This window comes from Mytilus trossulus, chromosome 12 (assembly GCF_036588685.1).
Source record: "Mytilus trossulus isolate FHL-02 chromosome 12, PNRI_Mtr1.1.1.hap1, whole genome shotgun sequence".
In the NCBI taxonomy this organism is placed as follows: domain Eukaryota; kingdom Metazoa; phylum Mollusca; class Bivalvia; order Mytilida; family Mytilidae; genus Mytilus; species Mytilus trossulus.
Genome location: NC_086384.1, coordinates 22,766,298 through 22,838,386, shown reverse-complemented (window position 1 = coordinate 22,838,386; position 72,089 = coordinate 22,766,298). Strand labels below are relative to the sequence as shown.

At 31.4% G+C, this 72,089-nt stretch overlaps 1 protein-coding gene across 4 annotated transcripts; it reads right to left on the bottom strand.

Annotated features, from left to right (window-relative positions):
* Positions 1-30,909: 30,909 nt before the first annotated feature.
* Positions 30,910-67,913, bottom strand: LOC134693343 (phosphatidylinositol 4,5-bisphosphate 3-kinase catalytic subunit alpha isoform-like). Of its 4 annotated transcripts, none has more exons than XM_063554098.1 (20): positions 67,779-67,913; positions 54,041-54,422; positions 53,372-53,584; positions 52,008-52,258; positions 50,736-50,853; positions 49,981-50,099; positions 48,965-49,144; positions 48,301-48,436; positions 47,357-47,496; positions 46,678-46,787; positions 46,007-46,253; positions 44,554-44,657; positions 43,608-43,767; positions 43,028-43,143; positions 41,828-41,949; positions 39,562-39,640; positions 38,686-38,853; positions 37,378-37,495; positions 36,750-36,901; positions 30,910-34,802 (listed from the first exon to the last, which is right to left on the bottom strand). In XM_063554098.1, exons 2-20 carry the CDS (start codon positions 54,384-54,386, stop codon positions 34,538-34,540), a joined length of 3,144 nt encoding a protein of 1,047 aa, XP_063410168.1. In that variant the 5' UTR covers positions 54,387-54,422; positions 67,779-67,913; the 3' UTR covers positions 30,910-34,537. The 4 variants fall into 4 exon arrangements, with proteins under 4 accessions (XP_063410168.1, XP_063410169.1, XP_063410172.1 ...); XM_063554099.1 differs by lacking the exon at positions 67,779-67,913 and adding an exon at positions 62,011-62,164; XM_063554102.1 differs by lacking the exon at positions 67,779-67,913 and adding an exon at positions 55,233-55,488.
* Positions 67,914-72,089: the final 4,176 nt, after the last annotated feature.

The following is a 72,089-nucleotide window of genomic DNA, read 5'->3' as shown; positions in this document are numbered from 1 at the left end:
TTAAAAAAAACCAACACTAAATCAGATTTTTCTCACTATGTAATCTTGTAAGCATAATTTTGTCCTATATTTTGTTCGACTCGCTTCTTTCGGCAGTATTTATTACTACGACTCCATTCATGGACCCTTTCTATCCACCTGCTGTGTAATCGTTTATTCTTTCTATGTTTTGGAGATAGCTGTTTCAATGTTCCATATTGATTTCTTTCTCTGAATTTAAAATAACGATAACATGGTAAAATTCCACGTTTTCATCTGTTTGTATTATAAAAATCAAAAACCTTTTTTATTTGTGATTTATTGATGATCATAGGCAACACACCTTCACTAATTCAATCGAAATGGGAATTTTTATTTAAGTTGAGATGTTATGGACCATCGTAGGAAAAAAAACATTTCTTGAATTTTGTTGTATTTTTATTGGTTTCGGTATTTAAGTGATACACATCTGACATGTGCTATATTTCTGTCACGTAGGGTTTTTTCTTCATTTTAGCGATATTTTTTGTTCACAATGCGGGAAGTCTGGCTAGCCACAAAACCAGGTTCAGCCCACCATTTATTTTCCTAAAATGTCCTTTTTAAAGTCAGGAAGATGGCAATTGTTATCTTATAGTTATAGTCTATGTTAGAATATGTACAGTTACGTTTGTTTTTGTTGCGCATTAGTGTTTCTGTTGTTCTGTTGTTTTCCTCTTAAAGTTGTGTTTCCCTCGGTTTTAACCTAGATATGTTTCCCAAATTAGCTTTGTGATTTTCGAACAGCGGTATACTACTGTTGCCTTTATATATCCTTTTTTTATATTTCATTTAAATTTGATATCATTTGAATTCCACAAACGTCTTTATGTTCAAGTTTGTTTGTATTTGCAGGGATGTCATGTTCATCAAAATTTATTTATAATGATTGCTTAACAGGTGCAATGTAGAAATCCTCAACAGAATTGATGAAAAATCAACCTTGTGCTTTTAATGATAGAAATATGTGAATAATTAAAATATAGAAAATATACCCTTTTCAGCGGGAACAACCAGACATGTGCATGTTGCTGGCAATACATTCACCAAGCTCTCGAAATTTAAAATAAGCAAAAATACGCCTGATATTGTGAGATCCCAATCCTCTCATTTTTTTATATTTATCATTTGAGTAAGTAATTATGAATGTCGTCAATCACACAGTTTTCCAAATGACATACAAAGGTCAACATTCAGTTTTTACAATAGACATGCAAGTACCAATACACATTATTAGGCTCGACATCTCCTATATATCCATTTGAACCGCCTCATGTATTGTCCTCGTTATCTGTTGATGTGATAATATACCGTATATTGATGAAATATGTTTTCTGAAATCAGTTGATATTTTTAAAATAGACACAACCAATATTCTTTCGATATAGGAAAAAAATAAGACTATAATTCATTTTTTAAGTATCAACATTAACCTCTGTTCGTTAAAATATTCATAAAACATTTGTCATTAAGATATGCTAATAATAAAAAGAGTAAATTAAAGTTCCAACATATGTTTCAAATTGCAACTGTACCTTTTATAATTGATATATGTTCTTTTAAATGATTGATCATTGTCGTATTTTCCCGTTTCGGACATCTTATCGTATGTTAGAATATCCGCCTAATTACATAATCAGACTTACTAGACAAGAAGCAGAAACTCGATAGCCAGGCCTACATTTTAGTGCATAACAAATGTCTATGGGAATGAAATTTATGCTCGTAAGTTACATCGTTGCACGTAAATATGACTTTTTATTAGTTACTGTTACCCACCCTTGTGATACTTTTGGAGATAATTATCCGAGTGGAATTACACTAAACTATCTTAAAATGTTAAAATGTATATCAAAGAAAGAAAAAAAGTAGTGCGTGCATTATATTTTTTATGTGTTAAATATAAGGGCGAAAAGTTAAATTTTCTATGTACGAAAGCTTTAAGTTTCATAAATATCAAGCCTCAATGAATTTTCAATGAAAATGAAGTATGCTTTTGGTTAACATTTTCCTTTTTTAGCTTTCTTGTCTTTATAGATAAACGTAGCAAGTAACATTGCATTTTGTTGTCCAGTATTGTAATGAACGTTATTGTCAGTAAATTTTGTTAATTGTCAAACTTTATATTTTGTATTTTTATAGAATTATTTTAAGACTTGACCTAACATGGTTACTGAAGCTTGAACACTGGAAAAAAAAGGGTGAAAATTGGATTGGTTAATTTCTAGTTGGTTGGTTGTTATCTTATATGCAATGAAATGTTATTATGTGAAATGTTTTGTAGTTCTGGACAGGATAAAACTTTACTCATATTTTATTATTTGAAACTAAGATATAATCTGATATAAAAGAGGGACGAAATATACCAAACGGACAGTCAAACTCATAAATCTAAAACAAACTGACAACGCCATGGCTAAAAATGAACAAGACAAACAGAAAAACAATAGTACACATGACACAACATAGAAAACTAAAGAATAAACAACACGAACCCCACCAAAAATTAGGGGTGATCTATAATCTGCAAGTTTCTGAAGAGTTAAAATTTTACAAAGACCAAATCAAGTTGACTATCACATTAATATATGTTCAAATTGAATATTGGTACACGAATATAAGATTTGTTTTCCTTTTGCTGTTCTGAAATTTAAGATATGATTTGGTTGAAATGCAGTAGAAATTAACAATTTAGTGAATTAACTCTGTACTTTGTTATCATTTCAACCAAAAGTTATCTAGAGATTTCTCGAACTACCAGAAATGCAGAAATATTTCTACATAGTTCGAATGGCATTCAACTTTGATTATAACGTCCACCGCTTAGGGTTGAAAAGGCTTTCAAACTTGTTTCATTGTTTTTTCATAATTAGTAACACCCAAGTCTAGTGATAAGACCCATCAAGATCCACAAAAAGCTTCCACGGTGTCATCAATCCTCAGGATTGGATACGCATCTTTTATGGTATTATCGTTTAGTGTCCAGTAATCAACACATATCCGCTTTAAAGAATCATTTTTGTACTAAGACAATGGGAGCGGACCACGCATGGACTATATGATTTGTATCCGACACATTTATAGTTCTAATTTTATATTTATTTCATTTTCCTAAATTTGCCTTTGAAGTAATGGTACTGTTTTTGAAAGTTCTTTGATTAGTGTTCAATCATGAAATGTTATTAAAAACAGCCGCACAATTTTCCATTAGAATTTGCAAATTTACCTTGGTGTTGCATTTCACCTTCCAAAATGGATTGGTATCCTTTCGTATGAATAACTTCCTTCCATGAAGAAACATCTTGACCAACTATTGAGGTATCTATGCATCAGTCTTGTATTTTTCTTGTCAATGTGACAAACGTGAATATTATCACCCAAAACGTTAAACATGCCAACGATATTCATAACTGGAACATAAAAAGCCATATGCGTCCCCTTACAGTATGATGCCTGTATTTGTGGGTATCACTTGCCCAATAGTCATCATTTCTTTTGTCAGTCTTTGATAAAAATCAGGCAATTTAGATAAAAACCAAAACGGGCCGAAAAAAACACCGATCTAACCATCCTATTTAAATGTTACATTCAATCTGAGTTCGAAATGGTAGGTATTTTGTTTTAGGTGTCTGGTAATTCGAGAAATCTCTAGACAACATTTGGTTAGAATAATCACAAAAACTAGCGACCCTTTATTGTTAATTTCGACTGCATTTCAATCACATAACATTTTGAAATTACCAGAACAAAAAAGGAAACGAATGATATATTCGTGCACCAATATTCAATTTGAACATAAATTAATGTCAACTTCAAGTTCAGTTTTTGTGACATATGTGTTCACCACTGCCTAAATCTTAGATTGACACTGAATATGAATTAACATAGATATTGTCATATATATAAAAGAGGGACGAAAGATACCAGAGGAAGAGCCAAAAATTTTACAAATAATAAGGATTTTCTGTCCAAGGAAAATATTCCTTTAGCTGTATTCGGCTAAACCTTTCTGAATTTTGGGGTCTGAATGCTCCTCTATTTCGTTATGAAAATATTTTTGCCTTTTTATTTTTTTTGGATTCGAGCGTGACTAATGAATCTTTTGTAGACAAATCGCGCGTATGGCGAATCAAACTTTTAATCCTGGCATCTATGATGAGTTTATTTACAACCACTGGTCGATACCAAAGCTTGAGGAGATTTCCTTGCCGAAGGAACCAACAGCACAGAAGTATTCACTTGCACTATCAGTGATATGGTTATAATTATAAATTATTCGTTATCAAAAGTTTAAATTTTTCGAAAACCTAAGGATTGTTTACTCTAGAAATATGTCTCCTTTTTTATTTGACACAATCCTTTGGAAAGTTGAGTCCTCAACCTTCTCAACTTTGAAATTTATATTGGCCTTTTTTTACTTTTTTTATTGGAGCTTTACTAATGAATTATTTGCGGACGGAACATGAGTCTAGTGGACGTACACAGTTTAAATCCTCGTATCTATGATAAGTTTATTAGAAGCATTACAAACAATTCCCTAAGATGCATTGACAAGAAATTTTACTACACTGATCAGATATTTTTCATAGACCTTTTCTCAGGAGACAGAAAACCATAAATATTAAATGAATTATTTCCTACCTTTCTTGTCAGTCCAGATTTGTACAACTGCTTCATGTTAATTAGATAGGTATCAATATTGTCGTAAAATCAATTATTCTACTTGATCGAGGATCTATACCATTGTCATAAAAGCGGGAGGTTTGACATGCCACAAAACCAGGTTTCACTCACCATTTTTTTCTTTAAAATGTCCTGTACCAAGTCAGGAAAATGGCCATTGTTATATTATATTTCGTTTCTGTGTGTGTTACATTTTAATGCTGTGTTTCTGTTGTGTCGTAGTTCTTGTCTTATATTTGATGTGTTTCCCTCAGTTTTAGTTTGTAACCCGGATTTGTATTTTGCTCAATTGATTTATGAATTTCGAACAGCGGTATACTACTTTTATTAATCTTTATTAATCTTGAATAATATATTCTTGCCGTTTTTGTAAAAAGTATTCCAATCAAAGTGACATCGAAAGCTCTTTATAAAATTTTCTAACAGATTTGATCTAACCCCTCCAACAGTTAAAGGAAAAATCAACACAATAATCATAACAGCATGTAATTTCTCAAAATAGTAAAGTACTTCCATTTGCGGTTTATATTTATTGCATTATGGCGTCGCAAATGTGTACTTTTGGGCAGAATTGTGCTGTAGCTTACTTTATCGAAAGATACCAGAGGGACATTTAAACTCATAAGTCAAAATAACACGACAACGTCTAGTCTAAAAAGGAAAAGACCAACAGACAATAATAAAAAAAAACTCAACATAGAAAAACTTAACACTGAGCAACACATATCCCACCCAATTCATTTAATTACTACAATGTTTTCAAAATAACGCAGAAATAATCATAAAATTTTAGGCAACATAACATTCAGTACTTTCCTATTATCACTAAATTCGTATATGACAGTAAACCCTACAGATGTAAAACTGGAATAGCCGAACGACAAGGCTGCAATAAGAATACACTGCTACCGTAATTTAGTACTATAAAAGAGAAATACGATCTCAAACATTGAAAAAGGGTTCTTTTAAATTCGCTTTATCCAATACCCATAAACTTACTAAAAAATATTTCGTGTGATTTGTTTTTCGGAAAGGTATAGAAAAATAAAATTTTGCGTTCGACATGAACAATGTATATTTCAAACTGAAATACCTCAAAAAGTAAGTGAAAAAAAGAGAAAAAAGAATAATTATCTTTACGTATTTCCAAACTGCATATCAAAATTGACTTTGTTTTGAGAGATTTTTTCTGTATCGTATGCCCTTAATTTTGGAAATTCAACTTTTTCTGCGGGGTCTCTTCATTTCACAAATCATTAAATCGACCATGTTTTGGGTATGTAATGGATGTAAAATGCTAATGCTCATACGTTTATGAAAATGCTTTAATGGACATAACTGTTCATACGTTCGAATGTTTGGTAAAATGGGCAATTGTTTACATTTTATGGGGGAGGACGCTGTTGTATTCCAGTTGTTCCTACCGCTGTAAACGCGTTATAGGTTATGGATCTGTAAATGGAACTCATTAAACATAATGATAAAACCAGACCAAATATTCATTCCTTCGCTTAATAACATTATCAATTGAGCTGCGGATATTATTTGAATAGGATCGAATAAAATCTGTCATTGAGCATGATAATCAAATTTTAGCACGTGTCCATATAATTCAATAGGAAGTGTTTTATGGGTACTGTCACGTGATTTAAGATTTCCGCTTTGTTCCGGAACATATAAAAATGCCCCAAGGAAACCATCTCAAGACCGAATCTTCATATTGATTAAAGAATCAATTTGTAACATTGTGAAAGAGACAATATCGCTATCTAACAGATAGCATTAATGTGTTAATTAACACGATTTCTTTTTTTTAATTTCCACCCAAAAGTTCCTAATTAATCTTAATTCTGTCGCTAAAGGTCCCAAATAATAATTGCATTGACAAACTCCCCACCTGATGTTGTATGGCCACCAAGTCTGAACTTACAGTATGCTAACTTACTTACTTACTGCCCGGTATGCCATCGGCATGTAGGGCAGCAACAAAGTATGCTAAGTTGTATATCAATACTGCACTACTGAGATACATGTATGTCTTTTAAAGTAAATGAGTTTAACTTGTGACACTTTATTACAGAATATATAGAATATGTATATACGATTGCCAGTCATCACCAACAAAACTACCACACTTCTTTCTAATTGAGAGAGTAAACATCACAAAACTACCATCATAGAAAAGATCTGAATATTTATACTTTTGTTATTTTTCAAACGATTGTAGTGGGCCTTTTTCATACTCTTTCTTTTAGAACAAAATAAACTACAAAAATACCAAACTTCAATAAATTTCACTACTATTGATCTCAGAGTGTCCGCCTCGGGTATGCAAAGAACCGAGCAAGACTAGTCGTCTCAGTGTCAGTATAAGAGTCTAACTGGGAATTTTTTTTATAATTTTAACCAAATGTTTACTATCAGAAAAAAACAAATTTAAAGTTGCAATCATCAAGTGTTGTCGAAACAGTGAAACAACGGGGAAGACATTTTAAATCATTCCACGAAGGCTTCAAATTCTGTAAATTTGGAAACAAAGGGTTCCAAAGCCCGTGAAACAGATTCCAGGCACCTAAAATGATGTATATAAATAATGATGTATAACTTTTTCTTTCTCCGCTTTTACACTGCTGTGTAATTACAACCAGGAAATACCGCGGAATTTTCTTTTGATATATGGTTGGTTGAGAAAATGAAGATTTGTAGTGATATGTCTTCATAGCTACCACAAAGCAGAATTAGTCATATCTCATTATACATGTCATCGTCATGCATATGCAGTTTGGTCGTTGGGTGTTTAACAGCCGTCAATCAATCAATCAACCATGTTCAGTTACTTTTCTCCAAGTTGGGTTTATGTTCTTTACCTTTTATATGTATATTTCTGTACTATAAACGCATTGACCATTGGATTAACTGATCTGAATGAACTGATTGCAAGCATGGTAACAGCTGATAAAATCGTAAACATATTTTGTAATATAAACACGATGTTATGTTTATAATTTCATATTAAAGGTGTTCCCAAGAATAAAAATAGCACAGACATTAATCATTGTGTGCATTTGATATTGTTATAAGCGTATATATTTGTAACTAAAAGATCAAAGAAAAGGAGGATCTGTTTTTTTCTGCCTATTGAACTTTTTTCCAATGCGATGAGATGATTCTGATTGTAAATTTTCTGAATCAGAATGATAAATTAATATTAGTCAGTTCTTAAAATTTGCAAAAAATATCAATTAATACATGTAAAGTGAAAAGAAGTCTAAAATTCTGCGAGTCCCTTCCCTTTGTTTCAGTGGATCAATGCAGTTGGCGAATAGTTCACAATTACAGAATGTTGCCAACATTAACATACTGAAAAGAGAGTTAGAACTTTGAAAATTATTTTGCAAACTAAATTTTTCAACTATAAGTACCTAAAATTGGAAAAAAGCTACACACAAGTTACCTATGATATAAGAATAACGATACGTGGTGATTTTCAATGAGACCAGTATCAAACTGAGTCCGAATAACGTTTATATGAATGTAAGCAACTAAAGTCACCTTATATCTTCATCAATTAATAATAACCCAACTGAAATAATAAATAGTTTGATATTAGAAGGCCCTGAAATGACAACAAATAACAAATCGAATTTTCTAAAAAAAAAAAAAGTACACATTCAATAAAGTAATATTCGAAGATTGCTTCGAATATTCGTTATAATGTACACGCGAGGTCATATGAAAGTTTATTCCATGAATTCTGTTTAGATACAACATGGACTTTTGTGTTTGTTTGGTCTTTTTATAGCTGTTTGAGGATGAAGAAGTCAAAGGTTGTTCATAATGAAACTGAAAATATATAGTGTATAGTTATAAGACAATAAGATTGCTAAAATCAGAGATGAGCCTTTGTTTTAAATGAGAGTAATTGTTAGGCAATATCTCTATAAATTCAGCCAATTGCAAATACAAATGTATAAATGACACAAATGTAAATCATGTAAATAGTTTTCTGTTTAAATTAATCCACATCATGTATGTTTAATTCCAATGGTAATTTTGTCATTCTAGCAATGAAGCAGTATTTTACAGTTACAGCCTCCACTGTGTATAACTATAAAAGCTAGGGGCTCGTCGTCTCAACTTCAAAGAACAGATTAAAACATCAACTTGTCATTCATTTCGTTAACAATCTGCAGTTTATTTGAATTTCTTTATTTAAACAGTAGATTTAAAGTTTATTTTCATAGATATTTGTCATATCATTTTACAGGTAAAGGGACGCAACTTCTACTAAACCAAAAATCATTTTACCAACAAATAGTTATCAAAGGTGTAACCAGGATTATAATTTAGTCTCATATCGAAATAGTTATAAACAAATAAATACAAAGTTGAAGAGCATTGAGGATCTAAAATTCCAAAAAGTTGTGCCAAATACGGCTAAGGTAATCTATGCCTGTGGAAATGACACTTTATACCTTTGCTGCTTGCGACTCGCCTTTCTTGATTAACCTACATGAGGATTGTCAAAATCTCGGTCAAAATATTTGAATCTTAAGACAGTAAGCCTTAAGAACCTAAACTTTTGAAGAGCTAAGCGATTTTGTGCAAATAATAATATAGTCAAAAGCCAAAAGGAAACCTATCCATTGGGAATTTATATGATTACATTTGAATTAAAATGATCAAATTACAAGAAATCCAATGCACGTGCAGACGCGTTCCACCTAAACCGTAATCATGTGATAACGACAATTTTGTCATGAAAATCTGTTTTCTAATACGAAAATGCTAGGAGGTGTTTTACACCAGTTATAAAAGAGAAATAGGAAAATTAATCAGTCTGAATTTCAATATGTCAAAGGGGCTGTAGATGATAATTATGGGGGAACTATTCCGACTTCAAGAACGTCGAAGATATGCACCAACGTCCTTTGAAATGTAAAAGCCATGTGAATAATATTGAAACCATAATTTTAAAAGTGACAGTATTACAAAATTAAAATAACTGTTAAAAACAAATAATAAATAATACTAAAACACTGTTTACCAAAAAACAACATACAAGTACAAGAAGACAAATTGCGATAATTATATTTTGTCATTGAACAATATTATGCTTTTCAAAGAAGACATTATTGTTTAATAAGCGCAATGTGACTTCTTCCCTGTGTAATACTGTGGATTCATTTATTTTCGTGGGTACCCATTTTCGTTGATTAAGAAAAACTTGCATATTCGTGAATATTTAATTTCGTGGTTTTGATGAAGTCTGCATAAAAACCTATAGAAAAATTTTCATTCGTTGAATATTTAATTTCGTGGTTTCACTGTGCCCACGAAATCCACGAAAATTGGTATCAAACGAATAATAATGAATCCACAGTACTGGTTATTTCAAGCATTTCTGTAATTTTTTTTCAAAATCAGTTCAATAGTTGAGAAAAATCTAGTAAAATGAAAGACGACATCTACAGCGATTCGAGCAAAATTTCTTCGACAAATCGAAACCAAGCCGCACCAAAATAGAATATAGTGTAGACCAATAAATGATCAAATATTTATCTCATCTGCCTACCAACAGTTGAATATGATACACATGATGATTAAGGAAGATAAATATCCCTAATAGACCTCTTTGTCTTCTTTATATAATCTCTTTTGGTCAATTTATACCTCTCATTTCAGGCCAACAAATAACAATATAAGGTAACTTTTCACTCATATATGAGGGAAATGTTAGAAAAACTGAGTAATTGAAGTATTCAAACAGAATGAACAATCCATATAAAAGTTTACTGTCTCGAAGGAGGTTTCAATAAGTCCTCACTTAAAAATTAAATTTACGCCGTTTTCCAAAAGAGGGACAAAAAAAGGTTTCTGTTTTAGTGAATAATTTGTTGTTACAGCATTAAAATCAATATCATTTACTTATAACTATATATTTATTAAAGTATTTCGCAAGATAATGTTCTATCATAGTAGAATATAAGAAATCAGGAAAAAAGCTCCACAAAACACTAATTATGGCTTGTTGTCATTGATATGGTTATATTTATAAATTTACTGTTTACAATTTTTTGAACTTTTTGAAATACTAAGGCTTTTCTACCTCAGGCATAGATTACCTTAGCTGTCATTTTGGCAAAACTTTTAGGAATTTTGGTCCTCAAGGCTCTTTAACTTCGTAATTTATTTGGCCTTTTTAACTTTTTTGATTTCGAGCGTCACTGATGAGTCTTTAGTAGACGAAACGCGCGTGTGGCGTGTATACTAAATTTAGTCCTGGTATCTATGATGAGTTTATTATTCTGTCAACTGAATATTTATGGTAGAGTCCTATTTAAAGGAACTTTTCTCATAAAATGTGTTTTAGACTCAATCCACTCAGAAGAGTACTCACAAGGTCAGAGGTACATGTACAGCTCTCATATTTGGTGTAATACCACCATTGATTTTCCCCTATTAGTCTTTGTTAAAGGAGTAAGTTCGGTAAGGGCCATATTTAGCCCCAATTATTAAGTTCAAAGTTACATGACAATACATGCTTTAAGTTGCCCTAAATACATGTTAGAAAGTAAAACAGAACAGTTTTTGTCAAAGTTTACTTCTAACACGTTGATTTTACACCCATAAAAGGTCAATTTAAGGGATTTTGGTGAAATTTGACAAAATCAGCTAGATTTTCAACCAAATAAAGGACCGGGAAACATAAAGCGCAGGCGTCGACAAGCTTGAGATTCAAATAAGACATGTGAATTGTCTTCACAAACATTATTTTAAAAGATCTTTGTTGTCGACGTATGCGCTCTATGTTTCCTGTCCAATAATCTATAGAAATTTAACCATTTTCATTATTTTTTCGTGAAAAATCAACATGAGTACAACTCATACGTCATAATGAAACGCAGAAACGTAACATTTTCAACAAAATGGTTTATATCCTAGCTAGTCAATGTATTAGCTATAATTTATCGTGATATAGGTCGATAAATCCGAGTTTGAAATTTACGCTAAAAAAGGGGGCCATTTTAGGACCTTATCGAACATACTCCTTTGCATTTTTCAAAAAAAAATCTTTGTTTCAAATAAAGAAATTCTTGGCATGAGTAAAGTTTTATCCTCTCCAGTCCTATAAAAAAAAATACACATACCATTTCATTGCATATAAGAAAAAAACATCATTTGAAGTTAACCAATCAAATTTCTCCCTTTATTTAACCTATATACACGATTAAGTAACCATGTAACCTCAATTTTACAAAATATTCTATAGAAATCTCAAATAAATAAAATTGGTAAGAAGCTGTATAAAAGTACAACTAAAGTGTTTTTAAAAAAGATATTAGAATAAATGCATTGCTACTAACTGAAACGTGTCATTGATATACTACAAAGGCAAGTATTTACAAATATATTATATTAAACTTTATATATTTTAGGAAGCTATTTTATAAAATCACTATTTCGATCTGAGCGTCACTGATGAGTCTAATGTCGACGAAACACACGTCTGACGAATTAAATTATAATCCTGATACCTTTGATAACTATTAACACAACTTGGTCGTTGCCACTGCTAGTGGCCGTTTCGTCCCCAAGGGTATCATCAGCCCAGTTGTCAGCACTTCGGTGTTAACATGATTATCAGTTATATGGTAATTTTTCTTAATTTCCTGAGACAAAACTTTTAATTTTTCGAAGAACTAAGAATTGTCTTATCCAAGGAATAGATTACTTTAGCCGTATTTGGCACAACTCTTTGGAATTTTGGGTCCTCAACGCTCTTCAACTTTGCACTTGTTTGGCTTTATTACCATTTTGATCTGAGCGTCACTGATGAGTCTTATGTAGACGCAATGTTCGTCTGGCGTATTAAATTATAATCCTGGTACAAAAAACATATATTTTTAAGGAGCTATAAGTACCATTTCACCTTTTGATCTCTGTTATATTGGCACTTTTTAAACAATGTGTATAATTTACAAATGTTTCGATTAAAAAAATACAGTTTTTTCTTCTCCCGTTTCGTCGTATATATAAGAGAGCAAACTCTTCTGGAAGTCATGATCAACTATCGTTTTAAATATCAAATATTTGTAAAGGAGCTCCAAATAAAAAAAAAATAGTGGACTAGTATTGTCCTATTTTAACATGAAACCGGATGTGACGTACCTATCAAAATTTGGTAGTATTATATTTGATGAAGAGTATCCGTTTTTATGTTTTTGTCTTTTTAACGCGTCGCTGTAATGACATGTTTAAACATACTTATTTGATGTCTGAAAGCAAATGTGACTATGCTATCATGTTCCTCCTAAAATATATGAAATGAAATATAATATGTTTGTAAGAACTTGTTTTAGTATATCGATGACAATTTTCAGTGTGTAGATATGCCTTAATACTAATGTCTTTATAAAAAACACTTTAGTTATACTTTCCATGCAGCTTTTTACCAATTTGTTACTTTAAAAGTGTTTTATAATTGATTCATTGAAAACTTAGTTGCCGGATCCTGAAAATAGCTACACTCTATCTCTGTAACAATAGGCGAATGATGAATTTAGATTTCCAGACAAACTAGTTTAATCATGAAAGAAGTCCCAAAATGAACAGTATATTAAGAACAGATATAAAATAAAACAATAAACCGCCACTTACATGGTATTTGAGTATTGTTCGCTTACTTAGAATCTAATTACATTGAAAAAAGCATCTTGTAATAAGCTTTTGACAATATCTAGCATTTTCATTTAATTATAGATATTTTTCTGAGATAAAGACACGAAAGTAAATGGAGAAAGGAATTAAATGCCATAGAAAAATGGAATAAATTTGACATGAATTTCTTCACACTTTAAAATTTCTGCAACTGTAAAATGCGAGGGGACTATTTTTGTCATATTAAAACATGAAACCGGATGTGACGTGCTTAGTAAAGTTTGGTAGTATTATATTTTCATGAAGAGTATCTTCTTTTGAGCTATTGTCTTTTTTAACTCATACCTGTAATGAGATGTTAAGACATACTTATTGGATGTCTGGAAATCCAAATAAAAAGATAAGATTCGAATTGACCAATTTTGAAGCTACGAATAATCCTCCGATTAATCATCATATCTTATTATGTCGTGACATTTTCCAGTCCTCGTCCAAGTAGTTTAATCAAACATAACTAAACTATAATACCCTGCAAATATGAGTATGTATCCATTTTCTTCCAAAAATATATGAAGTGAAATATAATATTTTTGTAAGTACTTGCCATTTTAGTATATCGATGACAATTTTCAGTTTGTAGCACTGAATTTATTTTTATGTCATTTTTAAAAACTCTTTAGTTATACTGTTCATGCAGCATTTTATTTATTTGTTTCTTTAAAAGTGTTTTATAATTGATTCATTGAAAACTTCACTGCCGGAGCCTGAAATAGTTACACTTTTCTCTATAATAATAGGCGAATGATGAATTTAGATTTCCAGACAAACTAGTTTAATAATGAAGGTAGTTGTAATCGAGAAGTCCCAAATGAATAATATATTTAGAACAGAAATAAAATAAAACAATAAACCGTCACTTACATGTATTTGAGCACTCTTCGCTTACTTAGAATCTAATTACGTTGAGAAAAGCATCTTCTTGTTACATCATTGTTATATGCTTTTGACAATACTTAGAATTTTTCAATTGAATTATAGATATTTTATTCAAAGATAAAGACACTATAGTGAATTTGGAAAGTAATTAAATGCCAAACAAATATGATAAACATTTGTCATGAATTACAGAACGAAATAATCTTTTAACATCCATTCTTAGAGGTAATAGTACAATTTTCTCTTTTTGCTCTTAGTTAAATTGACACTTTTAACAATTGTATGTATACTTTACTTTTGTTTCAATTTAAATAGGGTATTTTCATCATTCTACCGTTTCATTGCATATATAAGAAAGTCAACTTCTCTTGAAGTTTTAAAGTTATCCAGGTCATTTTCAACTTTCATTTTCAATCAATAGTAACTAGGTCACCGCATATTCCGAAAATGTTATATAGAAACGCATTATAAAAAAGACTTAACCTGATAATTATTCTCACATTAACAAATCTGAAATAAAATTTGGGGTTTCCTGCAACTGTAAAATTCAACGGGATTTTGAGTATCCCATTTTAAAATGAGACAGGATATGACGTACAGTGGAGATCACTTCTAACCTCTCAGCAAATATGTTAGAATCTGTCAGGAGAATTGTTATAGGACGGTATGTTGAACTGTCATCCTGAGACCTTTTAGACAGTTCTATAGCCTAGAACTGATTTGGTCTTTTCTATCTAGAACTGATTTAGTCAGTTCTGCAAAGAATTGATCCTGACAGATCTATCTTAGAACAGTTTTGTGTTGTCACTTTGATGTTATATTTCACATGGCCATAAAAGTGGGAGGTTTGGCATGCCACAAAACCAGGTTCAACCCACTATTTTTTCCTTTAAAAATGTCCTGTACCAAGAGTAATTTAAAAACTTTTTGTCTTAAATACAATATGTTAGAATCTGCCAGGAGAACTGTTCTAGGACGGTATGTTGAACTGTCATCCTGAGACCTTTTAGACAGTTCTATAGCCTAGAATTGATTTTGTCTTTTCTATCTAGAACTGATTTAGACAGTTCTGCAAACAATTGATACTGACAGATCTATCTTAGAACAGTTTTGTGTTGTCATTTTGATGTTATATTTCACATGGCCATAAAAGAGGGAGGTTTGGCATGCTACAAAACCAGGTTCAACTCATCATTTTTTCCTTTACAAATGTCCTGTTCCAAGTCAGGAATATGGTCATTATTATATTATTGTTCGTTTCTGTGTGTGTTACATTTTAACGTTGGGTCGTTCGTTTTCTCTTATTTTTGAGTGTAAATTCACATTGCGATAAGACGTGTCACGGTACTTGTCTATCCCAAATTCATGTATTTGGTTTTGATGTTATTCTTGTTATTTTCGTGGGATTTTGTCTGATGCTTGGTTAGTTTCTGTGAGTGTTACATTTTAGTGTTGTGTCGTTGTTCTCCTCTTATATTTAATGCGTTTCACTCGGTTTTAGTTTGTTACCCCGATCTTGTTTTTTGTCCATGGATTTTTGAGTTTTGAACAGCGGTACACTACTGTTGCCTTCATTTAGACAGTTCTACTACTAGATCAGTTCTACGATAAGAACTAATTTGGTCAGTTCTACGATTAGAACTGATTTGGTCAGTTCTACGACTAGATTTGATTTAGTCAGTTCTATCCATAGAACAGTTTTAAGAACTCTTTGTCTTAAATACAAATAATTCAGAATCGGATATATATATATATATCAAAACATTCTCATCACAACACTGTTTTTACATTCAGAGACGTAATTTAGAACTGTTCTACAATCCTCACAGGTTTAGTCAGTTCTACGGCTAGAACAGTTTTAGACAATCTTAAAGAGACGAGCAATTCACCAATCCTTTTGAAACAAGCATAAAAAACAAAATAATTCATTTAAAACGAAACGAGAGGTTCTGGATTGATGGATTGTTGTTAAATTCTGTATCAACACACGCCGACTATGTTGTGATGAGAGGAAATATGTCAAAAACTTAAAAAATGTATTTTTCCATGTTTTTTAATACATCACTCCGACTTAAGTGATGAAGACAGCAAAAACGAATACTGCGACCCTTGAATTTATACAGATCTTTCTTACAAATATCTAATTTTATCTCTAGAGTAGTTCATTCTAACTGTGTATTGAAAATTTCATCAAAATCTGAAATATCGCCTAATTTTGTGTACTTTGCTACAATGGAACTAATTCAAAATTCAATTCCAGAACTTGCATTGTTTACTGAAATTACATCTTTATGCTAAGGCTATTTGATCACAATATAATCAGCGATCTGCTGTCCCCGTCTAATATCGGATATAATTTTGCTGGACCGGAAATAAAAGTAATGGTTTTGTCTTTTTTTTTAGTTTTAAACTCGTCTATGATATGGTTCTCGTAATAACATTAGCAAATAAATGTATTTCATTCATTTATTGACCCATCTTAATATAAAAGGATGACACTATCACACCACGATAAAAAATGAAATCATCAATTAAAATGTTCACTGTTAGCCAGCATTTTTTTTAATTCGACATTAACATGTATTAGGTATCCATTGAAAACATTGTATGACAAATGGAAGACACACCAGGGTTTTTTCCAAATATTTGAAAAATCCATTTATATTAGTTAATGAGCTAGTTATTTCAGCTAATGCGTGTTTGGTCGCCGTTTTGTTCGCTGTCAGCTAACAATATTTCCCTTTTAACGGTGTGATTGTTGTATTTATCATATTTCATGTCATCAAATTTTCAAACGACACATTAATGACAGGAAATCTTTGTTGTCTGCAAAAGCATGCATCGTTAAATGATCTAAAGGACTGTAAGATACTGTTCCGGGAGCTCTCGATACGTAGAACATGCGTAGTACTACAAGTATTTCATTCAGTGACAAAATAATCTGCATATGCATTCTTAATGTTTTGCTGCATGGTTTACTTTTAAGTAGGCCACCAATCCACCCTCACATTTAGAAAATAGGCGAGAAAATAGGTAGTAAAAAGCAGTTATACTCTTGACAAAATTGTGCTCTTACTGATAACATACAATAACTTGAATATATGTTAAATGAGGTACATTGTATGCTTACTTTATTTTTGGAACGTCTTGTGTCACTTCTAGAATTTAAAACATTGGTTTAAATTGACCTGTAGTTAACTAATGCTGTTATAACTTTACATAGGTCCAATTACTTCTGCAAATAAAATATGTTTAATTTTGCGTCTGTCCCAAGTCAAGAGCCTTTGGCCTTTGTTAGTCTTGTATTTTAGTTTGTTTAGTATAATTCGGAGTTTAGGATGACGTTCATTATCACTGAACTACATATATTATTCATATTTGTTAAGGGGCCAGCTGAAGGACGCCTCCGGGTGCGGGAGTTTCTTGCTACATTGGTGGCCTTCGGTTGTTTTCTACTCCGCGGTCGGGTTGTTGTCGCTTTGACACATTCCCCATTTCCTTTCTCAATTTTGTAACTAAGGAATATGATTAGTATAGAGTTATAAACATGTTGTTCATTTTTAAAGTTTGAAATTGTTGTCTGTTAGTTTGATGTGTTTTGTCATTTGATTTTGCCATTTGAGTAGGGACTTTACGATTGAATTTTCCTCGGAGTTTAGAACTTTTGTAATTTTATTTTTTTAAGTACAATTTTAAGAAATATGTAAAAATTGAAAAAAATGGTGTAATATACCGGTATATGAATTACGAAATTTGAGATAAAAAGGACACAAACAGTTAAATAAAGGCAACAGTAGTATACCGCTGTTCGAAATTCATAAATCGATTGATAAAAAACAAATCCGGGAAACAAACTAAAACTGAGGGAAACACATCAAAATTAAGAGGAGAGAAAAAAACACAACAGAAACACTAAAATGCTCCACAAAAAGAAACGAACTATAAGATAATAGTCATTTTGCGGACTTGGTACTAGACATTTCAAGAAACAGATGGTGTGTTGAACCTGGTTTTGTGGCTAGCCAAACCTTCCTCTTTAATAGCCATGTAAAATATAACACTAAAATGACAACATGACATTACAGGACTACAGTACAAAAAAATGGACGAACAAACTGGACAGGGAAACACACAAATATTTATTATTATAGCTCAGTTTGGAAATACTGTCTTCTGTAACATACAGACATGTGTCAACGGTTGAAAAACTGAGAGCTATTAGTATTTGAAAAGTAAGAAAAATTCATTGAGCTAACCAACTTTAACCGTGTTAGGCTGCATGTCCAAAGGTAGGAGCATGCATTTCAGTTGTTGTCTTTGATTGTTGTATACTATTTACCATCAATATTTTTAGTATTAATGTTCAAGTTTAATTCAGACTTTAGATTATTTCTTTTGAATTGTTTCACATTTTTCATCGCGTGGTCTTTATTAACATAGAAACATAACTTTCTATATAGTATGAGTTTTCTTCCTGTTTAAGGGTGTACGTGAACCTGTTATTATCTACTTGTCATTTGCAATACTGCCAAATTTCTATATCTATGGAATAATCATTTCCTGGACGGTATGCCTCTGTTGGCTGTAGTCTATAGTATTTGTTTATACATTATATTACTCTTATGTAGCATGGTGAAGATTTCATGTCTTCTTGGTATTCATGTGGCTGGAAAATTGACTTTTCCGTTGTTTTTGAGGCAGTAGAAGATTCAAAACTTAACATAGTTTGTAATGACTGTTTGTTTGTCCAAGCACCATCCTAAAATTGTTACTAACTGTACAATCGACTTTTAAAGTTATTAATCAACTTTAACTTTAACAATATAACTACCGCGTTTTGAGTAAATATAAAGTAACACGTACACGTATTAGTAACTCTTTAAGGCATTTTTCATTTCCAGATTAATGACATCAAATTCTACATTTCGATTAATAATCATTTATTCTTTCTGTTTCATTTACTGCTTTTTTAATATTTGCAGCTACACATAGAAAACATAAAACTCCATCAATGTCGTCTATATAATAAAACGTAAATGAATAAAAATGTTCATTTAAAAGGAACGAAATGAACAAAATTCCTCATGTCGTTAATTATATAACCCAATAAAACTGAATTGTAATTTTTATTGATTGCTCACTGCCGAATGTCTAATGGTCCAACAAATGACCAATCTTATGCGGTTGTGATTTATAGCAACACAATACAGATTTGAACAATCTTTTGTCGTGAGGGCAATTTCTTGAGATTGAAAATTGTGCAGTCGATGAAAATTTAAGCCTAATTTACGGACAAGAACAGTTTAGCGTTAATGTCATACATCTGTCGTCAATAACAAGAAATTGTATCCATTAGCTTAACCTAAAATTTATGGAAATCGTGATGTATTTCCCAGATTTGTATTCCGGGTTATAGTGCGTATCCCCACCGGCACATAAGACCACTACAACGTAACGTGCACTTGTCAGATTCGGGCAGCGTAATTAGACAACTCTATCGGATCTATACATTTAAGACATACATCATATTCAAGAATGATACCAAGCGTTACGTTCGAACCATCAAGTATGCCATTTAATTTGCTCAATTCTGTTTAATTCAGTAAAAAATCCAGAAAAGCGTACAAATCGTAATATTGTATCTGAAAGATTCCGGAACTTTAATGCACGATTAAGTTCGGGGATTAGTTCATTAAGTAAGAAACTTCATCTTGTTTTTCTAATTTGATGTTATGTAATTTAATCAATAAACCTGACTATTTGTCATACGTTTCCTCGTCCGTGGTTGACCTGTATCTTATTTACGATGCTTTAACAATCTTCCGTTTATTGACGTTGTTTAAGCATCTTTAGAGACAGTGGTAAGAAATCTGAGGTAGTCAGTAATAATGGACATATTGAATGCCAGAGTGGAATTTTCATTTTCTTTAAAACTACACATTGTATATGATGTAAAATTCACGATGATGATGGAAGTTTTTAATGACATTGACTGGCTATAAAGCCCTCGCCGCACGGTCGGTACTCTTTATCGTGTAAATTGCACAACATAGTATGTTGTCAACTTGTATCAAGTGCTTGTATTTCAAAATCCTCCAAGACAACAAAAGCAACAAATAGGCTTTGAATGTGTCACAGGTCATACTGTAAATAACATATTTCTCAAATAGGCCGAGTAGCGCAGTTTTTAACATTTGAGTTCGCAATAGTTTTAAGTGAGGGTAACATATCATTTCTCAGATAAAGATTGTAGGTCTTAAATTTGAAAATAAAATTTCTATTTGCAGTCTTTGTCATACATATCCCGAATTGCTCATAACCAGAAACACGCAAAACCTTGACAAGAGCAAAACATGTTTTTAATTTAGTCCTAGACACAAAATTATATGTTTTACTCCAGTCTCTAAAGGTAATGAGTATGATTATCTGTCCTGACTGGTACTGACAGAATCGAAGAAGTATTTTATGACCGGAGGTAACTTATATTTACCAGAAAGGAAATCATATAATCTAGACGTTTTACGGCCTCACTTGCATTAAACAAAAATAAAACTTACTACAAAGCTATAAATTTTGGGATGATTATTGAACAGACGACGACATTCAGACAAAAGATAATTTAGATTCTTCATTGATTTCAAATAGCAACATATTGGATGTCGTAAAATGCAGATTGACAGCTTATGTTGACATTCGTTACAACTTGGCCGATTCAATACTCTCATCTAAGAAGAAGGAAGAATGAGAGTAGCGGATTCTATCGAGAATTACCGAATGATTATGTGGACTTGAATATCAGGTATCCATGATTTCAAAAACATCATGACTTTTGGAAAAGAACAAAAATAAATCAAACTAAACATGAGCAAAAATTAACAGCAAAGAAGGGAACAGAACACAACAGAACAAGTCAGAAAGAACAACTTGTGGTAAAGGTTTTTGCTGACTAGTAATACCTCCAACTTCTGTATTAGATGAACAGAAAGTTGATGAGCAAAAGATGTGAAAATGCATCACACGATAAAGCATGTTAACTTAAATAGAGATACCAAACGTGCGTGTGTTCTAACGTGTAGGTCTTATGAACTACGATTTGTTTTACATGGCAATGATGTGTTTGAAAACATTTTTTTATAAACATGCAATAATTATTGATGAGCGATGAACTGAAACGTATAAATTAATTTTGAAAACACAGACAGAAAGAACTGATGCGTTTTTTCAATTACGATATCTATGTTTTTTTTATATTTTAAGACAGATACACACAATTCATAGGCGGATCCAGGGGCGCCTTTGAGCCTGCCCCCCCCCCTTTTTTCGAGGGAAAAATGTGTGGCTGATTATACAGGGAATCACTGAAGCCTGACTGGAGTGGGCCCCCCTTTATGAAAAAGTTCTGGATCCGCCACTGCAATTGATGACAATGCCATTGATCTAATTAATATGAAATACTTCTCGACACTGTTAGAAGAGATATTTTATGGATCTATCTGTGTATTATTTGCTTAGAAGAATGCGCCATGGGGAAAAAAATTGTGAAATACTGAAACTTTTGTATATTAATGACTTTTTGAGCGAAAGAAAAAAAGGAGGTTATGTGATAAGTTGTTATTTCGAGCGTGTTTATACTATAAAACATACAGAAACTGAGATATCTGAACCATCATAAAAATATATGATTTATAGTCTAGGTTCAATATTACGAAGTTTTATAAATACTGACAAGAATGAAAGATCGAAATGATTTTATGACTGGATTGTGCAAAGGTATCAGTCAGTGGTAAGATATTTCATGTTGCTTTGTTAAAGCTAGCAATGCAACGAAGACACTGTGCAATGATTCGTTGGAATCGAATGGATGTGTCCTAAACTCTTATTTGCTGATATAAGCATACTGAAAGTAAGAGTTGTAGTGTAAAAAGATGACATTGATTATGAGATAGTATTAAGAGGATATGTGTGGATTTAGACATGTCTATAACAGAGTGAGAGGACTATACAAATGTCTATAACAAAGTCAGAGGACTATACACTTGTCATAATAAGAATAACAGTGCCACGCTGAAAGATTATTTGGAAAAGTATTGGAAAGTAAATATATAAGATATGAAAACTTGAAGTTGTCAATTTATAACAGATAGAGTATGCAACAGCAGACGCATTTATAGCTGTAGATGTTTTTTGGGACTATTCTGGGCCAAAATGTCGATCAAGAAACCGGATATAAAATTGAAGATATTTTCACAGCTGTTGATGGAACAAAATGTTTGACATTTACGAGATCTTTTATTTTTAGGAACGACGGGAGCATGGAATTCTTAAACCTTACTGATAAAAGACCTTTTTAAACACATAAGGTTGGGATATATGTAAATATAAAGAAACTATAGCATATGAATTCATACCTTTATCTATTAGCAGTTGATAGAGAAAGTATTTGTCACTGTGATATTGAAAAGGCAGAGTCATATATAGAAAAGAGTTTAGAATGATGACCGTTACGAATAATAATTGCAATTTTGATTTACCAGGAGGTCATCCAATATCTAAAGATGACTAGTATATACAAGAGAAAAAAAGAATCAAGTAGTTTCTAGAAAACAAGTAGATCCTAATAAAGTCATATATGTGTTTGTAATCCTTACGAAACGTTAAGTTGACAATTGTTTATTTGAACATGATTAACAAAATACACTAATGATTTATTCCTAATTTACCCTTTTTATTTATAATGATGTGGCCTATTCTTTGTTGAACTTACATAATTCGATTGGATTCTGTTATTATTGCTTCAGCTTTAACTTGATATTTTCCGGCGTTTACATGTATTATTAAAGGCAGAAGTAGTTAACCGATTTCTCAAATCTCCATTAAAAAGATTAGTCACGGCAAAAAAAAAATAAGAAAAAAATAAGGGAATCGTATTGTCTTCAAAATAATCGAGATCGATTGCATCAATGCAATATTAAAACGTTACCTGCTTTGCATGTTGTATACGCGGCATTCGATGGATTGGCACGATTACAAATGTAATCGTTTACATGAAGAATTGTTTTTTTCTTAATACTTTATCAAAAGTAAGTGTTTTCTCTCTCACTCATTGTCTATCTATCACATACTCTCCCTTTCTCTCTGCTTCACTTCCGCTCTTCTATTCAGCCCTGCTTACTCTCTCTCTCTCTCTCTCTCTCTCTCTCTGACATTGTCTCTCACTCCCATATTCACTCTGCCTGCTATATCCTATATCCTAACCCTATATTCTTACTCTATATGTTAACCCTATATTCTTACTCTATATGTTAACCCTATATCCTAACCTTATACCCTATCCCTACCCGTATACCACTACCCGTATACCACTACCCTTATACCCCTACCCGTATACCTCTATCCGTATACCCCTACACATATATATAAACCTATACCTATAATCCTAACCGTATACCCATTCCCCGTACTCTTCCAGTGAGTTCTTTGTATGCGGCTGTTTTCCCATCCACATGAGAAATATCAATGTGACAAACATTCAAAATGGCTATGACAGTACATGAGTTATACCATTGTCTGGGAAAGGTTGGCACTCGTCCCTCCAGTTTTTTTTTATCTTTATTAACTCGTCCCTCCAGTTAACCTTCATTAGGTCTGAGTACAACACCATAAAAGAAAATCTAAGCCTTTTATTGCAATGAAAACTTTATACTTCACCATTTTTTTTAACATTTTACAATTTGCAATATAAACCTGTATGAAGAGCCAACTTTTTTTGTTTTCATTTGCATATCACTGTTTTAATATTCTTTATCCTTATTATGTTCAGTTAGCTATAAAATTTCTTACATTGTGTATGCACAAAAAAAATATTAAATGAGACGAAATAAAGGGTGCTAACTGTCACAATCCTTTTTTTACCATTGTGAATGTATAATGTATACTAGTATATTTAAAGTATGTTTTCTAAAGAATTGAATTAAAAGAGATAATAACTAATAAGTATTGCATTTTTCTTATCTGACTCTCAACAACTCTTTAGAATAATATCAGCTCCTGTTGATTCCTATTATAATTTAATTATTGTGATGCTTCAATCATCTCTTATTTTACATTCTTTATAGTTCAGTTTGACTGCATTTGGTTGTAATATTTCCCTTTGGTTTTTTTTTGGTTTTTTATCGCCTTTGGATTTAGTATTATTTGTTGAATACCAACTTTCGTGGATTTCGAGCTTTCATGTGAACCAGAAATTTGAATGCTCGACACCTTGTCTTTAAGGTTGTATGTAAACTTTAGCAAAGCCACGATATTGGATATCCACGAAAATAAATGAATTCACAGTTATCGGGTTTGGGATTTTAATTGGTAGGTTCGAAAAAATATTTCAATCATTTATCAAAATCATATTGATTACCTTATCATGATTTTTATCAATGATTGTAATTCTTGGTTCGAACACTGTTAACATTTATAAAAGTTTAACCTTTTCATAACAAGACAGAAACTCCACAAACGTAAGTGTTGGAGAATATCAATTATAAGAGGGCATTTGCTACAAGATAAACAAAAAGTTCCATCATAATGATTCATTATTAAAAGTGAAATTTTATCAAATTAAGTAAAAAAGGCATCGCTGATGAATTATTCACCTGCAAGTAAATTATTCGGCCATATTGAAACAATCATGTGACCCCGATTTGACCCCTTAGGATAGGGATGGGTTATGTATGCATTTGACGTTCCAGTTATCAAAAGATACGAATGTCAACTTTAAAAGTGAAACCAGGGCAAATCATTTGGTCTACTGTTTCGATCAACAATATCTCATTCTTAATATTCAGAAGAAGAAAAAAAAACCGATGATAACATAGTTTTTAATCAATAATCTGAAATCAAACAGATCTAGAAATTCAAATTGCACCTTTTCGCTATCTATATTTATGTTTATAAAGGATTATTTGACTGTAGGTAGTATTTGGAGGTCACCTCGATGATTAATTAGATAGCGTCTAGCTTACAAACAAAATGCTGATACAAATTATCCAGCCCATGCATCGTAAATTGTTTATCTTAGAATTTTTAGAAATTTGGATATACGTTTTAGTATGCTATAAATCAAATATAAGAATTTCAGTCAAATCGGTGAACATGCATTTGAATTTTACAGATCATGCCACTTTAAGTGTAAAGGTTGAGCGAACTTTCTAAGAAATTGGCAAATTCTTTGCAAACATGCTTTTGTAAAACAGCTCTTAATATCCCACATTACGAATAAAATTATTTTAAATATGTGAATTTTAACAATGAATCTGACGTTTTATAAATATAAAAATTACAGGTGATATGGATGTGGTCAAGATTTCACACCAAAGGCGGACAACTTTATGTCAAGTTTACAACCCTTACAACAACTTTTGGTTAGTTCTGCTGTTCAATTTATACATTTGATACAAAACTATATCCGATTGGCAGGTTAACTCTACGATTCGGTTAACAATGGTTGTCATACCAATGTAGTCGGGTGGGGATCTGGTTTTGTCTCTTGAAACCTCAGTTAATTAATCCAAAGATAGAAAACATTCCACCTAGGATGATTAGACAATAATTTAATTTTGAATGTAATGCGTCTTCTGATTGGCTGACGTTATTTTGTTATCAGCCCATAGACATAATTTAGTCATAGAAAGAATGTGACCTTGACGTCATCAACGTTTTTTTTCGTGGTTTTCTACGGTTTAAAATGAAATTTAGAATTAATTATGTACACGAATACAGAAGTTAAATCTATAATCATAAAGCTTCTTGTTTCATCAGACTCCTTTCATCATCTATCATAATGTCAGGTAACGCCCTTGAAACATTCCAGAAAACGGGACTCTATTCTGATGAATAACCAATAGCTTTATCATGTGAATTTTTTGAATCTCCATTTATACCGTGTAAATATATATACGTGTGTTTCTTTTATCAAATATATGCCCTACCTTATATACTACTTCATAGTCTTCACAAATCTATTTCCTTTCTTCTCTCAAACCAATCATGTCCTGTCTTCTATTGCGTTACAGACTTTTACTGTTTTACTTACATTAGCTGTTGCAATCTGTATGTTCAGCTACAAATGTTTACGTGAATTTTTTTTTAACTTGGTCACCTTTTTACGTTTAGGCGTGTTTGAGTTTTCTGTTTTGTATAAAGCAAAAATATCTTACATATCGTCCGGCTTCAGATTCCATTATTTTTTATCATTTAGACTATATGTTGAATTTTGTTTGTGATTTTTTCTTGTTTTGCATGTTTTTAACCTAGATTGCTATTTAAATTTTTTAATTTGTTGTTTTATATTTTATGTTAGTATTCGAATCTAAAACAGTGTATTTTTTTATGTTTTTGTCTTTGATTTGTTTTTATTACCATGCTGAATGTACAGCGCCTTACAGAAATTTATATTTTTTTTATATAGGGCGCTCTATAAATTTTCATTATTATTATTATTATTATGATAAAACAACAATCAAAATTCACAGTACCAAAAAAAATGTAACGAGTCATACCAACAGAGTAGGTGTTTTCGATAAGCAAACAAAATCACAAACTTAACTCTACTATAAAATGAAATATGACAATGAGGCAAATTTCATATAAACATGTAATAACAGACCTGTTCAACTCACATTATTTATTCAATATTCCAATTGTAATTTACCCATTGCTGGTAGTATATAGTTATCAAAGGTACCAGGATTATAATTCAGTACGCCAGACGTGCGTTTCGTCTACACAAGACTCATCATTGACGCTCATATCAAAATATTTATTAAGCCAAACGAGTTGAAAGTTGAAGAGCATTGAGGATCCAAAATTCCAAAAAGTTATGCCAAAAACGGCTACGGTAAACTATGCTTTGGATAAGAAAATCCTTAGTTTTTGAAAAATTCCAAATTTTGTAAACAGAAAATTTATAAAAATGACCACATTATTGATATTCATGTCAACACCGAAGTGTTGCCTACTGGGTTGGTGATACCCTTGGGGACGAAACGTCCACCAGCAGAGGCATCGACCCAGTGGTGTTTATAGTTATCAAAGTTACCATGATTATAATTTAGTACGCCAGACGCGCGTTTCGTCTACTAAATCGGATTAACGATAAAAACACGAAAACATAACATTGATTAATAACCATTCAAATAAGATTATGGTCATATGAAATCATTCATACAGACATCTACACTTACACTTATTCTATAAACCAAATATAGTGGCCCTAGTATTGCTTAGGGGACGACCATTTGATATGCTGGGGAAGGGGCAGGGGCCAGGAGAACTTGTTTGGTCGGTTATTTATTTTTGTAAACTAAGAGGACATATTGTCTATTTTCTGCACTATTGAAGCAAGATTTTTCATTTTCATTAAAGCAAGGGACTGATTATTCATTTTCACAACTATATTTATAATATTCGAAAACATACAATTTTTAAATTATTTGTTTATAATAAATAATACATGTATAGTCAAGTCACTGTGTACCATTTAATGAGAACTAATCATCATCCTCTGCAGATATAAATCTTCTATATTCCCAACTGCATATACTTGTATTGCATACATACACAGCATTAAAGTATCGGTTGTAACTAGGCTCTTTAACAATATTGGCAAACATGTTTCGTTGAGCGGAGCGTGGAAAAATATTTATTTAGGGTTTTGGAACCACTGAAGGCCCAAGAAGCTATACAACAAATGATGCAATAACATGCTTTCTGGATGTTCCTCAAATCCTTTCTTAATTTGAAAATGCAAGTTCTGTTTTAATAAAAAAAAAAAAACTATATTTTGGTCTCAAAGCAAAATGCATAGATTCAGTGTAAGACTTAAGTTGATAAGGACAACATCAAAAGACCAATATGCATGATAAAGCACAAATGCAATTCACAAAGTTAAGTCTGTGGCTGTTTAAAAAAAACCTCATGATCAAGTAAATAACAAAACTTCTAAATTACAAAATGAATTCAACTCTAACAGAATAAAGAAGGGCAATCAATGAACAAAGAAAAATAAGAAACATTGATCCTGACAAATCAGTGGCTATGTTTGAGGTAGAACAGAACTTGCTCAAGGAACTCACGGTGAACACAATTTGATATGGAGACACGCGTTTGGTTTTGAAATTTCATACATGAGGCATTAGCCACAATGTAGTTACAGCCTTGATTTAATAAAAGTAAGACAATATACCTCAAGTTAGATGAAACCAAAGTTTACTATATACAAATCATTGATAGAACCAATTTTCAGATTTTTCAAGCATATTTAAATAATATCTATTCTTTTTTTTATTAACAGATTTGGGAAGTGTTTCCCGATTTGTTTTTGGGGGAAAATATGAATTCATGAAGAATCTGGTGCCATCTCATACTTTTGATTAGACCCGCTGATTCATTTGTTTTCAATACATTGCAAGTCAGGTATTTTTTTTTTTTGTGATTGTCAAGGCTGAGTTATTTATTTTCATAATCATCCTCCCGCCCCCCCCCCCCCATAATATCAAATGGTCGTCCCCTTATAATACCTGGGAAATAGACCAAATCACAAAAACTAAACATGGTGTGTTTAACCATAGAAAATGAGGTCAAGGTAAGATGAAACCTGTCAAACGAACATGTACATCTTGCAACCTTTTTATACATGAAATATAGTTGACCTACTGCTTAAAATATCTGAGATACAGACTTCTGTTGTGATGCTACAATCTAGTTTCAGGTAAGGGTGAAGTAGGTACATATTAAAACGTTTAAACTAGCTGTATTTGTTTACATTTGTTTGCGTCTGTCGTAAGTCAGACACCTGATGTTCAGTGGTTGTCATTGTTGATATGGTTCGAAAGAATTTCTCGTTAATTATTTCTGTCGAAAAAGTGAGACATAGCGATCCTTAATTATCTCGTCGTCATCGACATATTTAAATATTCACTCTGTGGTTAAAGATATTTTTATGATCATAAGATAGTAAGTATCCAGAAGTAAATTTTGTAAAAAAAATCTTGTTTTCGTATTTTACTTATAAATGGACGTCGTTTCTCTGCCATAAAACATAACTTTCACTCTGGTTAAAGTCTTTAAATTTTGATAACTTTTTTAAACTGTCTGGAATTTGTACCAAACTTCGACAGAAGCTTGTTAATGATCAGAAGCTAGAAGAACATTTTATAAAATTTTGTTCCTGGTTTTTTTATATTATTTACTTATAATTGGACTGAGAATCTTGGATTATTACCAAACTTGGACAGAAGTATCTAGAGGAATATTCTAAATCTTTTGTTCTCCTTTTTGTCGAGCCTGCAATTAACAGCAGGCGAGACACTTGGTTATGCAGAACCTTTTATTTTTTTGTATAGATAAGACTGTTGGTTTATATGTTTGAATGGTTTTACACTAGCCATTATGGGGCCCTTTATAGCTCTATGTACATAGTGAGCCAATGATCTGTGTTGAAGACCGTACTTTGACCTATTTTAATAGTTTACTTTTTAAATTGTGAATTGAATGGAGAGTTGTCCTATTGGCACTCATACCACATGTTCTTATATCTACTTTTAGTTGTTAATTTCGGTTTCATTTAGTCTCATTGGCAATCATACCTCAACTCCTTTTTTAAATTGACAACTTAGATTTTAACCTTGATCCACTGAACCCTGACTGAAAGACATGTCCACCTTGCAAAGAAGCCATAAACCAAATATCATCATATTATTACTTATAATAAGTGAGTGTTTCACAAGACAAAAACACTTTAATTTATAGAACCATGAAAATGAGGTCAAGCGTGATGGACATATGAGACGCAAGCCAAATAACATAGAATACCTGCATACAAGATATGAGGAATCCAGGTCTTATACCGTCTGAAATATAAAGTTTGATAAAAAAAAATTATGTCATGGCTGTGGGTTCTGCCATCTTGAATTATATGCAGATCTTGTCTTGCGGATCCTTTTGTGTGATGATGTTTGTTCAGATTTTAGGCAATAATTGGAAACTGAAGTGATTTTCATCTTTTGAGGGCACTAACTCTTGTAAGAAGTTGTCTGACAGATTTAATGTAAACAGACAAAAGGTAGATCTAAAATTTTAACCCTACTTTCTATTTTTAGCCATGTCCGTCATCTTAATCTACAGGCCAGGTCATTGAACACACCTTTTAAACAAATTACCCAAAATGATGATTGTGGCCAAGTTTGGTTAAATTTTTCTAGTAGTCACATTGATATTATATGTAAATATTAAAACCACATGGTTGACGACTAGACAACAGACACCAAGTGGTTGGAAAAGCTAACACTGAACTGTCCCAGGTGAGCTAATGATCCCATTTGGCATGTTGTGTCCATCTTTAAAATGTGATACCCAGACTGCTGGAAAATATGTCATTCTATTCAAGCACATTATTCTAACTATGTGACATCCAGTTGATCCTTTCTACTAAATGGCTTCAAGATTACCGAGGAATACTGATTGTAAAAAGATCATTGGAAGAGGAGATCATTTATGTGTTTAAGGTCACAATTAATCAATGTCCGTAGGTATCATATAAAATGGCAACAGAAAAATTAATACTGAAATGTTTGCATTTTTTATGTATAAAATGTGTGGTTATCATACAAATCTATGAGAAATATAAATACATGTATATCAACAATAATCTTCTTAACATTCATTTTACAATAACAATGAAGATGCATTTCATTACTTATTTGAATGTCAGAAATACAATACAAATTATACAACCTGAGAATACAACAGTAGAAAATCTGCAGTGGAGATGAATGCCTTAATGTTATGAAAACTAACATGATATTCTGTCATTTAGAGAGTCATAAAAATATGGTGCACAAATATATCAAATTCTACAAAACCTTGCTGCGAAAATAAACCAGTGTTTATACATTAAATGACTATATGACTGTATTAGAAACATGGTCGCGCATCTGATTTTAAAAATAGTTCTCTTGTACCTTTATACATAGTTGAGTATCAATTTAAAATTCAATCTAAATATGGTGCACAAATGTATCGAATTCTACAAAACCTTGATGCCAAAATAAACCAGCTTTTACATTTAAACGACTATATGACTGTATTAGAAACATGGTTGCGCATCTGATTTTAAAAATGGTTCTCTTGTAACTTTATACATAGCTGAGTATCAATTTAAAATTCAATCTATAAAAAAAAACCTAACACTTACCAAGAATACCTATGACACTATTCATTGAAAAATAATATGCATGTGATATCCTATAAGTTTCCAGTTACAACAATGTACAATTACAATATGATTTCAGATACTGTACAACAACTTTTTTTGGTTGATACTTTTTGACATAGTCTAACCTTTGTGAGATGGCTGAAAATATTTTGAGCACTTTGCAATTGTAAGTTTTCATACCCTTAAAATACATAAAATTTTCATAAGATTTTATGTTAATATTTCTCAAAGTCACTGAAAGCTGGACAAATGGATGGGTATCAAACTTACACTGGCAAATATAACATGTATACATATCAGGACAAAAACGTTTTAATGTGAAGTATAAATAGGAGGAAAGAGCATCACATTCTTCTAAAAAACGAAATATGAAATGCAAGGATGCTAATGCAATAACATATTAAACATCTATGAAAAGTTAAACAGACGAAAAACTACATCACAGGGGAGACAAACATAAAATGCCCTGTTTCCACAAATAGGACATTTCAATAGAAATTCAGAATTTCTTACAAAATTATACTTGAAGCCAAGGATATAAAAACATTCAGAAATTTAACAATATTAACTTAAAAAATATTAAATTTGTGTATATTTATATCAAACATTTAACAATAACAAATATCTTTCAGAAAAAGCACCAAAATGCCTCAAACATCTGTTTATCAGAAAACAACCTTTCAAACTTCATCTAATTTTTAATAATTGATGCTAAATACGGTGTTTTTCATATCTGTATGTTATAGCAACTGTTTATATTCCAATATTTTATCACATTTGTAATGCTAAACAAGGGAAATGTGTAATTTGTTATGGTACAACATGTCTTTTTCATGTTGCTCAATAAGGGCCAAATTTGTTCATCGAATTGCACATGGCTGGTAAAAAAAAAAAAATTCAAAAAGAACATTGTTCTACAACAATAGAGTAGGTTCAGTAAGACCCCTTTTTGGCCTCAAAATGTAGCAGTTTTACAAAATTGATAAAAAGTAAACTTTTAGTTATTTATTGAACAGTAGAGTGCGTCTGCTACATAAATATGGGCTATTTTTGACTTTACAATGAACATATATCGGGTACTGGCACCTTAAAGTCATGCTAAATCACAATTCTAGCAATTTAGTTAAATTTTAGACGGTTTTCGTGTAAAACAATAGTAGCCACAATCATGTTCATCCTTAATATTGAAATGGAAGTTGTATTTTATGATACAACATAACATATATAAAGGTTGAGAATGAACACGGATGCGGCCACTTTTATTTTTGACATAGACCATCCGAAAAGTGACATTTTACGGCATATTTGGTCGATTTTTCAAATTTGAGCTTGAATCGGATCGTTTTTAATGACTAAATCAGTTCAAATCTTTCACATAAACTAATTGATTCAAATGAAATAGACACTTTTAAGTGTTTGAAAAGTGGTCAAAATCTTTTGTCAGATAAACCTGAAATTTGAGGCCAAAATCGGTCCTTACTGGACCTACTCCTTTCAAGCAACTCTTACTTTTTAACTTAACAATCACTCAATACAAATTTCCTTCATAATTATGGTTACAGATTTGAAATAAAATCCAATAAATTAATTGTGATTCTTTTTTTTATATTTTTTTTGTTTAATAGCCATATGATTATGCATTTAGAAAACCTTTGCTTTAAAGATAAGGATACAAGAAAAACTTAGGAGCTTATTAAAGATGCCTTTAAAAATGTATATATTTCAAGAGAGCCATTTTTTTTCTTAATGATATTAATTCTATGTACTGAGAATAATATACACAGATTGTGTCAGTTTAAAAAAAGTTTTATGACTTCCATGTGGTCTTATTTTGATTATTTCTTTTATTAAGTGTTTTAGATTATAAAAGTCCATTGATATTATATTTATTTCTTGGTTATTATGAAAGTTCTAAATGAAGTAAAACAGACAGAACTCCACACACCTGTAGAGGGAACTTGGAAAAAAATATACAATGTACCAGAATATATCCCACTGAGGTAGAATAAAATACAGCACTATGGAACGAAAAATACTTAAAGGATGTTTGCTTGTCATGTTTTGGAATTTTTGTCAGATTTTCGAATGCTCTGGTTTTATCCATTAGAATGCCTTTGAAATTTTGCCCATGGACCCCCATTTTTTTTTTATAAATCTTTTACAAGTATAATTATAAGCATTTGTAAAAGTCTTATAAAATCTTATTTATGTTTTAATACCTTTTGGGAACTTTAACTTGTCAATGATAAAGCTATGAAAAATCAAGAGAGAACATTTTCCCGCCAAAATTCCAATGGACAATATCTCGAAAAACAAGCACATTGACCCCTATATTTTTCTCCCTTTTTTGATTCCTCAATTAATCCCCTATCAATATATACTAGTTTTATGAAAAGTTATTTATTTTGAAACTGAGCAGCAAACATCCTTAAAAAGCCTGGAAAAGACAATGATGAAATGTAATAATAACCTTCAAGCAGGTTGTTCTTATCTAAGACTAATTTACTTACAACATAATTTATTCTGTTTTTAGGACTAGCTCTTTTGCTTCGTCTAATGATTTAATTATTCACTTAAAACTTTCCCTTTATATTAACAAAAGAAATTGGCAAAATAAGTTGCCATTAAATGGACAAAATATAAAGTCAAACTCGATTTAAAAAAAGGATTTAAAACTAAGGGTTTTACACAATATGAACTATATAAAATATCCTTTAAGTCAACAAAGTATTACTATTTCTCATGAAATACCTCTTAAATGAAAAAAATAATCATATCAACATTTATGGTCCCTCGTAAGCCAGTCTTGTATTTCTAAGTAAAGTACAACCATAAACTCAGAAATAGTTGTTATGAAGAATCTGAATTATTCCAACTCCAACAGCAGTTTCTACGTTCAACGAAGTTCCTTGGTGTGGTGTCTATTTATAGACTCCTTTCTATTGCACGTTTCCACTAAACTCCTCGGTGATTGGCTCATCTGTTTTTCATATAATGGAACAACCAATCAGTTTTGACAGTCCAAGCATCAGAATAAGCACTATTAAACTTGGCTATGAAATATTTTAAGGCTTTTTCATCATCTTTCTCTTCCACAGCTAATGTTTTACGAAGATAACTTATGTCATCTAGAGATTGTAACTCTGGGATACCACATGACAACATCATAGTCATAAGATTGATGAATAAATAGGCATTTTTACGAATAATTAAATAAGCTTCACAGCAGAGTTGCTGAAATCTGAAAAAAAGATAAATGATTATAATTACTTGTTTTAAAAGTTCAAATAAGGTTAGGGAACATACTTTACATAATTGTAATAATAAACCAATTTTTAAGAAGTTTCGGCCATTGGCCTTCTTCAGAAATGTCTCAAAAATTGGTTTAAAACTACAATAATGATTATAATTATAATAAAGAAGAATGTTGATCCATTGGACACATAACATTCTTGCATTATCACAATTCTATCTTCTGTGAACTGCTAATCTAGGTCAAAACCTTAATTTTGTTTATGCTTGTTGCAATGAAATGAAAATGGATGGTTAGTTGTAATTTGATGTATGAAGCACATATTGACCTTGCATTTCAAATTATGTGTCATCTTTAATCCTAGTTCATGGTCATTCTTTTGGTAGTGGGACATTGCAAGTTTTAATTACAGTTTTCTTTTTATGACTTATGGTATGTTAAAGGGGCACTAGCTGTCAAATTCATGGTCACCGATTTGACTCAAATTCTCATATTTTATTTATAAAAATGTAAAACATTTATCCAAACTACTAAAGTCTAAAATAAACAGTATACAGAACATGGTGTAGATAATTTGTAGATTCGTTTCGTGTGTATGTTAGTCCAGACGCCATCAAAATAACTATTGATTTGACCTTAGATGACCATATAAGCGATGTAAACATATTAAATAACAATATGAATAGATTAAACCAACACGTGCAATTGGATTTTTATAGGTCTGTTTGATTTTATTTTATAGATTAAAAATTTATGATTCTTATTGTTTTTATCCGTATAAGAATGATTTTATATAGATCGAATCAGTAATCAAATGATTTACTGTAGTTTCACTTTCATTGTTGACATTCTTTTTCTTTAAATAACCTGTACATGTATAATGCATGCGTTTTCAATCTCTAGCTAGGTGTTAAATTGAAGTTCACATGAATACGGATTTAATGAGGTCGACCAATTCACTTGCAAGTGAAACAGTAATTATCAATGTTTCATCGCTTAATTTAACAAAATTGAACCATTTTGGCTGCTAAAAGCGAATTATTATTTCACTATTACACTTTCATTATTGATTGAACAAAAAAAATCTTACTTAAATTCATTTATATATCTTGTAGCTAGTGCCCCTTAAACAAAAATGTTGATGAATTGTGTACCATCTGTAATTTTTGTCCATCTGATGAGTTAAGCCTTTTTCAGCTGATTTTTATAGTTTGTTCTTATGTTGTACTGTTATACCACTGTCCCATGATAGGGGGAGGGTTGGGATCCCGCTAACATGTTTAACCCTGCCACATTATTTATGTATGTGCCTGTCCCAAGTCAGGAGCCTGTAATTCAGGGGTTGTCGTTTGTGTATGTGTTACATATTTGTTTTCATTCATTTTTTTTTACTTAAATAAGGCTGTTAGTTTTCTCGTTTGAATTGTTTTACATTGTCTTATCGGGGCCTTTTATAGCTGACTATGCGGTATGGGCTTTGCTCATTGTTGAAGGTGACCTATAGTTGTTAATGTTTGTGTCATTTTGGTCTTTTGTGGATAGTTGTCTCATTGGCAATCATACCACATCTTCTTTTTTATATGTAAAAAAAAATCACACCAATTTGTGTTCCTGTACCAAAATTGCCTATCTAGACCACATATTTTTTTCTCTGTTGTTTGTGCATTTATATGTTTCATTATAATACATTATTCTGATTGGCTAACTGCACATCATGTGTTTTTCATGAGCCTAGCTAAAAATCTAATTATAAGTATTGAATGGGGTTTTAAAAGTGTTGACCATGCGCATATTTTAAGAAATGTACTTCGCTCAACGCTTTCACACCCCAATGAAGTTACAAAAAGAAGCATTCAATTCTTAATTAAAAAAACAAAAACAGTAAGTACTAAGATAAATAAAGGCCAAATCACATAAATATACAAGTTAACTTACTTTTTAAATTCTTTGTGCTTTAGTGGTTGATCTGATCCTCTAGCAATCACTCTTATAAAATCCATTGTCAATACAAATGGTACTCTTTCTCGAGTTATTCCAAATTTCTTTTTCCTATGATCCAAAAAGTGTCCAAAATCTATATGGAATACCTGTAAAGTAAAACAAGACAGTTCATTAAAAACTGTCATACATAATAGCAAGCTTTATGTCAATCTGTACAGTTGGGTAAATCAAAATATCTTATACAGATTTTGTCTTTCTTTTTTATTGTCATACCAAATTTTGTGTAAATTCTTCAGATTTATTTTGACAAAATAAAAAGTTAAACATAGGAGAGCTTATACTTGTTTCACTTTACATAATAAATACAATTTGTTGTTTGTTTCACCTTAACACATTCTTTTTCATTTTCTTTCTCTGCAAGATCAAACATGTCACTTTTCGAAATTCTTGCTTTAAGGTTAAGATAAAAAGTGAACATAACAATCAATTGAATGATATAATTTCATTCTTAAGTTGTTATAAATTCTCTAACGGTGGAGGAAAGTTTGATATTTTGAGGAAAATTAATTTTGTTATTCCAGGACCATTAATGAATCCATATTATATATGCTATTAAATGTACCTGTCCATTTTTCCTGACCATTATATTTCCACTATGTCTGTCTTTAATACCCAGTATAAATGTAGCTACACAGTAACCAGCACAGGATCTTGTAAAGTTAGAAATAGCTTGTTCTTCTCTGATAAAAAATAAATAATCAAATTAAACCACACACATTTCAGTTTATAGTAAACCAACTTATTTTCTCAGGTACTGTAAATTCAGAAATTATTGCGTGCATTTATTATTGCGATTTTGTCATTTTAGACCTAAATGCGATTTTTATTTTTACGATTTTGAGAAAAAATCCTGTTTAATTCATATATAACATTTCAAAATGCGAGTTTAAATTATTGCGTTTGCAACGCTGTTGCAATTTTCGCAATAATAAAAACCTCACATTAATTTCTGAGTTTACAGTACTTTATTTCCTGTTTAGCCCTTTTTGGCACATTTAGCTGCCATTTAATCTCACAATTTTCAAATTCAAAAGATTTAAGTTTTAAATTTTCACTACAATATATATTCACGTTATTTTTCTACTTGTGCAAGTCTTGAAAATAAATTGCCCACAAAAATTAGTTGGTTTACAGTATAAGAGCACAAATGGAAAGATGAAAATAAAAAAAAATAAAACTTAAGCTCAAAACCTAAGCTAAAAGAAATACAAATGAATGAATGTTCACTTGTGAAAAAGTTGCCGATTTTTTCTAGTAGAGATACTAACCCTTATTTTGTTTGTTTATGTAATTTATCTTTGTTTCTGTTTTTTTATAAAGATAAGACCCTTTGGTTTTCCTGTTTGAATGGTTTTACACTAGTAATTTTGGACCCTTTATAGCTTATTGTTCAGTGTGAGCCAAGGCTCTGTGTTGAAGGCCGTACCTTGACCTATAATGGTTTACTTTTAGAAAATTGTGACCTGGATGGAGAGTTGTCTCATTGGCACTCATACCACATCTTCCAATATCTACTTATGTTGGAGAAAACTTCTACCTTTTTCTGGTCTCTGGTGGAGAGTCATCTCATTGGCATCCATACCACATCTTCTAATATCTTCTTATGTTAGAGAAAACTTCTACCTTTTTCTGGTCTCTGTTGGAGAGTGGTCTCATTGGCAACCACAACACATCTTCTCACTTTTATATAGACTGGTTCTTTTTAACTTCCTCCCTATCAGCTTTATTCAAGAAAAATTCTGTACCTTAGATTTAGGGATAAGGTCAATGAGCTATTGTAAGCGAGAGCTTTTTAAAGAATATTAGGAGAAAATAGTGTTGTTTACTAAATCAGACAAAATGAATCTATGCATCTATCTACCGTACCTACCTATCTTTATTATGGTACATTATCCAGTTATACAACCCTAGAGAATCCATTTGAACCGCTGCACGGATACCATTCTTCTGTTGTATACTCATAATTGTCGAGGAATCCCGTACTATTTCTATCACACCTACATCTTTGCCAGTAGATACCACACTATACGGTATCAACCTGAAATGTTCAAATTCTCTTAAACTTAAAAGTTCAAATCCTCCTAACCATGATGGAAGTCTTATAGACGACTAGAGATACAGTGGGCAGAGCTGACAGAATTATATCATTAGCCCATTGAATTTATTAGGGATCAAAAACTTTTTTTTTTTATATAAAATTAGAAGAAAATTTAAACAAATTTAAATAGGAGGTTAAAGTCATAAGAAACAAGTGAGTGGTGGAAAAACATGTTCTTGAACCAATGAATGTACATATCATGAACTTAGTCCTCTGTGCAAGATTTATACACGAAGTATTCTTCTTAGTCTACAGAAATGATCATCTACTCATCTCTTCGGTATAAATACAGGATGATAATCTATTTTTAGAAGCATACAATCACTGTAAATCAATATATGTATATGTCTGCCTATGTGTAGTGACAACTTAAATTAAACCTTGTCCATCAGATTTCTTATGATTAAGAAATACCAGGCATTAGAATATGTATAAAGTGCCTAGAAAATCAACCTAACAATGTTAGAGTAGACTTGATTTGTAACTTTCTCCCCGAGCGGGGCAGGAACCTGTACTTGTTATTTCTAACTTCTATGACAACACTGCCTAGCATTGCGCAGAGACCTAATATATAATCCTCAATTAACTTGACAGTATAAAAGTGATTTTTATGTATTAAACACAACACACTACTGTTTTTAAATTTACCTCAGATCTAAACCTTCATTTTTCCATAAAGTGTCCATAATTTTAAATAACTGTACAGTAAGCATGTCCTGACGTAAATCTAAAAAATATATTGAACAAGGTTAATATCAAGAGCTTTCATAAGGAAAAACAATGTGTCTATAGTACACAGATACTCCACTTGCATTATCATTTTCTATGTTCAGTAGACCTTGAAATTAGGGTCAAAACCCTAATTTGGCATTAAATTATGCAAGATCATATCATAGGGAACATATGTAGCAAGTTTCAAGTTGATTGGAATTCAGCAATGAGGCACAAAAATGATCTAAAAATAAAAAAGAAGATGAGGTATAATTGCCAATGAGACAACTCTCCACAAGAGACTAAAATAATTCAGAAATTAACAACTATAGGTCAGGATGAGCAACAATGAGCAAAGACCATACCACATAATCTTAAGTTTGAATCAGGAGAAATTAATATTTCGTGATTAATTATATTTATAAGAAAGTCATATTTCCTTAAACATATACCCTTTGCATCAATGGAAATGGTTGAGAACTTGAGAGTGGCATCATTCTATGTGGAAATATTCATCCATTTTTGAACATGTTGGTCTATTCAAGTTAAATTCCTAAGACTTCAGCCATTTCACACAGACCCAGCTTCAACTTCCAACACCACTTCTCAAATTACAAGATCAATTCACAAAGACTAACTTCCCATAATCTCCATGAGAGATTCAAGCACAAAAGGACTATTAACAGGCTATTATTTGAACTTTGAATTGTTTTTAATTATGGAATTTGCTTAATTTCTTGTGCTAGAAATTTTTAATAAATTCCATGTTTATTCTGTATTAAAATGTTCTGTGCTGCACACAACACTACCTATTCCAATAGAATGTACACACCACTGTCTATACAAAGTACATTTTATGGAAAGTGTTATGAACTGCTCAAAACATTAAAATACCAAATAAAAATGGAATTTATTAAAAATTTCAAGAACAAGAAATTATGCAAATTCCATTATCGAAAATAATTCCAAGTTCAAATAATAGCCTGTTTATTATACAATAGGTAGATCAACTATTTATTCATTAAATCACATGTTCACTCCTATGCATGCAGGTGTAATCTCATAGTTTATGATACTTGCATGTGTATTTTTCATACCTAAATCATATGAGAGCTATTAATATGACTTGAAGTTATCTGTTGTATTACCTGAATACTGTGGATTCCTTTATTTTCGTGGTTTGAAGAAAAATGGCATTTTCGTGCTGTGGATTCATTAATATTCATTGGATACCAATTTTCATGGATTTCATGGGTACATGATAACCACGAATTTAAATGTTCAACAGAATGTACATATTCTATATGCTTTGTATGCAGATATTGGCATAACCACTAAATCAAATATCCACGAAAATGCCCTTTTTCTTCAAACCACGAAAATAAAGGAATCCACAGTATTCAGGTAATACAACAGATAACTTCAAGTCATATTAATAGCTCTCATATGATTTAGGTATGAAAAATACACATGCAAGTATCATAAACTATGAGATTAATCCATAAAGGGACTACAAAATTTATTATTTCAAGTTACAATGTGACCAGCGTCACAAAGTGTTTCGTATACCAATTGAACTCTAACGATAACAAAGGACTCAATATTTAAATTTCATAATAATAAACAAGATTAAATTCAGACATTAAGATGACTCAAATATTTACATTTATTGATGACTTATGACTAACAATGATTAAAAGTGTTCAGTTTTTGTTGCTTTGAATTTCAAGTTATTAATGGTGATTTTTTTTTTCATTTTAAAATATTTATATTTTTGGTTTATCTCCCTTTCATCTGAAGTCCATTTTTAAACAGAAAACCCAATGCGTTCCAAGAGATTTCAAGAATCTACACACTTACTACAAATTTCTTTTATATCATAGATTTTATCTGACTATCATAGATAAAATAGATATATGTATTTCTGTGTGTTACTGACGATGTGTAGTTGTTTTTTTATCATGATTTAATGTTTGTAAATAAACTCATCATAGATATCAGGATTAAAGGGGTTTTTTAACGACAGACGCACGTTTTGTCTACAAAAGGCTCATCAGTGACACTCAAATCTAAAACTGATTTAAAGCCAAATCAAGTACGAAGTTGGAGAGCATTGAGGACCAAAAATTTGTAACAGTTTTGCAAGATGGCAAAATCATAAACCGTGCTTCTGAAGTTATGAATTATAAGACTTAAAACATACCATCTCCATTTTTAAATATAAGTTTGTAGTCTGTAAACCATATATCAGCCATGACATCTGGGTTACTAAACACTAGCCACAATGGTTTCTTTTTAGATGTCATTACTGAACAATGCGAAATACTGAAAAAATAAGAGAGAGAAATAATTGCACTTAGTACAAAACTTAGTTCAATTTAATCAATAATAGAAAACATAACAGTGTGAAGTGAATGTGTTTGTGGAGTATAAAGTTCCACTTGTTTGCATGTACTGTGGATTCATTTATTTTCGTGGGTACCAATTTTTGTGGATTAAGGGAAACTTACATATTCATGGATATTTAATTTAGTGGTTTTACCGAAGTCTGTATACACGCCTTTGTAAAATTTGTCATTTGTTGAACATCTAATTTTGTGGTTTGCCTGTACCAACGAAATCCACTAAAATTGGTATCCCACGAATAATAATGAATCCACAGTGGTTAATTTGAGTTTTACCCATAATCCACCTTTCCAAGAAAATACTTTGTGGATCTTTATCAGAATATGGTCACTTCCCCCAATTTCAGACAGGGAAAGATGTTTTCACTTTCCAAAATAATCCTTCACATATTTTACATGTTTTTGGCATATTTTTTTTGCATGTTTTTTGCTTTGTGTGATAGAGTGAAGAAATCTCTTATATAGAGAACAGAATTTTCTCTGAAATTCCTTGAATACAGATTCCTGTTTACCAAAATATTGCATTTTCAATAGATATACTTTTTCTTGAAGCATAAGTCTCCTCACAGTTATGAGCCATATGTTGTTGTCGTCTAAATTTTCATTTTTTGTTATTGTGTATAGGTTGGTTGCAATCTATTACATGATTACCAATATTAAAATTGTTTATAAAGCTAAAATCAATGAAAGAAAATATAATGCATACACAGGAGCCTGTAATTCAGTGGTTGTCGTTAGTTTATATGTTACATATTTGTTTTTCGTTTACTTTTTGTACATCCATGAGGCCGTTAGTTTTATCTTTTGAATTGTTTTACATCGTCATTTACAGGCCTTTTATAGCTGACTATGAGGTATGCTTTTTGCTCATTGTTGAAGGCCATACCATTACTTGCAGTTGTTAATGTTTGTGTCAATTTGGTCATTTGTGGAGAGTTGTTTCATTGGCAATCATACCACATCTTCTTATTTTACATTTATCTTAGTTCATGACTTACTCTAGATCTCCTAGTATATGACTGTTATCAAGGGGAGATAAGAAGTTTTTCAGTCCATCTTGGTAGTCTGGTTGCTGTAACTGGTTGGCAAGAAACTTCATAATTTCATTAATGTCCTGTAAAGTATGATTAAATAGATTTTAAATCAATAGTTTAAATTGTTCACTGGAAAGCAACTAGTCATACAACAAAGCATTATAACATTGAATATACATAAATTCACATGATAATGTAAAATAAATTATAATGTTTTTTTTTCATTCCTTGTTGTTATTATTCATTGCTTTATCAATTGTTGAATTATTCTTGAGAAAAAATTCTAAATGAAAAATATGAAGTCATTATGAACTTGTATAAAGATTTTCAGTTATATGGTTTAACATCAGCAGACTTTTCTTGCCTAATTGAATACTGTATCTTGATATATTAATTTTATCTTCGTTTTCACCTTTATAATTGTTCATTTATAATTTTCTTAAAGATCAGATCCTCTTGTTTTGTCTTGTCTATTAATTTCTTTTCACCAAAATGATTTCATTTTTTATGTCAAAATATTTCTCAACTCCCTTTAAACACTTACATCTTTGACTTCATTTTTGATCATATTTGTAAGTTTGGTGAGTTTATCTAGAGCCTCGACTTGTCTCAGTAACATCTTGAGATTGGATCCACACCCTCGACAAAATGCTTCTAACACCAAACCAAATCTTAACTGGATTGATGTATTATGGATTTCTGACCTGAAAAAATAAATAAAATTATTTTGCATAAATAAAAACATTCTATGAAAATAGTGCATCCATAAAATAATTTCAAGCTTTATGTTCCAGCATAATTTCTGCTCACAATTAACTTGTAATCTAGTACTGTAAATTCTGAATTCAGTGTGCATTTATTATTCCATTTTTGTCATTTCAGACTTAAATACGATTATAATTTTTATGATTTTGAGAAAAATCCTGTTAAAAATCCATATAAATATTCAAATTGCAAGTTTAAATTATTGCGTTTACAACTGTCACATTTTTCGCAATTATAAAAACCTCGCAATAATTTCTGAATTTACAGTATTGATTCTGTTTTATTCATTCTCAAAATCTTTAAACTAACTGTGCACTCATTTATTTTCATGGGTACCAGTTTTTGTTAATTGAAAAAAAACTTGCATTTTTGGTGATTATTTAATTCCATTGTTTTGGAAAAGTCTGCATACATTCCTTATGAAAACTAGTAATTCGTTGAACATTTAAATTAGTGGTACCTCTGTACCCACAATATCCACCAATATTGGTATCCAACAAATATTTAATTAATCCACAGCAGTATGATTAAGAATTTGACAAGTTGTATAGGTATGTGTCAGATGTTAGAGACTGCATGTTGGCCTCTAAATGGTTATTTTTGGTTATTTTTGTTGCTGGATTACTGCCTAATTGATGAAAGCTTCATATCTTCTTTAATCTATTCATAGAAATAAATTATCAAATGATCAAATTTCTGGAGGATCAAGAGTTCATCATACTTACTTAAGGTGCCAGAAGAACAGCTGCCCTGTTTTCTGATTTTGTAGAGCTCTCTTTAGAAGAAATCTTGTGATGGGACTGTCTAAATACGGCTCAAATTTCAGCGCCTAAAAGAAAAGAGAGTCACATACAGTTATCAATGATATTCATATTCAAGTACTAACAAGACTAGGTAACACTTAAAGGTTTTTTTCAGATTTTTGCAAAAAAATGTGTGGTTCTTTGACTTCTTCAAGTAAAGATGACATTTCTTATAGCATTATCATTCAATGTCAATAATGATAAATATCTAAAGTTCATTGTTTGTATGATCTTTCTCAAATTTGAAAAGACGTTTTATTTTTCAATGTATTTAAAATAAATTTTTTCTGCAAGCTATTATAGATGCTTTATTGTGAAGTTTTTGTGTAAGTTCGAAAATTTTGTCTATGTTATTTATTACAAAAATCAATTAATTGGAAGCTGACACATACATGGCGAAGGGCATCACAATATTGAATGGCAATAATTATTTATTTACATAGTCAAATAATTCCAATAACAAATGCACTAAAAATACTGAATTCAAAGTACTTATTGACACGAAAGAATGTTTTCATGTAAACAGAACTTGCCATAAGGTAAGATGACATAGTAAAATGAATCTAAATGGGATAAAAGCCAAGTGCACTGCGCTTGGAGCAATCTGTACTAATTAACTGGTGTGACTTTATGGTCAGAAAGTGTACCATTAGTTCATCTACCTTGCAGGCCTGTTCTCAGGATGTCTCCAAGGTGGATTATTTGTGGTCAAGACCCTCTTAATCACCAAGGTCACAGGTATGCTGTGGTTCACTTAAACATTATTTATTTACTTGTTGAGACGAATCAAATATCACATAAGCTGCGTCAGATAGAATCGACCTTAAGCAAGTGCACATGTACATGTACAAGACCTTAAGGTGGTACCTAACACTACAGGGAGATAACTCTGTAAAGTCAGCTAAACGTTTTAATTACGTTAGGTAGTAAAGGGAATATTAAGCTTCTCAATGACCAAAATTGGTGTTTGTCAAACTGCTATATAACCAGTGTAATTTTTCTGAGAAAATGGTTGGTTCAAATTTTTTTAAATTTTTTGATTTTTATCAAAGGTTCAAAGTAAATACTTTGACAAAATTTTAAGAAAATTAAAAGAGCCAAATTAATTTTAGTGAAAGTGTTGGGTACCACCTTAAATGATTTTGGTTTGTTTTGTAGTTTTTTTAACAACTCAATTTTTGAATAGTTACAGACTTTGCATATAGTTTTTTGTCACCCCAAAAATGTTAACAGATGAATTGATATTCATTATAGCTCACATGATGAAATCATTGTAGTTTATAGATTTAAATCATTCAATTGGCCATTTAATTGAACAAATACAATGAAGTATCCCTCTTGAGAAAATGCAAAAATATGTAACATAAATACCAACCTGCACTAATTGTAACATATACTGCTGTAATTTATCATCAGAGAATCCATGATCCAGACAGGTAACAGCATACTGACGCACACATAGATCTGGGTAAGAACAATCAAGCAATTCCATGGCAAACTCTGGCATCAATCTGGGCCACCGTCGTAACAACATGTACAACTGAGCTACGTACTCCCGTTCATTCCATTTTACTGACTGTAGAAGTTTAGGTAAGGATTGAGGAACTCGAATACAGTATTCTCTGTTACAATAAAATTATTAAAAAATTGTAATTAATTTTAGTTTGATTAAGTATGAAAACTATATGTTACTTTATAAAATTAGACAACTGTGGATTCATTTCTGTTTGTGGGATAGTACAAATTTACTATAGGTTTGTAAGCATTTATTGACAAATAAATAAAATCAAATATCCACAAAACTACTATTTTCCAATGTAAATAAAAGAGTATCCATGAAAATAAATGAATCCACAGTATTTTTGATTAAATGAATAATAGATTGAAGTTTTCTTTTTTGGACATGGCCATGATGGGTTGTATTGAATTTGTAAAAATTATGAAACATTTGATAATGTTTATAATTTTTAGCTCATTCTATCAACTTTTAGTCAAATTAAATAATAACTATAGATAAATAACAATTATGTATTTTTCAGCATCTACCTTAATTTCCATAGAATATCTTTTTCTTGTTCTGATATTTCTGATAGTGGATCTCTACTGGTTATATCATCCACCATAGCTTGCTCTTTTGCTTGTATTTGTGGGGTGTCCTGTAAAATTAAATCATCATTTAGAATATGTCGAAGGATCAAAATGTAATAACCTGTAATTTAGAGGTTGTTGCTGAATAACATTAATTTTTTTCCTTCATTATTTTGTACATAAATCCTGTTTGAGTTACCGGTATTTAAATTCATTAACAGTATCATTTCAGGGCCTTTTAAAGCGGATACGAGTATGAGTTTTACTTATTGTTGAAGGCCATGCATTAAACCATAGTGTTAAATTCTGTGTCATTTGGCATCTTGTGGAGAGGTGTATCACCATACAACATCCTCTTATTTTAATATCTATCACTGCATTGAATGTGATAGGATATTTTTAATCTTTAGACCTATTCTAATTTTAACTGACTCTAATCCAGAAATACTGTATTCTCAGAGATGCTTTGGTGGAATTTGTTCCTAATAAATGATGTGTTAGCAATATTCCAATGATTTGAGAAGACCATCTATTCAACTTCATCATGGTGGTCTTTTTTCGTGAAATAACAATCACTGAGAATAATCAATGAAGAACTGATTAATCACCAGTTAGATGAAATTATAAATCAACTAACCAGATAAATAAGGGGTGATTCTTTACTGATGGCGTATTGAGCTAAATCTTCAATCTGTTTCTCTGGAGGATATGACACAGGGTGACTTAGTCTGTCAAACTCTATCTCTAAACATGGAGTTTCTTGGTCTGGATTGGAACCTAAAATAAAATAAATCATTTATGGAATCTGTATAAAAATTAACCAAAATAATCGATAAAATAAACAGTTGACACTGATAGATGTCTCTCCTTTTTGTAATTTTGATAATATCAAATGTAAGTATTGAAATAATAATGGTAATATTTCAACTTGTCAAATGTGTTGTGATATGATAAGGATATACATTTGAGTATAAAATGTAGCTCTGGTGCATATCAAGTAGATTGCTAACTGAACCAAATCCTATGGACCAAATTTTTGTTCTTTTAGTAATGGTAAAGTTTATAATATATTTTACTGCCCTCATCTTTTTTTTGCCAATAGGCTTATTTGGAATACCCTTTCATTCTCCTTTTTATAATCCTGGATCTATTAATAAGCTTGAAATTTTATGTGGAATGTTAGATGGTTATATTTTGATCAAGAGGTGGCATTCAAAATCTTTCACCCATTTTTTTTCAAAATTCTAAAATGTTTGCTATCTCATGAACTGATATACCTATTGTTTATAATCTGTGCATTCGAGGATATTGGTTGTGTCAAATTACATCCGAAAATCTTTTTTCACCAAAAGAAATTTCTAATTTCTTAAAAAACAAGGCATAAAATTTCTCCAAAAATGATTTACATTTTTCCTTAACAGTGATGGCATGTGTAGTAATGTATGTAATTATGTGTTTATGTTATTATTTTGAAATAATGAAAGCACTTTTGAGATCCAGGTTTCTTATTACAGAGTTAACAAAGAAATCTATACAAAATAACCAGTGGGTCCATAACAATTTGTCGTAATTTTTTCTAACCTGGAAGACCAACATAGTTCAATAGGTCATCCATTCCCTGAGGTAATGGCCATAGATTCAAGCTGACTTTTTCATTCATAAGTCTGTCGTTGAAATCAAATAGCTGCAGATTAGCCCATCCTAAAGATAAGGGTTCCTGAAAAAATAGATACATACATTCTTTATTTTTCTGAAGAACAAAATACAGGGATGGAACTTGAGTCGGTAAATGTTGCAATAATTTTATATGTTATATAGCGACAAAATATTGCTGTTGTAGATTTCTGGCACTACTAGTTTCCTTATCCAAATTTCATTGTTTGACTGTAACAGTAATTAGATTGATTTAACCATTACATGAAACAGAAACAATGACTAGATAGAAAATTGGTCTAGTCACTTGACAATTAACATATTAGCAGTCATTTCGTGACTCATAAATACATGTAGTACAAATTTAGTTTTCCTGGAAATTCAATAAAATAAGGTCAACTTTGATTTAGTTTGTCAAACGTGTGTTTTATTTTTCTAAGATCTAAATGTAGAAGACATCCACACTATTTCTCAACTTTCTTCTTTCTTTCTTTTTTTTATATAGCTAAATCAAAGGACACCTACCCTCTTTTTCTTGAATGTATAACATATAGATAAACCTAGTTTAGCACTTCAGCTAAAGGACACCTACCCTCTTTTTCTTAGATGTATAACATATAGATAAACATAGTTTAGCACTTCTAGGTAAATCCTGTATGTACAAGAACTCTAACCACTCATGCCACTGGGGGTTGTTTGAGTCAACCATCTTTGTATCTTGGAATTCACACAGAGCTTCTGTTCCGTGGTAAATTCCTGCTTTAACATATATCTGAAATCACAATATAAGAAATGAAAAGTAACAAAATCATGGCAAAACTTTTTTTCAAAAAATTACTTAAATGTTTGCTTAATGTTTCAAATTATAAATTCTAGAATTTATTGGGTTAAAAAAATCTTTGGGTAAAAAATGAATAGATACTGTCAATTTAGACTTGAATGCAATGTTTTTAATTGTGACAGGAAAAGTTTTGCAAAACTTAACACCTGCATTTTAAATTGTAACGCATAATAATCTTTCTTGTAAGATTGCTGTTGGTGCTTTTTTGACTCTATTGTAGCGAAATTATTTGTGGATGAAGCTGAAGAAGTTGGAGAAAACACTGACATTTGACAGGAAAATTAGAAATATTAGTTAATAAAGGTAGAAGTCTGCCACAATGTGGTTGTCATTTGTAACATATTTGTTTTTCGTTTATTTTTTGGTATATAAATAAGCCGTTATGTTTCTTGTTTAAATTGTTTTACATTGTCGTATTGGGGCCTTTCATAGCTGACTATGCGGTATGGGCTTTGCTCATTGTTGAAGGCCATACAGTGGTCTTAAGTTGTTAATTTCTGTGCCATTTTGGTTTCTTGTGGAGAGTTGTCTCATTCGAAATCATACCACATCTTCTTTTTTATATGTAGCTGAGCTACATAGAATTCTCAGCTACCAAAATGATAATAAATAAATTTTCTTCTTGGGAAGAAAATGCTCCTAAATCAATAATAAAAGATGAAATCTGTTTAAAAACAAAGCGTAAAAAATGTGTCACAATAAATGAAAATTTGAACATTAAAATCATGCTCAATTTTTTTCTATAAAAATCTATTAAAGTTATCTACCTTTCCAAGTTCTTTTACATTGACATAAGTGGCACATAATATTTTAATTCTCAGTTTGGCATGAATTTCCCACAAAGATAATGTCTTTTGTTGGTTAATTTCTGTTAATAACTGCATACCTGTAAAATAAAATTTAAATGTTATAGTGGAATTTGGTATTGGTTTAATTTTCTAAAGAAATAAAACCCTTGAAATCACAGTGTTGTATTCATGGAGAAAATATCTGCACAGATCTACTTATCATAAAAAGATTATACGAAAATCTATTTTTTCTTAGTATAGTTTAAATCAATAGATTTGTCATTGAGTGTTTAATAAACAGTTTTTTTTTCAAGCTTTGCTTTACAATTCTGTATTAGTCCCGTGTAATTTGGTCTCTTGTGGAGAGTTGTTATATTGGAAATCATACCACATCTTCTTATTTTTGTAATAAAAGAGTTATTGCATGAATATTGTAGAATATTATCCCTACTTCAATGATTTTGTTAACTAAAAATATCTTGATTTTACAAGAAAAAAAAAATACTGAATTAAAAACAGGAAAAACAAATCAATATTCAATGAAATTAATCCAAAGAATTTATGATCTATTGACAAAGGGACCAAAAAATCTATTTACAGGTCCACATATCAAGCTGAGAGACTTCCGTCTTGGTCCATTTTATGAGTTTAAAAAATGACCCTTAATAAAAGTTTATGAATCACAACCTTATTGGCTGTTTATAGCAAACTTCTTATGTTAAATTTGTACATACCTTTCTGTGTATATGATGGTGTTATAAATATATTAGGTGATATCGCTGCATATAAACTTTCCTTTGTTAATAACATAAACTGTGGAATATTATCTCTTGCTATACATTCTCTCACATACTGAAATATATCAAATAAATGTATTAATTACAGTATTGAATTGACAAACACAATTATACATTTCTGGCTTCCCCCTGTCCAAATTTCCCATGCAAAAACTTACACATTTTAAAGAATTTTTGTTATTATGCATCTTTTAAGTCACAAAATTTGCCTAAATAGTCTATAATATAAAGTGCATTTAAAATTCTGTACCATATTTGGTATTTTTCATCTGTAATAAGTGCATGGAGTGACATTATTTCAACTTGTCAATTATAAATTGCTCTGCCAAGCCCAGAGGCTGAACCCTGGACAGTAGAGGCAAAATATTCAATCTTGATACAGGTCTAAATTTGGATTGTAATTGAATATTTAACACATTACAGATTTCTAACACAGAATAAATGTTTTCAAAGAACTTGAAATTATTTATATGATTTGATTTTATATTTGATTAAAAATTTCTTACTTTACACTGTGCTGTTGCGCAATATTATACTTAGTAAATCTGTTTTCAGACTATATACAAAGAATTAGCAATTATATGGTAGATAATGTCTTTAATCTGGAGGGGAAAAAATGAGGTACAATTTTAGAGCAATCAAAATACTTATACACAAGTAACAGTCCTGAAACTTGAATAAATGCTCTTTTTGGAACCCTTTTTGCCTGTAATTCTAAAACGGTTGGGACAATCAACCCCGAAAAACAATCCCAACATTCTTTTTGTAGTATTTAACCTGTAGGTTTAATTTCATAGAGATCTGTACACTTAAAACTAAAGTTATTGACTGGAATCCAAAAGCATGAGGCGACCACGCAAATGACACCTAACACAACAACAACATGATAGCAATATACCACCCCAAAATGTTTTTTCTGTAGTATAAAAACCAGTGTAACTGTGAGCTTCTGCTCACTGATGATACCCCCACGCAAGTGAATAATATTAATAGTGTAAAAATATGTAAGTGTTCGGTAAACAGGAAGATGCCTGAAACCAAATTTCAGAAATCCTTGCATTGTAGTTCCTCAGAAAAATGTGATGAAAAATATTCATGGGACAGACGGACTGACGGATGGATGGACAGATAGAGGTAAAACAGTATATCCCCCTTTTTTGAAGCGGGGGTATAAATATGTTGTATTCCATTATTATACATGACACTAACCTTATACTGACTTAACGGATGCTCCTCTAATAAGAATTGATCACAACCACACACTTTAAGTGCATAAGTGTCACTATATTCTTCTATACAACGTTCAGCGTGTTCCTTTGAAATTCCCATCATTCTGCTCCTCCGTCGTATAGTTCCAGCAATTACGTCAATTGGATAAGCATCATGTGAAACTTTTACACTAAATTTACTACGACTATTGTCTTCTGATACAACCCAAACACACGCCACTACATCATTTTCTGAAATTTATGTATATACAAGTAACTTGCTTTGTGTCATGGTATGATAATTTGATAATAAAACAAGAATGTGTCCACAGTACACGGATGCCCCACTCGCACTATCATTTTCTATGTTTAGTGGACCGTGAAATTGGAATAAATTCTCTAATTTGGCATTAAAATGAGAATGATCTTATCAAAGGGAACATGTATACTAAGTTTCAAGTTGATTGGACTTCAACTTCATCAAAAACTACCTTGACCAAAAACTTTAACGGATGGACGGACAGACAAACGGACACCCAGACCAGAAAACATAATGCCCCTCTTCTATCGTAGGTGGGGCATAAAAATCTTACTGAAACCAACACCAGGACCACATTAATATCTGAATAAGGTTAAAATAAAAGTAATGTTCTCCAGCTGAGCCTAGCAATATATACATGTATTTAAGGTTATTAATACACTGCCAAACAGTGCCCTTACAATTTGGGTTATTGTGCAAAAGTGCCCTTTCAGACAACTAGCACCCTTCTGCCCTGAGATTCAAGCTAGAACACTGATTAGTTTAATGAGGATATGCATACAGGAGCCTGTTATTCAGTGGATGCCGTTTGTTATAAATCTGCATTTCTAATTTGTTTTATTGTTTTGTATATAAATCAGGTCTGACGGTAGACTTTTGTTTCTAAATTTTAAATTTGTCTTTTCTTGTGCAGTATGTGTTTTGCTCAATGTTGAAGGCTGTAGAACCTATGTACAAATAGAAAACAAAATAATTGAGTATTAATATTCTTAATGTATTCATTCTTATAATATTAAATCGAATGGCATCCAGATGCTGGTATCATTCAATTTGGTCTTATTATTGTTAGCAATGTTTTGATTTTTTTAGCATTTAAAATAGATATTAGATGATGTGGTATGAGTTCACCATGCATACAGCTTTGATTCGCTGACATTTGACTTCTTTCTCCTTTTACTCTTATACATCTTTTCATTCAATCTATACTTATGCTTCATTTCAAAACAACAATAACACCACAACCTTTTTTCTATATGTTTTCAAAATATTGACAAAAGAGAAAGAAGGGAAAAAATGCTTATAAATTGTATTATCTAAATACTTACTCATTTCTTTAATTTTTGTCTGTAAATGTGAGGGTAAAATAGGTGATGATTCTATATCTGGTGGGTAGGCATATAAGGCCTCGCTTGCCTTACCCCGTCGCTGACGGTCGTCTATTGCATTTTTACAAATGTCTAATATGTTCCTTCGGAATGTCATCACTTCTAAGTCTTTCATTTCATTAAATTCATTTATAGAAACACCTATCGTTACACCTGTTGGAAGAGAAATTTAAGGACTCCATATATATAATAAGATACATGTACAACAGCTCAAATAACTTATTAACACATATTCTGCAGAGCATATGAAAATTTAATGACAAAAGTGACTTGTGTATTGTATTTGTCAGAGTTCTCTTTCCTTGACAACACATAGTTTGTTTGAAGGAGCACTGATTGTGGCAAGGTGCTTTCAGCTCTGATCTTAATTGACTAGTATTGCAAATTTTCTGCCCAAATATTATGGTTCATTCTGCGGCCTCCAGCATTCTCACTGTAAGATTTTTTTACGAAAAAATGTTGCAGTTCTCTATGATAAACATTTTTTTACACTGCAATAGTTATATCATTGGTTTTTTTGTTTTTTTTCTTGTCTCTAGGTCACAATCAAACATATCCACTTCTTCAGGATGTTCATCATGGGCCGAAAAACAAAAAAATAATTCATACCTATTTCAAAATTCAGCATTTTCTCCTCCCTGTTTCCAACTGGTTCAACAATTTTCAGAATAGGTTGAAATAATCGTAAATCACAAAATCGTCTTGTTTCATCATAAAACTCCTCTTTCCGTGCATCCTGGGTAATGCTCACAAATATGTATGATGCAGGTTCCAATAGTCTTTCATAAAGCGGATAAAGCTTTGCCTTTACCCAAAGATCGGCTTTAATCCGTTCAAGTGTTTCGTCACGGCTCACAGCCACCTGAATAATGATCCCCGTGGGCAATAAACAGTCCACCTGAATAGTTGAGGGCATCAAATGATGACCCCATAATTCCCCTGAACTTGGTGGCATCTTTATTTCTTTATTTCTTTAAATCTAGTTGTAAAACTGAAAGACAAAACAGTTAAATATAACGGTCTTTTATTACTATTACAAAATTTTAATTGATGTTTCTATCTCCTGTTTAATACAAAAATCTCAAGGTAACAATTATAATTTACGTTTTTTTTCCTCCTCAAGTGAATTCTTAACAGAACAGTACTGCTTCCTGGTTGTATTTTAAGAATCCCCTTCACCTCCTCAAGGGTAACAGCTTGTGTAAATAGCGATTCTTAAAATAATTTAAAAACCAAGGACAATTATCTATAAATATATGTGTAAATAACAAAAATAAATAAACATTAATGAATGCACAGAAAATATCTTTAAGATTAAATGCAAAATTATGTTCTGATATATATATATATGTCAGTCAACAATGTTGTTGTTATACATTTGTAGCATGGTATCTTTGAATCAAAATATATTAGAAGTAAAAATAATGCTTAGAAAAATAGTTTCCAATACAAGGCATTTTGCAAGGATGAGAATCATAAAAACATAAAAGTATTTCAATGTTATAGACTTATTAAAAGTAATCATATAGCAATGTATACACTTGTCCTAAAATTAATACTTACATATTCAATAAAAAGATATTTTATTATGAAGTCTTAGCTTTTGAAAACGGCTGATTAATGAATGAAGAACTTGTATTGTTTACATTCAAAAGAACAACAACAGACTGAGTTTAAATTATGTGCTACCTGCATTTAAGATGGATATAGTTGTACCACATAATTTATGCAAAAACAATTATCTAAGTCTGAGAATTTAATCACTTAAACATGCCCAAGGGGCAAGGTAAACTGTACAGACTTTAAAAAATATTCCATAAACTCTGTCAAAACTTCAAAACTTCTTCTTCAAGTCGAACAGTTAAAACAACACACAAAAGTACAGATATTTGTTTGTCCACATTTTAAGAATGACAAACAATTTAAGCGGAGTTACACTTCATTTAATATTAACCCAGACAGCCTTGTGGTTAAAACTTATAAGGCCATTTGGTACAATCAGAATAAATAAACAACATGTTTTCAAATTCACAAATATAAATGTGGTCAAAGATAAATTGCAGATATGATGGAAAGGTAAACGTCCTATTGACTCACACGAACTTGTACCTTTTTAAGTCAAACATTTTTTCCACATATAGATATTTTCCAAATCATGTTTACTGTTTATATCAATCCCTTTTCCTGATAATGGGGTATTAAAAATTTCATAGAATTTCATTAACCTGAGATACAGACAGCTATGTCATCTATGTATATTGTTCGTTTTAAATAAAATTAAAAGTTATTTTTTTTTAAAATTAGGTAAAACATTCCTCACTTTCTTACAAAGTAGAAAGCACTCTTTGCATATTTTTTTCTGCAAGTTTTGATCTGTTTAGCAGCACTATCCTCAAAATTATAATATACTGGCACCCTTAACTTATCATTTTACAACAAACTTGAAATTTTCCAAGCTTTAATTTTAATTCATGGAATATCAATTTGAAAGAATTCCAACAATCTTTTAATAATTTCTGAGAACTAAAACTTATATGTTTACTGTACGTACATTTTAAAACTTATGGGAAAACAACTTAATATTTACTTATTTTGTTAAAAGGAGTAACACAATGGGTGGTTATATACTATTGAAGTAGGAAGTGTTGAACCTTTCAGAAATCCTCAATTCAACCCAAACAATTGGCACATTGTAGTAATATTCAAAACATCTGAAGAAATGGCTAATCCAGGGGGTGTTCTTTTACCCATGAAATCCATGAAAATTTGTATCCCACGAATAATAATGAATCCACAATATTTTTCTCTTTTAACCCTCAATAGTACAGGTCAAACCACAAGTTTTGTATCAGCACGAATCTGACAACAAAGCACTTTTCTAAAGACCATTTTGTTTGTCTTCATTAACCAGGTGTGAACTGGTTTGTCCTAGGTACACAAAAGCCACATTCTGACATTAAAATGACATATTGAAATCTACATCAATTCTTCAAATTTAATTTATTTGAATTTTTCTGATAGATCACACCATGTATAAACATAAAGCATTTTTATACTACGACCTTTCTTGTTATTTAACCTTGTAGGCCATGATAGTGTTTGATATGCATCTTTATGAAATATGAGAATGAACTAAATTAAATATCATTTTTACTCCTTTTAAATTGATTTGACCTAAACAAGATTACTGATATCACTTGGATGTAGATGTATCTACTTTCAATGCAAGGATACCATTTTAATGTGGAAGACACAGTATTTTCATTGAATACTAGAGCTTATTGTTTTAACAAATGATGCATACAAACCTAAAGGAAATTTATCTCTTTGTGTGCAAAATTGGTATGACTTAAGACAAGTAAAACACCAATTGTAGAAAAGGATTCTTGAGTGGAGTCATGTTCTGAAAAATGTGTAAATAAAAGAGAAATGTGTCTGAGAACACCGATGCTACTGTTCATGCTTTGCAATTGTCCAAGTTAATAAGGGGATTAACATAAGTGACAATAATTGACTGGCAATCAAAATTTGAACTCTGTCTGCTAGTCTTTTATTCTTTCAGCTTTGTGCATGAGTTTTTTATACTTGATAACTTTAGAACATTATGTGACTTATTCAGTGGCAGATTAAGAACCTTGGGGTCCCAATGACTTACCTAAGTAGGGGGCCTGCTCCAGTCATGCTTCAATGATTTCCTATATAATCAACCTTATTTTTTTCCACAAAAAGGGCACCCCCTGGATCCGCCTATGACTCGAGATCATTGCCAAAATTTAAACTCTGTCTACAAGTCTTTGTTCCTAGCATTGTGTATGTGTTTTAAAAAATTTGCATGACCAACAAGAATGTGTCCCTAGTACACGGATTCACCATCCACACTTTCATTTTCAATGTTTGTGCTAATGCAGCGTAAAGCAACCATCAATCAATGTCCAGTAGACCATAAAAATGGTATAACAAGAGTGCACACACTGAAATGTCTCGCCTTCTTTACTAATCATTGATATTATGTTGATAGACCTAAATATAAAGCTTTATTACAACTTTCACATAAACTCAACATTAACCAAGAAAATGAAACATTGATCAATTAACCAAGAAAACTAAACATTGATCAATGAACCATGAAAATGAGGTCAAGGTCAGATGAACCATGCCAGGCAGACATGTACAGTTAACATTTCTTCAATACAACAAATATAGTTGACTTATTGCTTATAAATTAAGAAAAACAGACCAAAAAACAAACACTTAGCACTTAGCACTGGACCGTGAAAATGAGGTCAAGGTTAAATAAAACCTGTTTAACAAACATAGATCATAGAATATTTCCATTCACCAAATATAGTTGTCCTAATGCATAAAGTGTTAGGACAATAGACCAAAACTCAAAAATTTAACTTTGACCACTGAACCATGAAAATGAGGTCAAGGTCAGATGACACCTGTCAGCTAGACATGTACACCTTACAATCATTCCATACACCAAATATAGTATACCTATTGCATGTAGTATTAGAGAAACAGACCAAAACACAAAAACTTAACTATAACCACTGAACCATGTAAATGAGGTCAAGGTCAGATGACACCTGCCAGTTGGACATGTACACCTAACAATCCTTCCATACACCAAATATACTTACTAGCCCTATTGCTTTTAGTATCTGAGATATGGACTTGACCACCAAAACTTAACCTTGTTCACTGATCCATGAAATGAGGCTGAGGTCAAGTGAAAACTGTCTGACAGACATGAGGACCTTGCAAGGTACGCACATACCAAATACAGTTATCCAATTACTTATACTAAGAGAGAATTGAACATTACAAAAAATCTGAACTTTTTTTCAAGTAGTCACTAAAACATGAAAATGAGGTCAAGGACATTGGACATGTGACTGACGTAAAGTTTGTAACATGAGGCATCTATATACAAAGTATGAAGCATCCAGGTCTTCCACCTTCTAGAATATAAAGCCGTCGCCGGATCACTATCCCTATGTTGAGCTTTCTGCAACAAAAGTTGCAGGCTCGACAAAAACTACAATTTGGCATTAAAATTATAAAGATCATATCATAGGGAACATGTGTACTAAGTTTCAATATAATTGGACATCGAAAATTATCACAACCAAAAACTTTAACCTGAAGCGGGACAGACAAATGAACGGACGAACGAATAGAAGGACAAACAAACAGATGAACGGACCCGCAGACCAGAAAACATTCTGCCTGTAAATGGGGAATATAAACCAAAAGTGTGAGTATCAATCTTATTGAATGTTCAGTTAAATTTTACTATTTAGATTTCATTTATTAATCCTGATTTAAATCAGAACACTCTTTTTGTTATCATATATATAATAGTAGTGCAATAGTTCTTTCAACTTGTACTTTTTAGACAGGTTAACATTAATAAAACCATATGATTTTCTTTTCCGTCATATTGTTTACATCAAATTACATGTACTTGTAGATTAACAGTATACGGAAACAACACCAAGTCCATATATAGTAACGAAGAATACTAAACATAGATGCTGTGGTTTCACCTTTACAACTTAAAGTGTTAATTTGTCAAAAAAGACCTTCATTTAGACATTATGTGTAATTCTTATTCTATTACCATAACATTTTATTATTTTGAGTAAATATAGCCTCAGGACAATGTGAATAATCTAATATTTTAATCCTAATTTATTTATGTTTGCATCATATAGTCATATTTGACTTTTTCTAATTAATGAGTATATCTTAAATAAACTTGGCATTTCTATATTTAGTGACCAGCTGCAGTATGTTTAATATATTGGTCATGTGAAAAAACAAACAGAACAACAGTTAATGATTGGCCAAACGAAGTACCAACTATAGGCAGTTTAAAACATTTGGCATTTTCAGGAATATTTGACTGGTCTGAAAATAGTTATACTGGGCTGCATGTACCATCAGGCATGTGGTCACTCATAAAAACTTTATTAGGGCCTCTATATCTTTGCCAAAGACCCAACCTGACCAGCTACTGCCCTTCAGACAATACTGTTTGTAGGAAAGTCAGCACCTCATTTGTGGTTGAAACTGATTTAGTAATAGGTCTGATTTTTTTTTTAATATTTACAATTTCACAATGAAATTAATGAGAAGTCACAAGTTGCAATATTAAACCTTCAAGTGAAGATATATGAATTGTTTTCTTTTTTATCAATGTAAGTAAATAATTACATTTGACATTTACTCAACTTTAGGGTTACCATCATCAGTCCCCATTACCCCTACTACTAAAAAAATATATAAAATAAATAGATGTGTGGTGGAAAAAAATAATTGGAATTTGGTGATTAGAAAAGTCAATAATTTTACTAATTTTTTTTTTGGTTAATGTTGTACATGTACTTGTTTATTATGAATAAGCATATATATCATATATCTGATAAATTCTGAAGATTGATTGAGAAAAAATATAAAATTGGCTAAGAAATTGATAATAACAAAATTCAATGACATTGAAGAACTATAGTCATGTAGGTAAGTAAATATATAGACCTATAAAAAGAGTGCATGTAGATCAATCAAGAGTATATAAAGTGCATTTCAAGGGGATATCAAGTTCAAAGTTCTATGATAGTCCGACCCTAGGGGCTGTTTACTTACGATAAGTAAAGAGCCCCTAGGCCTTGTGTGGTTCACCCTTATAGCCAGTGCTGTGGTTATGTTTTATCTAGTACACTTTTATGTCTATGCACCATGTAAACAAAAAGTCAACACTGAAAAAATATTAAACAATTAAACAATCTTGAGAACTTATCAGATATATATACTTATATATTCTATTTCATAACTGGAATAAAATAACTTTAAATGACCTTACAAAAAAATATTATCGTAAAACTTCACATGGGGTACAATCATTTTTAAAGTATTGATTTAAAAACAGTAAACATAAATTTGAAAAGCAATTTTTACCTGATGAAGGCTGACCGTTTTAAAAGACACAAGGAAATACACTAGGTTTTCCTGTAACTTTTAAATTGAATTAATTTCATTTAAATTAAATATAACAGTCAAAAGTCCACCTGAGAATACCTCTAAACTGTCCTTGGGTAAAATTTCACTTCCTGAAATACAGTAGCTTAATACAATACAAGTAACAATATTGGTCTAACTTGGTAAAAATGTTTAATCATATTAAAAGAAAGTTTTTGAAGACAGTCTTTAAAATTAGACTTAGAATTAGAATGGGAATGACTTGGCTACCATAGTGACATTATTTAAACAAGTAAACTGCGAGCTACTGCTCACTGATGATACCCCCGCCGCAAGTGGATAATATTAATAGTGTAAAAATATGCAAGTGTTCGGTAAACAGGAAGTTGTCGAGTGATGAATCTGAAAACGCATCACACGGTATAGCTGACTTATGTAAATCCTGAAACCAAATTTCAGAAATCCTTGTATTGTATAGTTCCTGAGAAAAATTTGACGAAAATTTTCAACTTGGCTATCATGTGTAAAATCATACAAGTGTTCGGTAAACAGGAAGTTGTCAAGTGATCAATCTGAAAACGCATCACACAGTATAGCTGACTTAGATAAACCCTGAAATCAAATTTCAGAAATCCTTGTATTGTAGTTCCTGAGAAAAATGTGACGAAAATTTTCAAGTTGGCTATCATGTGTAAAATCATACAAGTGTTCGGTAAACAGGAAGTTGTCAAGTGATCAATCTGAAAACGCATCACACGGAATAGCTGACTTAGATAAACCCTGAAACCAAATTTCAGAAATCCTTGTATTGTAGTTCCTGAGAAAAATGTGACGAAAGTTTCATGGGACGGACTGACTGACGGACTGAAGGACAGACAGAGGTAAAACAGTATACCCCCCTTTTTTAAAGCGGGGGTATAATAAACAATATACCGTACACATAAAAAAGCATGTTTTAATTAATTGTTTCTTTAGAAGTTATATAGATATGATTTCACATAGAACAAAAAGAAAACCTAATTTATCTTTCACTTTGAGTACATTCATGACAGTGGGTAACAGATTATTATGCATGATGGTTCCATAAATAAGAACAAGAAGAACATTGACTTAGATTAAATCAAAACAGTATATGGCTGAACAGTTCTTCAAAAATTATCTTTTTCTAAGCAGGTAACATATTTATTTAGTCACATAACATGTAACACGTTCATGATTTGATATGCATCTAATATTTGCCACTGGATTTTAAAAATCAATGTATCCATCCATCTGCAGGCTTTTAAACCAAACAAACAAAAGGATCATCTCTACGAGACTCTGCGACTGTACAATGTCACATATATAATTTTATAAACATTAACAATACACATTGTATTGTTTTATACCAATGGGATTCATTCGAACCACCAGAGCCCACATAGCTAATTGGTCATTGTTGAATATTACATGATTTTTCAAAGACCTACTACTAAATTGGAATTTGTTTTTACAAGCTAGTTTACGTTTTGTACTTTCAAAGCCTGTCCTAAAAATACGACAAAGGTAACATTATATTTATCACAAGGTTTAAAACATTAAAATAAAATTACCTTGTTCCAGTAAATTAGTTTCCGAACACACAATATCAAATTAAAAGGCTGGAATAACTTCCATATTAAGATTAACCAACCTTAAAATGATTTTTTATGGTTAATATTTTCTAGACAACATATTGCAGGATGATACATATTGTTATATATAATATAAGGAGTGTAATAACACATCCTGTGCATTTATGTAAATTTTTGTTCCTAGTTTGTAAACATGTTTATTAAGAATGTGTTTACTGTAACTATCCGTATTCCTGTATTAAAAGTGATCTAGCATCTTTTGATGACTTTCATATTGATTTCTGCGATTATAGTGTTTTTGTTTATCATCAAAATCAGTCATAGGAGAAAAGCCTACACAAACAAATCATTATTTTACCGTGTGTCTCATTCCGCACCCAATTACATACCATGATCAGGTCCATTTAATACCAAATATATTTAAATTAAATTTTTAAATAGATTTAATATTTCTCAAGAGGTTTCTAACTAAATTGGTTTTTTGAACGACCTTGATAGGGACCCTCAAGCTCTGTCAAGGTTATCACCAGATGAGAAAAACATTATAAATATTTGAAGAAAACAGTTACAAGTATATTCTCGTTAAGTGTAACAACAAAGTTCAAAATATATACAACCATATTTCTATTACAATTCTGTAGATCCATTATTATTTATAGGATACCAATTTTCTTTGGTATATTTGTAAGGCCCAAATTTTAATCTTCAACGTAGCTCTCATCATAAATAGGTTTATATACAGCCATATGAAAAACATAAATAGGTTTATATACAGCCATATGTAAAACCTAGATTCCAATATTCAAGAATATATATGACACTTCTCTCAATCCTCGAAAAATTGGTATCCACGAAAAAATAAACGAATGCAAAGTTCTTGTTGATAAACCTGATGCATATGAAAGATAGCCTCATTTTAAAGTCACACTTCGTCACTTAGTTCCAAATCTTGAACCTAATACAAATGTAGTTGTATCTTAAGGTACATAAAGTATCTAGGTGACTTAAATGTATCTGGATACCAGTAGTGAGTATAAGGAACTAAATTGCTTGCACTACTAACGTAATCAGTAATAAACAAGAATGTGTCCATAGTACAGGGTTGCTCCACTCTCAACCCTGTCCTCTTTAATCTTAGCCAGTAGATTATTCAAATGGTATAAATACTAAAGGTCCAAATCCCAACCCTCAACCCCAACCCTTTATTGTTGCCTTGTTGGTGGGCCTCCCTTAATGAACTACATATACATTTTGTATGGTGAATGAAAAGACTTTTCTTAACATTGCCTTGTTGGTGCCTACTCCCTTTCAAAATCCTGAATCCTGTAGCATACACTTACATGTACACACCATCACTACCAACATAGCAATTGATTAAGTCATAAGAACAGAAATTTAAAACAAAAGCAACTTCAAAGCATTATATTCCTTTAAATTTTTTTAGAACTTTGAAGACAAACAGATATGGTTTGATGTTGATTTCTGATAGAATTCTTCTTAAAACACCATATTTTGCAATTTGTCTGCCATTGCTGGGACATCACGAGCGTGTCCCATAAAATTTGACATCAAAATTTGAAGTTTCTGATGTATTAACAAAAGAAAAGTGATTATTATATGAAGTCAATAGTTCAAGTGTAGCAAATTCTCGCTTTAAATGTCACAGATTTCCAAATATATGTGTACATGGTGTATGTAGGTCGGTATTGAAGTATAAGAGTTGATTTGATTTGATTTGATTTATTGTGTTTTAACCCCACTGGCCAGTGATTGGTGGATCGAATCAGTAAGCAAATGCAAGCACAAAAGGTTTTATAAATTACAAGACTGCAATGCCAAGCAAAATGAGAAAATAAACTATATATGTCACAATGTGTCATTGTGGTACCTTATTAAAATTATGGTAGACACTCCAATTTAATTTGTGACAACACATTTATAACACTCCTATCTTATGTAAATAACAGCTTTCTATTGACAGACTGTGGCAGAACATGTTACAAGAAAATACATTCAAATCAATTAAATGTACATAACTATTAACATATGATTTTATTAATGCTTTAAAAACTATGATTTTCATTGATATATTGTGTTTGGAACTAATCTATGACAAATTTACAATAATTGAGATTAAAACTGTTATTCCAGGTCTATGATCATGATGATGACAACTTTGCCTCGGTCAGTTTCCATTAATCTTACATGTTAACAAATCGTTTCCTGATTTGTTGACACTGAAATTGGATATAAGTAAATTTCTTATCCAACCTAAACTATATATCTATTGGAACAAAGACTCTTCTGAAATGATAAATGATGAAACTTCAAGATGACCCAGAGATTTAGTAAAGTAATGGTTTGATAAGTCTGACCATTTTCAACAGCTCTGAAATTGCTGATAATAACAACAGGACAATATGTCCAAGAGTTTGAATTACTCCTTTAGATGTCAGTACACCTCTTTCACTATTTTGTCATACATAATGAATGTACTTTAAAGAATACTTCCTAACAATATTTGTTTGGTAAAATCGGAGGTAACTCTACCCTATTTATCAGATTTTTTCAAAAAAAAATTAATTCAAGTCATCAACTCTGAAGGTTTCCCCTCCCTTATGCTTCCAACCCCTTAAAACATGAAGGTGTCAGAACACTCTTCAAGTCTTTAGCTGATTCATAGTCTTATTTTTATATATAAGAAACCAATAAATGACTCTTTTTTTAGCCTACTGCGACCTAGCCTTCCTACAATTTTTTTTTATTATCATATAATGCAAATTGTTAACTAGTACATGGTTAGAATTCAAAATTGCCCCAGGCCCTTCATACATTTTGTACCTTCTTTCAAAGAAAGTTAACAAGACATGGGAGATAACTCAAATTCATTAATTGCACAAATATCTTATATTGTTTGTTATAAACACTATTTCAAAATCAATTTCATTAATGGGACTAATCTGCAAATATCTCAAGGCTGTTTTATTTGAACAAAATCATATATCTTGTTCCGTGAAAGTGAGATAAGAACCAAATAAAATTGAGAATGGAAATGGGCAATGTGTCAAAGAGACAACAACCCGTATAAAAAAAAAACAACAGCAGAAGGTCACCAACAGGTCTTCAATGTAGCTAGAAATTCCCGCACCCGGAGGCGTCCTTCAGCTGGCCCCTAAACAAATATATACTTGTTCAGTGATAATGAATGTCATACTAATTTCCAAATTGTACACAAGAAACTAAAATTAAAATAATACAAGAGTAAAATCAAAATAATTCAAGAGTAAAATAATAATAATAAAATAGTACAAAGTCTGTACTGTTTTCACTGTAAGATATTTGTTTATTTCAATGGCTGGTCTTCAAGCAATAAAATGCAATTCTAACATTGTGTTATACATGTATTACAATGCTACATGTATATACAACTTTTTTTGGTGTTTTGTCTGTTGCTTGGTCCGTTTCTGTGTGTGTTGCGTTTCGGTGTGTCGTTGTTCTCCTCTTATATTTAATGCGTTTCCCTCGGTTTTAGTTTGTTACCCCGATTTTGTTTTTTGTCCATGGATTTATGAGTTTTGAACAGCGGTATACTACTGTTGCCTTTATTTACCTTCTAGTAGACTATTTTTTAAACTTAGGGATTATTATTTGTGAAAAGGAATTAATTTTGTAATATTCACTATAACATGCAATTATTTATACTGCTTTCACCCTGAGAATATAGTTAATACTTAACCCATCTAATATTACCTTCAGCAATCAAAAGAATCTTCTATTATTAATATTTGCATTGATTTTATTATAATTTAATTACAAACAACAAAATGTATGGCAGAAAATGACCCAAATGCATACCAGAGCTTAGAGGATGGTAATAAACAGGGGCGTAGCTGCCGTTAGGCACTATAGGCACGTGCCTACACATAATTTTTCACAAATATTTTTTTTTATCAGTAAAAAAATGATGAACGCCAGTGAAGTTGTCAAAACTCTTTGCTTATCGAATGTCATGTGCACAATAGTTTCTCTTTTTTAGTGAATGGAATATTGGATAGAAATGAATGTTATTATGATTTTACCTTATATAGAATCTATAATCTAGAACTTTATTGGTTCAGATCATTTCACTTTTATCAACAAAAACTTGAATGAACATCACTGTGACTTAGATTCCTCATTTTCCAATGCATGGCATTTTCAAATTTCCAGACATTCGTCCTGGACGTTTTTAACAGGTGCCTTTTACAGGACCTAGCTCCCCGTCTTATTTATTGTAAATTTGTGTTTTTTTGTTAGTCCAAATTCCTAGGATAAAACATGAGAAATACGAATTTCTTGAATTTTATTACGATAGTATGAACAGGACAGAACTGTGTGTATGTGTTTATGTGGCTAGGGTGAAGGTTTAAGAATAAATAAAGATTGATGATTTTTGTCTAGCCAAAAGGATAGTTTTATTATATAGTAATATCAGTTTTTACGTGCGTGACAATTTTTTTAAAAATTTATTTATTTATATAAGATGAAATGCACATTTATACTTCAATGAAGGATCGTCACAAATTTTACTATTAATTAAGTTCTACGTATCAATCAGAATGGAATAGATATGAACACACCAAACAGGGTGTACTGCTTAATGAAAGAGAGACGCTGATCTACGCTGGGCAGTGCATGATGTAATTTTTTGCTTCTTATTTCCGATTGTATTGCGCTATCTAATTCACTAATCAGATGTAATGGTAAATTATTCATAATTTTTCGAACTTTTCATCATGTATATTAAAATTATCATGTATAAATAACCAGTAAATTTAATATTTTTGTACATCAAATTATGCAGCTGAAATGCTGAAAATCGTTTTCCGTCGGGGGGCTTCGCCCCCCTGAACCCCCTACCAGGACTCTGCCCTGGACCTACTGGGGGCCTTGAGCGGCCCCCGACCCCCTGCCGATTGGTGCCTACAGTTGGCTGAATACCTAGCTACGCCCCTGATAAAGTTTTGATTATAAAACAGTTGTACATGTAGTTCTTTCAGAGTGCCAACAACCAAGTACTAGATCTAGATCTACAGACTGATAGTGCTGGTCAATTTTGTGTGGGCCTTTTTGACTTGTTAGGGCCATCTGTAAGATGTCAAAGGAGTTAAGTGATCTAATCTGCTATTAGCTAATATTAATATCATTCATCTTTGTCTCAAAAATAAGCAATTAAACTAGATGTGGCATTAGCAATTCTATAATATTGTAAAATTGTATATTTCAAAACTAAAGACAGTCGCCATACATGTACATTGATTAAAATGTACTTAACACACATTGAACAATTAAGAAATGGGGGGCAGGACCTTTTTCCGGACGTCGGTATGGGGTGAATTTGGGGATTGACACTTTTGGGATCCGGGATTTCTTTTTTTGAATTTTGGGATTTATATTTTTTTAATCGGGACCTCAGGATTTCCGGCTCAGGACCCCTCCGACCCCCTTATTTATCTAAAGTCTGAAGTTATGTTAGACATTGATGTTTTGGGGAATAATTCTATGTTTAAACACTTTGGTCAAATCCGTGTTAAGCAGCTGATTTGAAGCTTTTGTCCCACATGTAACAGGGCTTCAAGTTCATGCCCATTCATTCAGGGTGCAACACACCAACGAAAAAGTCTTGGTGACGGTCCATAAATTTAATCAGTACAATACTGTTTATGTGTTGTAACATGTTAGTTGTATTGAAAGTTAAAAGTGCTTACGTTGAAGAACCATCTGTTGGGAAACTTCATCTGTGACAACAAATTAGAAGCCCTTAAGGATTAATTATGGTCAGACTCGCACCTTCTTCTTGTTGTTGTTTTACTGCATTTTTGGGTCATAATTCAGCAGTAAATATTAGTCTACAAATAATATGAAATGTATTCGTAAATATTAGATTGAGTATATGGCTGTCACAGAACATATTTTTATGGTCTGAATATACGCACATTTTTAATTTATATTTATTACTTTGATAATAGATATTTTTTGACAAATATAACCAAATACCAAAATATTTTTTTCAAATAGTATAGTACACCCTTTTCCCTTATTTTATCTTCGAGGAAAAATAATTACATATACCAGGAACATATGTATAGTATTCATCAAAGGATTAAACATCTTTTTAAAGGAATTTATTGGTGTATATACACTCGGCCAATTCACTCACAAACAAATTAAAGTCCGAAGTCGCTCTCTCTCCGATCGATTTATGCTCATGCATTCCATCTCTATCTGTATCCAATAAATTTCTCCCAATATAAGCACACCTCCGTATATGGAGTAAAACTGAGACTACTATAATAGTCTCAGAGTAAAACAATTAATAATCATGAATAGTTCCACCACAGCAATAGGATAGAATATTATTCCACCAATATATTTACACTTTAGGCATGATGTACACAGTTCGCAGTTTCAATTAAGATACTATTCTATCCTTGTATGCTGAGTGTTATAGTAATCTCAGTTGTATGTAAAAGATAAAAATTGTCTGTCACGATATTATTAAAATAGGAATAGAAATACAAGAACAAGGATTTGTATAGTATACAACTTTAAATGGTGATGTCGGAATGTATTTCATGCTGAAGTAATACATTATTTCTTCGTTAATTCTTGTTGTCCAATATTTATGTACTGCTGTAGTAGTAATTTTCTTATATTTTCCTTTTGATAGTACCAAGGATTTGTATAGTAAGATCTTACCGTATACAAATCCTTGATAGTACATTCTGAAGTAGTGATAATGGGTTTTCTAAATTATCTTTGATACAGATCTTTTTCATATCTATAACCCAGCTGTTCGTACTATCCATGCTCTTAATCTGTATAGTTGTCTTTCTGCTAGGCTCCACTCAGATAAGTTTTTATTTGCTCTTGTAATATTTCCAAATACCTTAAGGAATTTCAGGTGTAAGTTTTTGATTCTATGGGTAGTAAACCCGGATATATTGGATACACAGCAGGATCAGCAACATCAACATTTAACGAATTTGCAACTTTTTGTATTGGAGCTGTAGATTGTCAAGAATTTTGCCTTTTGGTAACACAATTTCGAGCCCGTAGGTAAGTATTGGTAGAATATAAATTCTCAGCATTGTAATTGAAATTTTAGGGTCAAAATAACATGGTTAAGAACATCTACCCGAGGTCCTATCGGCCAATCATATTAACGTATTCCCTAATATGCAAATCATGTAAGAATTATTAACGTATATTAGATATACAAAATATATAAAAATAAAATGAAAATGATAAGTCACCTAGCTTTTTTGACGTGAAAAGATACTGGTTGCGAAAAAGATGAATTTTGTGTTATATTACCACATCTTGCTTTATCACTTATCACTTGTCCTTCACAACCGTAACTTGTTATGAAAATATGATTTTTATCAAACATCATCATGTTTTATAACTGAAATCAAATCAAATCAAATATTTTATTGTCATATAAACTTTACAGTTTGTGACCAACATATGTTAACACAATAAACACAATAAACATATATACAATAAACAATAAACATATATACAATAAACAATAAACATATATACAATAAACAATAAACATATATACATACATATTAAACATACACACATGATAACAACAGCATCAACATTTTCTAACAACAAACAAGTTGTTAAGAGTCCCCTACCCTCAGTTCTAATAACTTTAAACATTCTTTAATTAAAATATATGTTGATATCAATATGTGAACAGTATATCAATATATATGTTCCTGTATCAACCCTCCGACCAGGCATCATGCTTTGAACCAGAATCAGCAGACAGGTCATTCTTGTTAGAGCTAACAGTTCCATGGGAAACATGACTGGTAGAAATCCATGACAAAAATTAAAGCTTCCAGGAATATGTAGCAAGATTTGGACGACATGGTATTTTTCAGAGGAGATTGACTGAAGAGGCTTTGTTACACAAACTTTTTGAAGAGCCTTAGGGTCTCTTGTACTAACTAAACCAAAGCTTGTTGAAATTAAAAGTTTGAAGAGCTAGTTGGTTCCTAGCTGAGCTTGATCAACTCAGTCAAGGCACCCAGAAGATTGTCGTGGACAGCGCCGAAACAGATGGAAAAGGGGATCCACCTGATGATGGAACAAGCTGGGCAGTGGAAACACTGTATCTGATTTATCATGACTCAACAAATTAAAGCTAACGAAAATATAAGTTATATCAGACAATTTTTGTTCATCTATATTTTGATAATATTTATAGTCAGGCATGGAAAACATTTACCGGCAGTCCATATATTGGGTTGGACTAATGTATTTTGAGCTCAGAAACCCGGTTATAACAGTCACTCGAGGCATATACTAGTAATACATATATACTAGTATTATATGTCTCTAGATATAGTAAGATGTGGTGTGTGTGCCAATGAGACAACTCTCCATCCAAATAACAATTTTAAAAAAAGTAAACCATTATAGGTCAATGTCCGGCCTTCAACGCGGAGCCTTGGCTCACACCGAACAACAAGCTATAAAGGGCCCCAAAATTACTAGTGTAAAACCATTCAAACGGGAAAACCAACGGTCTAATCTATATAAAAAAAAAACGAGAAACGAGAAACACGTATATATTACATAAACAAACGACAACTACTGTACATCAGATTCCTGACTTAGGACAGGTGCAAACATTTGACTCGGTCCTACTAAAAAGCGCCCGGGAGCGCCCGAGACTGTAGGGGTATATTTGGGTCGTTGGAAAAATAAAACACCAAAATATAAAAAAATTAGGTGGTCTAGCGAACCAATTAAAGCATTGGGAGTCATGCATGGATATAGTGTTGATATAGAAGCTATATGGTTAGAAAAAATAAAGAAGATTAAGGCGTGTCTTGAGGTTTGGAAATCTCGTGACCTAACATTGAAGGGCAGAGTCTTAATATTAAAATCATTGATCATTTCTAAAATAGGGTTCGAAATCGAAATGCGAGGTATACCTGAAAAATATAAAAAAGAAATAAACAATGTCATGTGGAATTTTATATGGGAGGGGAAAGTAAATTTAATTAAAAGGGACGTGTGTTGCTTACCGTTAGAAGAAGGGGGGGTTGGTATGATCAATATAGACTCGTTCATTAAATCCAAACAAATCAAAAGTATGCAAAAGATTTTAAGATCAAAAACCGATAACTGGAACACAATAGCCAAATGGTGGCTACAGAAGTTTGATATCAAATATAATTGTAATAATTTTTTAGCAAAGTGTTCGGACTTACGAGGATTGCAAATGGAAAATTTTCCAAAATACTATCTTGAGTTAATTAAAACGTGGTCAAAATTTATAAGTATACAAAGTCCAATAAATAAAAACGATATCCTAAACCAACAACTTTTTGGAAACATAAAAATTCAATACAATAAAAAACCTATTTTTTTCCCTAACTTCGGAAAAAGTGGAATTCATACAATAAAAGATATTTGGGATGAAGAAACGAAAAACATCAAAAGCGACAACTTTATATACAATACTCTTAAAGATAAGAGAAACTGGATCTCGGAATGGGCAAGGCTGAAATTAGCTATTCCTAAATTGTTCAAGGACAGACTAAAAAACGTCCACGTTGATCCAGAACCCCCCAAAAATGGTTATTATATTAAAAATACATTTGAATTTTACGATAAACAGAATAAAGTAGTAATCCCAAGTGAGATATCTTTGAAATTAATCCAATATTCGTTAAATTTAGATATAGTTCCAAACTGTCAAATAAAATGGAATATTCAGTATAATTCGGAATTACCGTGGAAAAAGATCTGGATAAATTTAAATAAAAGTATGTCCTCTAGGAAAGCAAATCAAATTAGCTGGAAAATTGTTCATAACATTATCTATACGGAGCAAAAACTATTTAGAATGGGCAAATCAAATAATGGCAAATGCCATTTTTGTAAAACAGAAAACGAAACTCTCACACACCTTTTTCACAACTGTAACATTATAATGGTTGTTTGGGAACACATTTTTGATGCGCTTAAAACATATAATGTACTAAATA

Coding starts and splice junctions, on each gene's coding strand:
- LOC134693343 (XM_063554098.1), bottom strand. CDS start 54,386: ATGCCACCAAGTTCAGGGGAATTATGGGGTCATCATTTGATGCCCTCA. Junction 43,768..44,553: donor CTGTTCTTCTGGCACCTTAA/GTAAGTATGATG, acceptor TTATTTTTTCAG/GTCAGAAATCCATAATACAT. Junction 34,803..36,749: donor AAGCACAAAGAATTTAAAAA/GTAAGTTAACTT, acceptor TCTTTTTTTCAG/ATTTCAGCAACTCTGCTGTG.